A 72,089-nucleotide genomic window follows, 5' to 3' on the forward strand; every position below is an offset into this window, starting at 1 on the left:
CGTTAAAATCACCGTTCATGAAGCGTTGAAACCACTCACGATACGTTCTTCCACTAATAGCGTCCTCACCATACGTACGTGAGAGCAGATGAGAATCAGCCGCTGTTTTCATATCGAAACAAAACAGCAACACCTCCCGCAAATGCCGATAATTTGGCTCGTACACTGCCATGCTTAATCGAGAACAACTTTATGATGCAGACACACATCGACTAAGTTTGAATGGGTTTATGTTGACCGAGGTCCAAACTAACTGCCTGACTTCTGCGATCTGCTGCGTTCGACTACTACGTACCGTTGTCGCCATCCATCGGCAAACGGTGGAAACAAAAGTTGTACACCTTGTATATTTGTGTGCCTGATTTTCAGAACTGGCGCCTAGGTCAGAAGAAAATGTTTCGCGCCCCATCTTCTGTGTAAGCAAGGCTTTAAATGGTGAGTGGATGTTCAATGACTCATTTTTACAAACTGCACTGATGTAGACTGTACATGGTCTGTGAGGATGACAATTGGCCTGAGCAGATACTTAGACCTTCAATGCTTTAACTATTATATTTCATCTGAAATTAATCTGTGTATCATGAAGTAATATTAAGATAATATTAAGATCATATTAAGATAACATTAAGATAATATTAAGATAATAATATTAAGAGAGTATATAAACACTCATGAGTGTCCGGATACACTGATCCACTCCAGAAGTAGGAATAGGTGCCTTCCGTGGAGTGAAGCAGCAGCTTCCTATGGTAGGCAGTACAACATATTGTTCAAGAGTTCCCTCTGAAAGCCTATCCTTTAAATTCCAGAAATTCCTTGGTCACTACTCTAAAGGTGATAAATTACAAATAAGCTATCTGCACAATCATGAAAAATAAAGAAGGTTTTCCAAGAGAAATGCCGTGAGTCGGAAAAGAACAAAAGTTGACCAAGGGAGGTTACATCTGAAATATGAAATCGAAAAGATTGACAAGAATACATGGAAGCAATCCCAGACTCGTATACGGGCTCCATGGTTGCCAACGTACGCTCGCAAATGACATAACCTAAGCTTACCCTTTCAGATACCTTTTACGTCAGATAGGAATGTATTTTTTTAAATTTATTTCTTGGTATTTGCTTAACGTCGCCCCGACACATATGTCTTATGGCGACGATGGGATAGGACATGCCTAGGAAGTGGAAGGAAGCGGCCGTGGCCTTAATTAAGGTACAGCCCCGGCATTCGCCTGGTGTGAAAATGGGAAACCACGGAAAACCATCTTCAGGGCTGCCGACAGTGGGGCTCGAACCCACTATCTCCCGATTACTGGATACTGGCCGCACTTAAGCGACTGCAGCTATCGAGCTCGGTGGAATGTATTTTACTAACGCTATGTTATGTATGCATGTATGTATGTATGTATGTATGTATGTATGTATGTATGTATGTATGTATGTATGTATGTATGTATGTATCAATCTATCTATTTATCAATCTCTCTGTCTTTCTATATATATATAGGTCTGTGTGTACATGAAAAACCGGAAACTTAGGGCTCCACTTACAAGAACCCGTATAAGAGATTGATAAACGAAGGAAGATTCGTTGTACAAGATCTTTAAGAATGCGACGCGGTCAATGAAACCTGAAGGCAAAGCCACGTCAAGAAATAAAATCTCCGTTAAAAGTCTCGTTGCGATAAGAATCAAGCGGAGCACTTTGAGAGATGGAAGAATTCCTCACTTTAAAATGATGTCACGATGTGGAAGTTCTACACCTCATTACACTCAGCATCAATAGCCGCACGAGGGGGTCGTAAAAAGCCCAGTTCATTGGCCCGCTATACCTAACATAAATCTTACTCTCCACCCTATGATTCGGATTTTAATTATTCAAGGCACACCAGAGGAGTGCTCCTTCAGCCATGGGTCATAATCCAGACATCCAGCCTTCCGACCATTGTAATTCTAATCTTATAATCTGGAGCACATAAAACCGCAATAAAATTTAAACTTATTTAATATGTAAATTACTCTCATTTATATCTCAAGCAATTTAGTGGTTCCCAGGGTAACATTTCGGTCATTTCTTCAAATATTAGGGCTGGCTATTTGACACACTAAACATCTGTTTTGTTTATCTATCATTTGATTTTGCAACAAGAAGTCGAGAAATTTTAGTGAAGCACACTCGGATTGCACATGAAACGAATACCAGATTAATTTCTGTTGACAAAGCTAGTCACGCTAACCATTCTATTCCACTCTGTACATAGACTTCGTTACCGTCCGATATTGTTTTCTTACAATATCTTTGAACGAATCACGAAGTCAGTAATTTTTTAAGTGGAATATTTACTCCGAAACAAAGGAACGAAGCTCACGTAAATTCATTTGTTTTCTAGTTCAGCTGCAACGGAATTTAGCTGCAGCGATGAAGGAGAGGGAAAAGCAGAAGAAGGAGGTAGAAACTGCATAATAATAATAATAACAATTACAGTCATAATGATGTTCCTTTACGTGTCTGTAAATCTGCCGAAACGAGGCTGACGTGTTTGAGCACCTTCAAATACCTGAACCAGGATAGAATCTGCCAAGTTGGGGTCAGAATGCCAGAGCCTCAATCGTCTGAGACATTCAGCCAGGCGGAAGAGATTTTGAACTTGCTTAATGTTCCGTTAGATAGAAAAGGTCGATATGCCGAATTCCCCAGAGCCAGAGAACTTAAAGAGACGCAGATCGAACCCAGAACCCACTCAGCCGAAGGCTGTGTCAATGTCTATAGTACAACCATATTTAATCACCGTGAAAGTTACTGACGTTCTGCGTGCTTTGTATGTTTGATTACAACAGTTCAGACTGTCGAAACCCTAGTATCGGAGATCTAGCAGTTTTTTACTAACCAGACTATGGATATCGTTCGAAGCACGAAACATATTTTTCTTGTGTGGGCTTAGCGAGGTCTAATAATATTTTGTTTCGCTCGTAACTGATGGCTGTATTGTGTTTCAATTACCCGGCACATCATTATGTGGAGATGTATTACAGAGCATGAAGTTTGTTGTAGTCATGTGATCAACACAATGAAGGACTGAGTCTCATAAACCCCATCTGGCTCAACAATGTCAATGGCATTAAATCGGCTTTACCACATTGTCCCTCTTGCCACAACAATACCTACTACCGCATTAGGCTAGCCATCAAAAAATAAGCATTACCCTACCTCCGTAGATTAGAGTCCAAGTGGAATAACGATTAATGTACTAGTATCGTGACTGTAGGACCAGCAACAGAATGTTTGCATCTCACCACTAGGATTGCCGTATGTCTGTATTTTGTACGGACATCGTATTTTGACTTGCATGTCCATACCCGTATCGCACACATACATCCATTATTATGGATCTGTACCCCTAACCTCCCATGCGTAGCGGGTATTTTCAAATTTATGTATTGATGGCAATATTCCCCTAGGTATAAAGGCGAATAGTCTTATGCTTGAAAAATATATCCGTAACAGCCAATACCTTGCTGACAATAAATTCCAGTAAACCTTTCCCATTTCTATTAGCGTCCATATCTTCTCACATTTACTCATCAACTTTTCTTATTCTTCAGTTCTATTTCCAACTCCACATTGGAAACGCCCATTAGTACTATCTTAGCCTTGCTGTTGACCCTGACTAGAATGTCCCTCTCAACAGCGATTTATAAAATTTGTCAACTTCATTCTCATCTGCAGAATGAGACAATTCTCGCCCTAATTTTTCCATCAGCTAAATCTTTCCACATCATTTTCTCATTTACAAGCAGAAACTACGTTGCGTGCAATAAAAATCCTGATGATCAGTCTTACCTCATACTCCGCTTTCCCGTTCTCATCATCTGTTAAGAATATTTTAAAATCCCCTCTCTCTTCCTTGTTATCTCCCGTCACTCGAATTTCATTATCATCTTACGGGTTAGGGACCATCGGTGGATTATATATTCCTAGCCGCCTGAGCAAAAGGATGGCCATGACTCAGAGTATGTTCAAGATGCCCACTCCCATTCCACAGCCACTCTTATGGCGACTCTCAGGGCCACACTCTAGGTCACTCAGCGGTTGCCCATGGTTCACGAATTAGGAAGTGACTACAGTAACCCTCACCATATACCATGTGCGTATCTCACATGCAAAGAAATCTTCAAAGATCCCGAATTTCTATTTTGAATAGGATATTTAATTTCATATATGTTACTTCATAATGTTTCCTACGAAAGTGGTTCGGTCAAGAACGCTTTCACTGCAAATGAATTGTTCTGTGATTATCTGTAGGCTTTCTAATAAATTATATTTATATCAACAAAATACTAGTGTAACTACGACAACGAGCTTAATTCCTAGATCACTGCCTTCTAAATCAAAGGCACGCAGCCCATGTTAACTCGTTTGCTTCAGTGTACATCTATATATTATCAGCTGCAACGGAACTTAGCTGCAGATATGAAGGAGGAAAGAGAAGTATAAGAAGGCAGAAATGTTGAATGAGCTTAATGTTCCGTTAGTTGGAAGATGTTGAGATGCCGAATTTCCCCGACCGAGAGAACTTAACAATACAGAAATCGAAACTCCGACACTCTAATCCAAAAGCTGTGTCTCAACTTATATACACCCTTCCAGAAGATCCAAGAAAAATAAATTAAAACTCTCATTCTGACCAGTATTTCTTCTAACAATCTGCTTTTCATCGCACCGACACACATAGGTTTTATGACGACGACGGGTTAGGAAAGCGCTTGAAGTGGGAAGGGAGTAACAGTGTCCCTAATTAAGGTACAGCCCCAGAATGTTCCTGGTGTGAAAATGGGAAACCGTAGACAACTATTTTCAAGACTGCCAACAGAGGGATTCGAACCCACTATGTCCCGAATGCAAGCTCACAGCTGCGGTACTCTAATCACAACAGCCACTTGTTCAGTTAGTATAAAATTATCTTTGATCGAAGTGCTCACCTTGGGAGGGTGGATAGGTTACCATGGGATCCCGAGCTGATTCCGGCATTGCTTCAACTATCATGTGTGAGTCTCTTCACATTCATCTTTCTTATCCGTCCTGAACAGGTCAACCCTAGTTACCCTTCCAACTACGAAGTTATTAGGGTTACGATAGTGGAAATGACCATTGCAAGTCTCGTACGACTGGAACATTCATTTTGTTTGAGCTCCAGTTTTCGTACTCATTTTGCAATTAGACCCTTTCCTCGCTTATATTACAACTAGCAATTACGCGCTGCTCCAATCGCGTCGACCAGGTTTTGCGAGTCCAAATGATTGTGCCCGTTGAGTTACGTAAAATCATCACAAAGTGGAACAGCTTTTGCAGTGAAATGAATATGTTTAAACCATGGGTGAACTTTGACTGTTAGGTATTAGATAAAACATTCTGAAATGTAATACTTTCAATGTTAACTGTGATTAATTATACGGCGTTGTCCTTATTTGTGTTTATTTTTCACTGGGTCATAAATTATTTATTTACGAAAATGTAGAAGTTGGAAAGGCATTATTTGAAGTTCATTAACATAAGCTTCTGTCCTCGTCTCAGCTTGCACGGAAATAAAGATTATGCCCCTTTCTTTTAAAGCGGAGATTTGCAAACTAATTAGGTTCACCATGACGAATACATGAAAACATGTATCTGTTCAGTTGAGGACTTCCTAATGCATATTAAATCTCTTTGAATTTTTCACCGAGCTGGATAGCTGCAGTTGCTTAAGTGCGGCCAGTATGCAGTATTCGGGAGATAGTGGGTTCGAACCCCACTGTCGGCAGCCCTGAAGATGGTTTTCCGTGGTTTCCCATTTTCACACCAGGTAAATTCTGGGGTTGTACCTTAATTAAGGCCACGGCCACTTCCTTCCCATTCCTAGCCCTTTCCTGTCACATCGTCGCCATAAGACCTATCTGTGTCGGTGCGACGTAAAGCTACATGCAAAACTGAATCTTTCATAAACAATTTTATTCCATCATTTAACCTTCTTAGGCCATTCAAATGGTGAAATTACCACCGGTTCGCCCCAGTGCAGTAATGGGCTTATCAGTTGGATTGATACACTTTTCCAAGACGCTGGCGGCTAGTGCGCTGTTGGGACAACACTACAAGCCTCCTATGTAGGAGGATGCTGTGACGGTGCAATAGAGGAAGCACGTGCCCCCACTAACATAAACGCCTGCCTTTGGTCTTTATTCAAAATTTAGTTCCAAGAAGGAAACCGTGATTTAATTCCGTCCATTGCAAAATAATATGAAATGATTTAAGCAATTTAGACACTTTGCAACTGGAGGCACATGTTTTGCCTAGTCCACCGTCACTGCACTGCCCTACATAGGAGGCCTGTAGTGGTGTCCACGGCGCACTAGCTACCAGCGTCTTGGAAAAGGTGTAGCAATCTAATTGATGAGCCCACTGGTACACTGGGGCGAAACGCTGGTAATTTGACATTGAAAATGCCTAATGAACTTAAATGATTTTACATTTGCAATCGAGGAAATTACAGTAAATTAAGTTTTCCCTCTGGGAACTTAATTTTTGAAAATTTATTCCAAATAATTCTTACACGTCCAGGTTGAGGGTATTTTTATAGGTTGCAGGATATAACTAAATCTCGAGAATTGCCTTTCCATATATTGAGTAGGGCTTCTACTCTTAACAAAATAATATAATAGCTGATACTTGAACAATCTTGAAGAGTTAGGAATCTGTCCCTCCGGTTTTGTAGAAAGTCATATGCTCTGCAGCTCTTATACATATAGTTTGTGGATATCTTGAACAATTTAGGCAACGTAAGCAGAGACCGTTTTCGCATGGCGTCACTTCCTTCGAGTTCTTTCGCAGACACGGTTTATGCTCGGTTTTATTTCATCATCCACGGAAACCTTACCCAGGGGATTTTCTAAGCAACAGCGAAAGCCGGATAAAACTCTCTCCAGCGGATTTCGATTTATAGAATTCTCATTCCGAACCTAGCGCAGGATTTAGGGATCTATACCTTTAACAAACATAGGAACTATAATATGTGGTCGAACCTTGAATGATTGGTAAGTAGTAGTTCTGAATTTCTTTCAGAATCTACAATCATGTTCTGGATAGTTTGTTGACTGCTTTAACAGTTCAGACAGCGTAAGTTGATAGTTAATTTCGGATGGTGTCATTTTCTTCGAGTTGTTTCTCAACAGCTGATACTCCTTGTTTTTTTTCATCACAGTTCGATACGTTGTACGTGAAATTCTTCCTCTCGAAACCTTCTAGGTAACAGTACAAATATCATAAAATACCGGTTAGTGATACTGGAGTTCTAAGTAGCCACCAGTACATACATATACTTAGTTTTATACAGTGTGTATAATATTAATGTACTTGACTAGAAAAATGAGATTTACTTTCCCACTAAGCACTTAATAGTCATCACGTTGTCGTCTGATTATTTCCAGTGAAATATTCAATATCGTTTGTGTACAATCTAGTTCGAACTCTAATTGAATATTTGCTTTGTTCCTTTTCGCCACAAGGAAGTAGAGTCCAAACTTTGCTACAAAATACATTAATCACACTAGCGGAATGCTGAGAATGTTTGAGTATATTAGATGGCACCATAATCGGAACCTCAAAATTAGTATGCAGTCTACGTAAGTGACACTTCTTCAGGACAGTAACACGACAGCTGAGACGAAACGATTTGTACTATTATTATTATTATTATTATTATTATTATTATTATTATTATTATTATTATTATTATTATTATTATTATTATTAGCAGCAGTAGTAGTATACTGCCAGCCCATTGGCCATTATGCTTAAGGTGTCAAGTCTATATCATCTGACACCATTGTTAGCCAGTTCGAGTTCCGCTGGACGAAAAACATTTCACCATAAGGACAATGGCCGGCAGGGTAGAAGAGGTGGCAGTATACCATTTCTAGTCACTAGATTGCGTGCCGAAAGCCTGAATTTAATTCCAAACCTCTCCGCAGTGTCCATATGGACTGAGGGCATATGTCGCTGCTGCTGCTGCTGCTGATGATGATGGTGATGATTCGCCAGTCGGATGGAGGTGTCAAGCCTTGAGCCGGCTCCTTGGTACTATTCGACAGGTGTAGGTTGTGTGTAAGCACCGGCTTTCATTCTCTCCTATCCTGCTATCGTATAGCATACCAGTCATTTCTTCTCATTAACTCCTCTGATGAGGTTGACGGCAGGAAGGGCATCCGGTCGTAAAAACTCTCACTTCATACCAGACCCCGTAGAGCAACAGGACAAGGATTGGACATACATACATTATACAACATTACTGGTTTTACTTCCTGCTGATGACTTTTGCGGTCTTAGGAGACACCGATTGCCTGGACGTTTTCCACAGAACGAAAGCCCAATTCGGGTTCCGAAAGCAGGCTCTTTACTGTCTGAGCTACTCAGCTTGCATATTGTTATTATTACTCATTCATTCAACTCTAATGGCCAGATAGGGACCACGATAAGCCTCGCTTTACATTGCGATATTTGTTCATTTTTCGCTTGATCCACATCGTCTTCATTAGCTCACTGTGTTTAGCACGACGTTCTTCTGTCCATTTAGCACCAGTTGCCCACTTTTCGTCCCGGAAAGTCCCGAAAGTCTTGATGGCTGCTCTGAAAAGATTTCGGTCTTTTGCATCTTCTGCTTGTAGGCCCAGTTCTTTAAGATCTTTCTTGACGTGAACATACCATGGTATTGCCGTTTTTGGTTTTGAGTAAAATATAGGTCTACTGAAGGTACGTTTCATGCATCGAGAGTCTATCTTCTGTCGTATATGAACGTAGAAGCGAACTCTGCCTTTACGCACTGTGTCCGTGATCTTCTCTATCTTAGAGTACTTCTTACCTGGTTTTTCTAATGAAGATGTCATTTGTGTAGTTTGGGCCAAGTATGGTGTGTAGGATCTTTCTTTCTTTTCTCTCTAAATCCGCAAGCAAACATTTCTTGGACAGGATAAGGCATTATTATTATACCCCTAAAATCATTGAAACTAATGCTCAACCATCACAATTGTCTCCTCGTGTAAATGGTATGTTGTATATGAGTTATCTTGACTGAAATTCATTTAATTTTTAGACGACCATTGATGAGAAAACGACTGTCTTCATCATAGTCATTCAGTTATGGGGTGCATGGGGATAACAAAAATTATTCTCTGCCTGTAGAATTTGCGATCTCTTTTAATGTTACATTAAGTTATATAAGTTATCGGCGACGCCGGAAGAAGAAATGTCCACGACTGGGAAGGTTGTGATTGTGGTAAGGCATCTGCATGGTGCGAAAAGTGGAAACCGTCAGAAATAACATTTAATACTGTCACCTTTGGAGTTTTAACTTGCACGAAACTGTAACAAATTATAACTTTCATTCCTTTTTATTGTCAAAATTGGAGCGTTCACATCTCGACACATTTGACTGAAGGGTGAGTAAATACGGAAATGTCCTTCTAGGAGATTAAAATAGAATTGCACCTTGCGAGTTGGCCGTGCGGTTAGGGGCACGCAGCTGTGAGCTTGCATCCGGGAGATAGTGGGTTTCGAACCCCAATTTCGGCAGCCCTGAAGATGGTTTTCCGTGTTTTCCCATTTTCACACCAGGCAATTGCTGGGACTGTACCTTAATTAAAGCCACAGCCGCAGCCACGGCCGCTTCCTTCCCACTCCTGGGCCTTTCCTATCCCCTCGTCGCCTTAAGACACATCTGTGTCGGTGGACGTAAAGTGAATTGTAAAAAGAAGCAATAAGAATTGTACGGGGAAATTTCCTGTCTCCTCGCGTTAGTCAGAAGTTAAAGGAATAGTAACCATTACTGCGTGTGTTTACAATTGCCATCGCTGGTTGTCCAGCTGTTAGTATGGTAATTTTTTACACCGTAGGTCGTTGATTTAATCTCGGGTACCGCCAGAGGAATGGACAGAAATAACGGTCGGGACGCTCGTACACTGGTATGTAAACAAATATCCCTTTTGCACGTATGAGGATGTCTGCATAAGCCATCTATCTCCGTTGTAAGCTATAAAGGTCTCAGGAGGAGCGTAAGATATAACCTCCCATAACTCACAACCTGGACTCTTGGCTAGAGGGAATAATAGACTGTATACTTGGCATATGACATTCAACTACTAATAATTTCCGTTGTAAGGCGAGTGAACTTCAGTAGCATGTGATTTTCCAGAAATTGTTCACATGTTACGCCCTCCTGGCCGGGTATCGGCCCTACGCAGAGTATATAGAAGAGTACTTCAGGTTGAGTCAACAGCGCCTTCACCGTCTCGGTCAGACAACACAGTCTAAAGATTCAATATTCATTGACATGCCCCACAACGGGCGACTTAAACGCACTCTACAGTGTGCTAGCAGCAGTGCCAGACCTGTAGCTTCAAACAGAACAAAGATGACCTAGGCCACCATAGCTCAACTGGTAGAGCAACCGACGCGAAATCGGGAGGTTGTGGGTTCTGATCCCACTGGTGTCCGGCTGGCCATTTTTGTTCTGTACTTAACATCTCTTCAACATGTACTACATGTCCGACTGGCCATTTTTATTCTGTACTTAACATCTCTTCAACACCTACTACATGTACGTAACACGACCTAATACGTTGAAAGTCTGTTTCGATTACAATGTGCTCGTAAAAATTCAATATTCATTAAATAAAGTTACTTTATCTCGTCACTGTACTAGGACCGCCAACAGGCGAGCTAGTGGGGAGACCGCAGTTCTCGCATAGTCGACCTCACGTCTAAATCAATACACACTGTAAAGCTAATACATTATTATCTTCTTACTGGTTTTTCCTCACTTTATTGTAGTCGGCACTTTATATAGAATTGACAAAGTTTTAGGGTCCGATGCCCTTCCTGACGCCAATACTATGTGGAGAAATGTAGTCACTGTTGCGTGTCTCTGTGGTGGAAGTACATTGTGATATATATAGATGAAGAGAAATGTGTTAAAACGAAATAATTCCCAATCCTCGAGACAGAGGAATTAATGATTTGCAGTTAAAATTCCCGTCGCGGTCTGGAATCGAACTCGGGGTTCTCTAAATCGAAGACCAGTACGTTGACCATTCAGCCAAGGAGCACGATATTCTTTCATATTTAAATTACTAATTAAAATAATTCTCACTATTTGTAAACTGAGCACTTTCAAAGTAATTATTCGTTTATTCTTATATTACATTGGAAAGAGGCAACGTCCCATTTAAGGAGAGTGAAGTGAAAATAGAGTTCTGACTTCGACAGATCCTCCTACCGGCGACTAACTCAACGAGAGAGTATTGACAAGTGATATATTAAGAGTGACATAGAGTCCATGATCGGCATCAGGGACAGAGTACTCAACTGGAGAGGTGCTGACGTGCGGATCCAGCTGAGTCGTCCATTGCACATACATTTTTCCAGGCATATTTTTATTCTATCGAACACCGTATACTTGGAAGTATTCCATAGCCACCTTTCATAACCCTTCCCCTTTTTTGCCTGATTATTCCCCTCCCCCAACCCTTTCCACTACCCATTTCTTCTCTCAACTTCCATTAATTTTAAGGGGGTTTGATAATTCTGATGTTTTACTCTTTAAAAATTAATCGCAACCACCGTAGTCTGGGCCAGCTATTCCAATCCTGAGTCCAAGAAACAAGAGTTAAACTTACCACCGCTCCATGAAGTTCAAAGAGCTTAATATGGATCAAAAATTAACACATTTCTTTAAGTCCTACTTTCAGAATCAGTATTATAAATACCTTGAAATTAATTGTACATCATTCACAGATTCCAAGAAGGCACTAATCACAGCTGGTTGGAAAGGCATTATTTTACTTGGATGCGTCTAATTTGTAAGTAAAATGCTTGAATTTTGGTGCTGAACTCTAACCGTGAGGGACATAACTTGGCTTACTAACGGGAATTTGAAAGCACGCCGTCTGGTTGATAGGATATCTGCAACACAAATCATTGAGAATTACGTTCTGTTCACATCAAGTGTTCCAGTTCGGAAGCAGGTGTTTTCTGATGTTTATGTTCGATACTGGCAGAAATATGTGACTGCTCTCATGCATCTCTCACTGACGTTCAGTTATTAACGTCAGTTACTTAATATATTTCACATATTACTCCAAAATTCGTGTTATTGATTTTAAGATGGGAAAAGAAACTCTTTGTCGTGCATTCGATGATAACTCGGCTTCTGTCTTAAATATGCACTTGAGAAGCCGTGATGCCCCGCAGTATTCGCTATAAACAGGTCAAATAACTCGTCTTTATGCCTGTCGTAGCCATATTGTTTTGTCTGCCCTTTTCAGTGTTATGACTATTTAATAAGAAGCATGTTGTAGTATCCTGCAGTTCGTAGTCAGAATTCATCCATTCCGACGTCATCACGCCGTCTGTTTGGTAAAAATCTATCCATATACTCGCTCGTTATCCTACAGTTCTTGATGAAAAGCTAGGTACTGTGTCGTAGAAGGAAATTGGATTTTTAATCGCAGTTCTTCTATACAGAACGGTTGTCTTGTGAGCTCATAGGTTAGTGTCTAAGGAGAGTTTTCTTTTTCTGGCAGATACCTTACTTAAGACACATGGCCTTGACTTTTTCTAGTGGGGCTAGGTTATCCTTCGATAGGTGTTCCCAGATTATGTCTAAGGCTATGATATGATGGGGTTTGTACGTAGACTTGCTTCCCTTAGCAGCATGTAAGTCATTAGAAACGCTCTGCCATCGGTTGAATATATTTGGAAGCTGGGAAAGGTTAGAGAATCAAAGACTATAAGCAGGGAATAGTATTCTTCCGTGATCAGAAGAAGTGTACACTATCTGACTTGACAGGTAGTAAAAACACGGCTACCACGGGTCGGCCTGTTGATTTAACACAAATTAGGCTGCCTCACTGTCAATTTTGACTAATTGTTCTGCTCTATCACATGCTAGAGAAACAATAATTCTATTTGGAGACCAATGACTCAGATTTAATTAACACCAAACAATAGCCAGGAATTCAATAAAACAAAGCTGGTAACTACAGAGCGCAGTAATTGCTGCATAAGGAATATCAAAGAAAATTATTGCTAGTAGATCCCTGAAAACTATAAATTCCAATAATTCTATTCAATACTGTAACCTGTGGGACAGATTTGTCACAGCGTGTATGTCGAAGATTCTATTAGAATATAAAGCCATGACTTTCTAATCAAAAACATATACAGTCGCTCAAAGAAAATTGTACTGTGTAAATTCTTCGCAGATAAATTATTATCAGACTCGTTGCGGGAACCAACATTGTTTATACCAGGTGCATGTTTAAGTCTTTTCCGGTTTCGATAAGAAATGGCGCCAGCGAACAGTACGCAGCGTATGAATTTGACGCATACATCAGTTTGTTCGTCTGGCATTATCCTACCAACACACAAACACCAGAGTCTGTGTTGTATCGTTCAGTGATCATGTCGACGTTTGTGCCTGAAAAAGAACATTTGCGGCATGCATTGCTTTCCTTATTTAATCAAAAGGTAAAGGTTGTAGAAAGTCATCGTTTGATGGTAGAAACATATGGTGAACACGCTCCATAGATTAGAAGTTTTCGACAAAAGTGCGAAGACGAACAATTGCAGGCCTTACTGGATGATGACCCAACACAAACTCAACATCAAGTGGCACAAGCGTTAAATGTTTCACAAGAAACAATAAGCAGACGTTTACGAGCAACAGGGAAGATCAGGAAACTCGGTAAATTGGTCCCAGATGACTTGAATGAATGGCAAATGGAAAATCGCAAGGTCACTTGTGAAATGCTGCTTCAACGCCACACAAGAAAATCATTTCTGCACCGAATTGTAACGGGTGACAAAAGAATAATTTATTTTGAAAATCCGAAACGGAGAAAATCGTGGCCGTCACGTGGCGAAAACGGTCCCTCAACACCAAGGCCAAATCGCTTCGGTAAGACGACCATGCTTTGTGTCTGTTGGGACCAGAGGCTCCCTCTCCCCCCTCATGGCACTACAGCCCTTGAACGGCCTTGGCCTACCAAGTGACCGCTGCTCATCCCGAAGGCCTGCATATTACGAGGTGTCGCGTGGTCAGCACGACGAATCCTCTCGGCCGTTATTCTTGGCTTTCTAGACCGGGGCCGCTATCTTACCGTCAGATAGCTCCTGAATTCTAATCATGTAAGCTGAGTGAACCTCGAACCAGCCCTCAGGTCTAGGTAAAATTCCCTGACCTGGCTGGGAATCGAACCCGGGGCCTACGGGTAAGAGGCAGGCACGCTACCCCTACACCACAGGGCCGTCTTGGGACCAGAGCGGTATTGTTTACTATGACCTCTTGAAGCCCGTCGGAACCGTTAATGCACAACGCTGTCGCCAACTAATGATTAATTTACAACACGCATTGATCGAAAGACGACCGGAATGGGCCAGAAGACATGGCAAGGTGATTTTGTTACAAGACAATTCGCCGTCTCACACAGCAAAACCAGTGAAAGACATCTTGAAATCGTTTGGATGGGACATCCTTCTGCACCCGCTGTGCTGACCCGAAATGGTACCATCTGACTATCACCTCTTCGCATCAATGGGCCACGCGCTCGCAGAGCAGCACTTCAGCAGTTTCGAGGAAATTGGAAAATGGGTCGACGAATTGTTTGCCGCAAAAGACAAGCAGCTTTTCTGGCAAGGTATTCATAACGTATCTGAAAGATGGGCGAAGTGTGTAGAAGCCGATGGCCAATATTTTGAATAAACAAACAATGAATTTTCCCTTGACAATTACGTGTTTTCTTTACCACAAAAACCGGCAAAAACTTATGAATACACCGGATTATCCACTGTATATGGTAGGTGAAATATATTTCAATGATTACTAAAATTAGGTAAGGTAAGGTTTATTCTGCTCGAAGGCAGGTCCGAACCTCCGCGGAGGTGTTCCTGAGCCGGAGTTTACGTGTGCGGTAGGGTGGTCAGTTCCTTTCCGATCCTCCATTCCCTTACCCCCCCCACCAACACCGCGTGGCAACCCATCCAACTCCTGACCACGCCCAATGTTGCTTAACTTCGGAGATCTCACGAGATCCGGTGTTTCAACACGGCTACGGCCGTTGGCATTACTAAAATTAAGTCCGATAAAATTTCAAATTAACAGCAATTGTTAGAAATACTTTGGCTGGTGTTATTTCTTAATGGATGCAGTCTTTTTGTATCTACCTCTTGGGACAGGCCAGTGAAAAATGTAATTATGATTGAAGTCAAAGTTTCATTTATAACGCAGGCCTACCCTCTGGTGATGATCAAGCCAGCCCCTGGGATGACGACTTAACAGACAACTACAAATATATAATGTAAAAAACGGAAAGTTCGAAACAATTTGCTTGTTGTTTAAAGGGGCCTAACATCGAAGGTCATCGGCCCTCGAAACAATTTGAGTAGAAGTTGAACATACGAAAGTAAACGGAATTTCAGAAGCAGTTTTAATGAAAATTAAATGTGGATAACAGAGCGTAAATAGTCTGTGAATTACAGGTTACTTTAAAATCCAGTAGTACCACTCCATCCTTGTATATTGATGTTAACCAACATCAAGGCTACTCCGCCTTATGGTACGCTGTTTGTAGAGGCAGCCTGGGACCCTAGGTAAAAAGAACATTTGAACACCTGTCACGATTGAAAGAGGATCCATCGAGTGCTAAACCTCAAACGACTTTGCTGCATCGTTAGTCCAGGCACGACAGAATCATAAAACCGAGTTCATCGGACTAGGCGGACGGAAGTGCAACATCAAGGGTCTGGCCGCCGCTACTGTGTTTGTGACTTGCTCGTCACATCGTCGGCCCGTGACGGGGTTTGCGATAGGGCGAATCACATCCTCATAACGCCTGCAAAGTTCCAGGAAATGGAATTATTTATTAAGAAGGTGCTTTAGTAGTAAACGATAAATCTTTGTTTATATTCCTTAATTTATAAGTAACAGGAAGCTCGCGAAGAGAATTTAAAATATCTCACTCCCTTTTTTAGTGTAGATGGAGATAATAAGCCTTTCGTAACATTTCTTCAAGGGGAACAAAGAAAAGTTTCAATTTCCAAAAGAAAAATGAAAAGTTATGCAGGCCTGAGCATGACAAGTTTCCCAGGCTTGAACAAAACAATACTGTGAATAATAATAATAATAATAATAATAATAATAATAATAATAATAATAATAATAATAATAATAATAATAATAATAATAATAATAATAATAATATAGGTTTTATATTCCAATAACTACTTTTACTGCTTCCGGAGATGCTGAAAAGCCGGAATTTTGTTCCACAGTAGTTCTTCTATGTACCAGTAAATCCACCTACACGAGACGGTCGTATTTGAGCACTTTCAGATACCATCGAACTGAAGTTTTCTCCCCTTCAAACAAGCTATTGTATTGTATTAAATCTTATGTGAATTGTATGGCTTTGTTTAATAGTTTTAATCTCTGGATATTAATCAATCAAACCAGACATGAATATGATAATCAGGGCGGAAATTGCGTAGAATTTATTTTATCTAGTTTTCTTTTCGTGTTGCCCTCTTCCTTCATCGCAGTGTGCAACGAGACACGTTATTATAATATTTAATATAAGGTTTTATATTTTCATACTTGGTGCCCTAATGAAAAACCCATAATTATTGAAGAGGATAAAGAAGCTACCTAACATATTTTAATGCACATTTTACTTCAGTCGTTCAGTGTTGCAAAAATGCATTGCATTATTTACTTAATTGGAATTAATTTTTATTCTCATAAACCATCAATAATATGGAGTGGATTGGTTGGGCGTTTTAGACCTTGTAGCTGTTGCCTTGTGTTCGGGAGATGGTGAATTTCAACCTCATCACGATATCCTTGAAGATTGGTTTTGCGTGTTCCGTTTCCACTGCAGGCTGTACCTTAATTAAGACCACGATCGCATCTTTCTCAGTCCTACCCCTTCCCTATCCTATCGTCGCCAGAATCTATTTTAAATACTGGTATTAACATGGGTTTCTGAGTTGGTGCAACCTTAAACACAATGACTATATCACTCAGCTGTTATGTCTCCATGAACCAGATACGAGCTTCAGTTCGAGACACTACCTTATTCATTTAAGTGAAAATCGGTTAATAATAGGCACTGACAAATCGGAAATATATATTATTCAATTGATCTAAAAAAAAAACACCTGTTCTGGATACATCCCCTTCTTGAAATTAGTGATTCAGTTAAAAATCTGACAAAACACTAGGACAAATCAAACCATAAACGGGGCCGATGACCTAGCTATTAGGCCCTTTAAACAACAAGCATCATCATCATCATCATCATTATCATCATCAAACCACAAATTCGCCAGTGAGAGTGTGTCTGTCCCTCACTGTAAGCAGAGGCGTTAGTAGGATTGTGGAATCGATCGTTTACCACCAAGAGTAAAATACTGACCTCTATGATCAAAGAGTGTGTTACATGTGTAGAATTTATAACATTCTTATCTGAAGCGCTGTGTGTATAGTTACCCATCCTTCACACTGCAGTAAATAAGTGGCTACCCAGCAAACCCATACCTTAGAATGGTGTGTCAGACCTAATCTCTGAATTGCTTTACTCCGTCACTGGGGTATCTAGGTGGACTATAGAACACTGACGATTCCTTTTCAGAGAGAACATCAGTTCCATAACTCTGGAATAAAATTGGGGTATCTAGTGAAGGAAGATAAATCTGACATACCAAGCTCGGAAGCTGCATTCGCTTAAGTGCAGTCAGTATCCAGTGTTCGGGGTATAGTGGGTTCGAACCCACCGTCGGCTGCCCTGAATATGCTTTTCTTGTGGTTTCCCATTTTCACACCAGGCAAATGCTGGGGCTGTACCTTAATTAAGGCCAAGGCCGCCATCTGCCCACCCCATCGTCACCATATGACCTATCTGTGTCGGTGCGACGTAAAGAAACTTGAATAAAAAAAAGAAATCAAACACATATGAAAATAAGCAAACATAAGGGCTGGTTCATCCTTCATTATATGAACTTAGAAAACACAAAATCACCATACATACAGCCGCCTCGATGAATCGATGATAGAGTACTAGATTCACGATCTCAATTTCACGGGTTCAATCCTGGCTAGAGTGTGTCGTTTTTGAAGGGCAGACCAAAATCTTGACACTTCATGGCATTGTTGTTGGCATGTAAAATATTTTTGGTGGCATTCTCACAAGGAAACCGTCCGAATTGTGGTACTCGGATTTTGACGAAACTTCTTACGACCATGATTACCTTCAACTGACGTCCCACTGTGAAATAAGATTTTTCTGACATTTTCTGTTATGCCCTTTACAATGTGGCAAATGTTCAATTGCAGAACTATTTGCGGGGAGGAGTACAGTAGAATGGGAAAGGGAAGTGTGTCGCTTAATTTACGAACGTTCAGCACGGTATGTCATGTATATCGGTTAGGGCCTATAGACATTAGACCGTTCACATTAAACTGAAAAAATGGGAATATCAACAATAAACCCACGAAATGCCGTGGAGTTACTAGTAAAGGCATATCGGCAATTGGACCTGACCGGAACGCACCGATTTTGAACTGAAGGATATATTGAAATGTATTGAATGCAGTTTCATTCTCTTAAACACCACTCCGTTTGCCACCCTAAAGAAGTAATCATTTTTAAGTTTATCGTCTCTTACATGATTTGCAATTAAACTTTTTTAAACAAAACAATAGACTGAGAATCGTTTATAGCCATAATGTACAGTATTTGTTTCAGAAAGCAAGTAGAACCATTGAAAATGAATAAAAACCAGTACGTGCACTTTTTTCTGTCCCTGGAACTTTCCGGATTGTGAACCAGCAGGAAGAATTAAGTTTTGAAAATGGTGTTGGCAATTGTGTTGTACCTCATTCCGAAATTTCTGATGACAATATGAAGGAAGAACATGGTATTTATCATGAGTCGGGTTCAAATTTCGCGAATGCAAAGTAACTTAGACTGCGTTACATGTCAGGGGAATGGGTAACGAAAACATCTGAAATTTGAGACTCTTCAAACGAATTTTCGACTCTTAACCACAGGAATTCTCCTTTGTCGAAGGAAATAGCAACCTGAGCTGGATGGTGACAAAGAATAGCCTAAGCTGTAATGTCACTGAGGAGACAGATAAATCATTTCAGCATGTTCGACACGAAATCCTCATCCTTCAGGACAGAAATTTTCGGAGTTGGGCACATGAGACTGCTGTACGCGTAGGTCTTGATTGATCCAAATTATTGCTTATGAATGCCATTGATTAAGCTATTAGATTTTATTTTTCATACTTATTTTCGAGTGGTAACTAATAACTTTGCTGAATAAACGCGTTACGCTTATAATATTATCGTTGAAGTCATGTGACAGAATCATGGGCATAGTGCTGGATTTATCATTATACAAATGGATAAATACCTATCTAAATATTATAGGCGGCAATTATTCATTAATGTGTATTAGACCGTTGTTCATACGATTGTATTTCTTTACAATTCGGTTAATAATAACTAAATCGTGATTCAACATCCAAGTATATCATGACAGTGTTCATATATATCAGTGTTGTTAATTTAATTAAGCCACTTATAAATATATGGTACAGTTATCAAATAGATTACGTATCCGTCAACCAATAGAATTACCATTGCCCTGAGATCGGCCCTGTGTGACCTACATACTGAACTAAACTGGGAAGCGACCTACGATTAGTCAGGATATCTAGTGAACATGGTACAATATATTTATCAATGACTGATCTGTTCGTTCTACTTCTCTTCTCTCTACATTTGTATGCGTATATGTTATTTCATTATGCTCTCTTAAGCATAGTAGTTATTTATTTACTTTTTTGCTAGGGGCTTTACGTCGCACCGACACAGATAGGTCTTATGGCGACGATGGGATAGGAAAGGTGTAGGAGTTGGAAGGAAGCGGCCGTGGCCTTAATTAAGGTACAGCCCCAGCATTTGCCTGGTGTGAAAATGGGAAACCACGGAAAACCAACTTCAGGGCTACCGATAGTGGGATTCGAACCTACTATCTCCCGGATGCAAGCTCACAGCCTCGCGCCTCTACGCGCACGGCCAACTCGCCCGGTAGCATAGTAGTTAAGAACGGGGTTAAATCACGAAAGACATCGGAATGTTTACAGAACTACTACTTGTGACAGCAAAGAGGCTCCCATAACGACTTAATAATAAGGAAATTCCGTTTTGAACGTTCACAAGTCGAGCTGCTCTCTTGAACATTTAACGCGGCGCCAAAGGCGTAAAAGATAATGTCGCAAAAAGAATCATACAGAGTGAATTCAGCTCACCATGATCGCTGTCATACCAAGTCTTGTCGAAATCTGAGTTCCTTGTCAGGTCATCCAAAAAAGAAATCTGCGTTAAGAACCGTCCATTAGAATTCCTTTTTCAATGCTTCACAGCAGCGCAATCCTGATTTGGAAATCGGCAAATAAGCCACTTAAATAGCATCAATTTAGAAGGAGTGCAACTCGGTAGCTCAAGCCATGCGATTATTATTACAATACATATGCAGTACCTTCATTTTCACTGTTAATACACTGACTGACAGAGCAAATGCAACACCAAGAAGGAGTGGTCAGAACTTTATGCCAATTGCAGGGTAGACTGACGTCACTGAGGTATGCTCATGATGTGAAATGCGCCGCTGTGCTGCGCACGTAGCGAACGATAAATGGGACACGGCGTTGGCTAATGGCCCACTTCGTACCGTGATTTCTCAGCCGACAGTCATTGTAGAACGTGTTGTCGTGTGCCACAGGACACGTGTATAGCTAAGAATGCCTGGCCGCCGTCAACGGAGGCATTTCCAGCAGACAGACGACTTTACGAGGGGTATGGTGATCGGGCTGAGAAGGGCAGGTTGGTCGCTTCGTCAAATCGCAGCCGATACCCATAGGGATGTGTCCACGATGCAGCGCCTGTGGCGAAGATGGTTGGCGCAGGGACATGTGGCACGTGCGAGGGGTCCAAGCGCAGCCCGAGTGACGTCAGCACGCGAGGATCGGCGCATCCGCCGCCAAGCGGTGGCAGCCCCGCACGCCACGTCAACCGCCATTCTTCAGCATGTGCAAGACACCCTGGCTGTTCCAATATCGAAAAGGAACAATTTCCCGTCGATTGGTTGAAGGAGGCCTGCACTCCCGGCGTCCGCTCAGAAGACTACCATTGACTCCACAGCATAGACGTGCACGCCTGGCATGGTGCCGGGCTAGAGCGACTTGGATGAGGGAATGGCGGAACGTCGTGTTCTCCGATGAGTCACGCTTCTGTTCTGTCAGTGATAGTCACATAGTCACCGCAGACGAGTGTGGCGTCGGCGTGGAGAAAGGTCAAATCCGGCAGTAACTGTGGAGCGCCCTACCGCTAGACAACATGGCATCATGGTTTGGGGCGCTATTGCGTATGATTCCACGTCACCTCTAGTGCGTATTCAAGGCACGTTAAATGCCCACCGCTACGTGCAGCATATGCTGCGGCCGGTGGCACTCTCGTACCTTCAGGGTCTGCCCAATGCTCTGTTTCAGCAGGATAATGCCCGCCCACACACTGCTCGCATCTCCCAACAGGCTCTACGAGGTGTACAGATGCTTCCGTGGCAAGCGTACTCTCCGGATCTCTCACCAATCGAACACGTGTGGGATCTCATTGGACGCCGTTTGCAAACTCTGCCCCAGCCTCGTACGGACGATCAACTGTGGCAAATGGTTGACAGAGAATGGAGAACCATCCCTCAGGACACCATCCGCACTCTTATTGACTCTGTACCTCGACGTGTTTCTGCGTGCATCGCCGCTCGCGGTGGTCCTACATCCTACTGAGTCGATGCCGTGCGCATTGTGTAACCTGCATATCGGTTTGAAATAAACATCAATTATTCGTCCGTGCCGTCTCTGTTTTTTACCCAACTTTCATCCCTTTCGAACCACTCCTTCTTGGTGTTGCATTTGCTCTGTCAGTTAGTGTATTTCGTCTACAAGCCTCCCTGAATGAACTCCACTGTGACTACTGCTCTTACACTGAAATCATTAACACTGGGCACCATCGAATACTGCTCAAAACATATTGAAGGACTTTGTAAGCATTAGCCCAACGAGGTATGTTCCACAGTCCGTCCTTCCTCACATTTGTTATTACTCTCTCCTGATGTACTAAACAATCTGGCTGATTAAAGCATTCTTAATATGTTTAGTGATATTACATTGCAGTTTCCGTCATGGAAGTCACATAACTCCATTCAGACCGTATTTTCTAAAGCGCTGTTGAGGAAGCTTGAAATGTACTGAAAACTCTCCAGTGATTTTAATCATGAATATGGGAACTCATGTCTAAACAATCAATAGGCTTCATTGGTGCCAACTTCTCGGTGAATAAGGGGGTGGTGTTCATTGTTTTAAAAAAAAGGGTGTGTGTCCAACTCGTGTCCCGTTCCTCTGCGGGGTCTGGTGCGAAGTGAGATGAATCTTGTTTTAACGGAGGCACAACTAGATCCTTTCTTAACACTAATCAGAAGTTGAAGAGGAAGAAGTTCATTATTTCGAGGAATGAGGGCATCGTCCCAAGACAAGGAAAGGTGACAAAGAGCGTGAAAAGAAATGATTTCCTACAATTTATCCCGGTGAAGATTATTATTTTAAGGGGAATGCAATAAATTGGACAACAATTCCCTCTTTACTCCAATCGTAAGAGACAGAGGTTTCCAAACGTGTTGCGTATATCATATCAGTGTGGATGGTACCCTGTGTCACCATTCCCTTGAAAAATGTACATACGGTGATACCCAACGGGTTGTTCGCCCATTTTGCGGTCTTCTGCCGTTGCATCAAATGGATTGATGCCAATCTAAACTTGGCATGCGTTTCTTCATCTTGGTGCATCTTAGCTCCGCGAAGGACAGCTAGAGTGCATAGTCATCTTAAGCGCACGTTATCTTCACAAGCTGCCAAAACATTCAGTGTTACAGCCAAATTTCCATCAAGTAAATAATTTTCTGAAGCCTGTATCTTTCTTTACTACATTTCGGCCCGATCAAATTCATCAAAAACTTAAAATCTAACGGATGCATCATTGTGAAAATTGTGTACACTTCACTGACTGATTGAAGATGTAAGTCCACCAACAGATAGCACCCATTGTATACTTCCCTACTAGCAAAGATCTGTGATATCACAAACGTCATGATTTCTTCCTCTTGCTTATGGTATAATAAAAGGTGATGCATGTAGCCACTAATACCTTAACTTCAGTCATTGCTGCTTGAAACCAGGTTCCGAACTGAGATTTAGCTCGTCATTTCTCCGTTGTCTCATTTTAAGTGACGGCTGCGGATGCGCAGGGACGATACGGTAGAAAAATATAACGCTGCATCATATCATGATACGATACAGAAATATACAAGAAGTCTGAAGTCGCCTTTTAACACTTCTAATAATTAAGGTATCAGAAAAACAAAGAGAAGAGCCACGAATTAAATGAAACTGAAGAAATAATCAGGCCTCTCAAATCTAATACCGTTACAGTTGGAATAGAAAAAGAACTGAACATGGTAGGTTGGATAGAAACTATAAGAGGGAGGATACTGCCACGAGTATGTATTTGCGATGTCAGGTTCAGCTACGGAAGTCGCCAACCCACGCTCCCGAGTTGAAAGCACCGTTTAGTCACCTCCTACTTCAACTGAGAGATGCCGTGGATGTATTCTATGCATTGACCCATAGAGTAATATGGAAAATAATGAAAGCCGACTTGCCATTAAAATTGTTTGAACGTGTGTTGGTCTTTAAGGACCGCTGTATATTTTATATTTCAGAGTTCTGTGATTTATTTTCTCCCGTTTCATAACGCTTGCGTTTCTGATTGATGAAAATTGATTTATTGTTTGTTTGATCAACTGATTGATTTACGTATTTAATTAATTAATTAATGAATTAACTTACGCAGTTATTTATTTTCCATTCGTTATTTCCTTCCTTCATTTCTTCGTTCGAATTTATTTGATGAAGGGGATGAAAGAACCTCTTATGGATCACTGTAAGTACCTGCATGTTAATATGCGGAAAGATCTTCATTGGGGATATGATATTAAAAATGTTATAAATAAAGGTTGCTGATCTCTTCGTATGGTTATGAGAATATTTAGGGGTTGTAGTAAGAATGAAAAGGAGAGGGCGTAAAAGTCTCTGGTATGAGACTAAGTATCTCCTGTGCGGACTTTTAGCTCTGCAGCTGTGCCTGGATGCCTTTACTTTTTCTCTATCTAAATCAGATATTCTTCTTGCCTTTTCCTGATGCCCACGATGATCTACATCAATGGTTCGAGTTCCAGTAACCTTGTCACAAGCAGTACGCAGTCGCTTTTCACTCACACCACGCATGTTGTGAAAATCAACTGCGCAAACGTTGTAACACTTATTTCCATGAATCACTTTATAATCTTCTGTGCGAAACCTACGAGACGGCCTGTCTATTACACGCGATCTTTCTACATCCACGCTTGTCATTAGTTTATTAAAATAAGTTTGCTGTAGGTTGTAATCCCCTATGTCCCAAAATGTTTGAAATATTCCATCAACTTTACCTTGACCTAGTTTCACAAAACAACCACATCGACAATCAAGCCTAACATTGTCTGTTTTCGCACTTACGTATTCTTTACCAGTATTTCTCTTCTTCTTGGCTACGTTCATTTTCCGTTGTTGTTTCTACATGCAGCGTCTTCTAGGATGACTTACGTGATGAGACGTAGAATCACGGTTTGTATCACTCATTGTGCTTAATGAACGTACATCATTACGCTAAATGCACTAAACGTTTGTTTAATGGTATCATCAATACACAACACTACTTTAAATGCACAACACTACATGAACTCAATAAAGCTTACTCTGCGTGCTACAAGCTACCAAACGGCATGTTACACCGGTCTTCACACGCAACAGACTGAACTCGACAGATACCCGGCCCAGGTCTTCAGGCTGGCTCATACGCCTTTTCTGTTCTCGAGATTCAACTGCAGTCCCGCCGGTCAACCTGTAGTCAGATGGCGATTGCGTTGATATTGAAGCCGTATTGACCACATGAAATAGTACGTTTCATACTATACATTGCAATTAAAATCAAAAAAGCATACTTTGGTACATTTTTGGATGAATGTATCACTTATCATAATGAACTCCCTTGCATGTTGATTGTCATATTAGACAATATCCTAGCTCAATGACTAGCTGGAGCCTTAGCAGCGCTAAATAATTTCGTGTGGCTATTTCTAGCCGAGTGCAACCCTTGTAAGGCAGACCCTCCAATGAGGGTGGACCGCATCTGCCATTTGTAGGTAACTGCGTGTTATTGCGATGGAGGGTAGTGTTATGTGTGGTGTGTGAGTTGCAGGGATGTTGGGGATAGCACAAACACCCAGCCCCCGGGTCATCGGAATCAACCAATGAAGCTTAAAATCCCCGACCCGGCCGGGAATCGAACCCGGGACCCTCTGAACCGAAGGCCAGTACGCTGACCATTCAGCCAACGAGTCGGACTTAGCAGCGCTTAGTCAGGCCACAGTAGCCCTGTCGGCTATTGATACAGACCGAATCAATACTTTATGTGGACTGTAATTGACGTTAATCTGACGTTAATAGGAAGCAGAAATAAAGGATATACTGTAAATATTAATCAAAATATTTATATTGATGTCACATTCCTCAAAGTATGGAAAGAGTACATGTGTATATTTATGGGCATGGGTCCATATGAAACTTCATCAACTCAGAGACCCCTCTGCAAATCCCTGATATGGTCGCGATTCTGTACAGGAACCTCTAGAGTGAAACAGAATGATCTCCTTTACTTGTTATAATTTAACGGTAAGTCGTATCTATATTTTAAAAGACATTATGATCAACATATAGATGTATAATTTACAAATCTCTATGCACTAAAAGCTAGTTAATAAAATGTAGTAATATGTGACAAAACCATCCATATTTATTAACTTTTATTGCAGTTATTGCGTACTTAATCATTCAATCAATAGGAAATAAATCCCAGACAGAGATGAGAATATACTCATTATAAATGGCGTGTTGTTGTTGTTGTTGTTGTTGTTGTTGTTGTTGTACTTGTTATTGTTGTTACTTAATTTGAAAGGTTGTAATGTTGTGTCTAGCATCTCTTGCAGTCTACTTAAGTGTTCGTTTTTGTAAATAGCTGGAGTTAAGATTGTGTAAGAAGCAGAAGGGTCCTTCGCAGAATTCGTCTGACGTTGGACACCATTTTCTCCAGGAACTGGATATGACCAGTACCAGCTTCTCAGAGCAACCAAGTAGTGCCAACAAGACATAGACATAAAAGAACAACCATCATGAGAAATTTCAATGATGGAGTGAATATATAGGTTTTCAAGTTTTAACCCCGTTTCATAAAGTTATGGGGGAATTTATACAAATCCCTTTTCACTGATCACTGAACGGAAAAAGGCAAACATTGTGCGAAGTTTTAACACCCCACGTTGGGAGCTTTCTTAAATGAAGTGATAAGTCAGTGAGTCAGTAAGTGCTTTTCCTCTAAATAGATTTGAATTCAATAAAAGCCCGTTTCTTAAGTATATTTTGTCGACCTTAAGTAAGGAGAGATGCAAGAAATCGTAATTGTATAGCTTCAACCTCATTTACATATTTCGTTTCTTTCTCTCTCTATCTCTCTCTCGTCTGACATACATACATACACCAACGAAGATATCTCGTAAGTAATGTCCTTATTTATGACTTTGAAAGTCTGCAATTTAATATCGTCGTGCTTGGAAGGATATGCATGATATGAAAATTAAAAGTCGAAAGTGAATAAAAAACGGAAGAAACCTAAATGTCACGTCGGGAATACAAAACTGTAAGGGGAGGACCATTTAAAGAATTTAGGATTTGTATTCTCCCTATGTGGTAGAATAGTAAACGAAATAGAACCAAAGTGTAACAGAGCTAATACAGTGAGCTCGAAGCTGCGATCAACGGTTATCTGTAGGGAACTAAATTAACATCGGACTATATTTAGATCGACTTTACCGTATGGGAGTGAGAGTTGAGTTGACTCAGGATATCGCACTCAAAAGTTAGAAGAAATAAATATAAAAGTAGGAAGGATGATTGCTGGTGAAAACAGATGTGTACAATGGAAGTAAGGCATTTGAAATGAGAAAATAAAACTTGATGGATGAAGCTGCACGTAAAAATCAGCTTCCGTGGTGGTTTCATCCGAGGGGAGTATAATAGGAAGGTAGGTTACTTAAGGGAATATTGGTCTTGTACAAGGATAATAAGTGAAAGGAGACCAAGGCGGCGATGGTTAGACTCAATGATTTATCGATAATAAGTAGTGGAACCAAACGAGTCCACAGAGCTAGTTGCAAGGAAGATTATGGATGAGTTTAGTTAATCCACAGAGGCTTGCAGACAGAACACTGAAAGACATAACAGTCTGAAATGAAGATGTACGTATGTTCATCTAAATGACGTGTCTAAGTACGTTCAAATTAGAAACCTCTTAACGTTGTTTCATAGATCCGTAACATGGATGATATGCAGCTCTATAACTCCTCCACTTTACCCCACCCACAGTCCATAAAATAGCAGAAATAGGGCACTTGAAATAGCTGAATAAATTCATATCTAGAAAAATGTGCATTAAGGAATATCCCATTAAGAAAACAAATGCGACCCTGTTACGTCCCACTCGTGCCGTGTATACTTGATTCGGAATTTTAAAAGAATGCAGTATAATAAAATGTGTGACAAGACATTCAAATTTAGAATTCGAAATTACATTTCCCATGATAAATGGGCAGTAATAATAATGAAGTTGAGAAACAAAAGTGTTCTCGAAAAGGAAGCCGCAGACTCGGACTTTGCAGTGTCATCCAATCTCGCTGGGCGGATCTATATTATTCTGAGGCAAACTAAAACCCTTACGAGTTCTACCTTTTCTTTCAATATTCAATTCCATTCTGTTTGAACTCGAGCCAGCCCCCATTCTCCGTGTGCCCTACACTTTGGCACTCACATGTACCAGCACGGATTGGATGCCTTCTAGCAGTAAAAAGGAAAAAAAGAGGAATATTTTCTTCTCTCTTCCTCTCTGCAAGATGAACTGAAGCTTTATACTTCTATGAGAATAGATTAATGTCTCTGACTTATCTGGATCTTTCAGTTCAATAATTTATTTCCCATACATATACTGCACTTTGACTTATCTATAGTATGGATATGCTAGTGTATCGGACTTCATTCTGTCAATAATGATTACCATGTCAGATTTCATCGAGATTTTACTCATGGAATGAAAATTCAGTGCTGTGTGACGACCGACAACTAATCAAAAACTAGATGAATTCAACTTTTTCCAACGGGATACTAGTACGTTTATAAATAAATTACCGCTTTCACATATTTTTCGTAAAAAAAAATCTGACTGTATTGACGCAAGAAAATCCTCCAAGAATTTCGTGATGGCTGCTTCATTATTGGACCGTTCAAATGCCAAAAAGGATTAAATTATTTTAAGGGAACAGTTCCAAGCAATAAATGTGAAACACGACGTTTATAAAAATTTTGAACCTTACTTATTCAAATATTTTATTACGAGAATCAATACATACTAATGCCAGCTTCCTGAATCATATCTATTTCTAATGGGATTAAATCACACTAACACATCAAATGTTTTTGGCGACGCAACAATTGGAAGGGACTAACACAGGGACGACGGCAGCCATGTCCTTACTATTATGGTACAGCCCTAGCATGATGAGAAAGTAGGAAGCCGCGAAAAATCATCTTCTGGTCTGAGGACAGTAGAACTCAAACACGCTATCCCCAGAAAGTAAGCTAACAGCACGCGACACGAATTACGCGGTAAATTTGCTCGGTAGTAATCTTTTCAAAACTAAATATTTTTTAACTGTAATTCGAAAGCTATGGCTTGTAGCCATCACTATAAAATTTTACAATCTCTAAATTGGCTACTCTAACAAAGGCAAATTGATATCGATTGTTGTTTGCTGTTGTTTCAAAGGTACAACATTGTCAATGTGTTGTCATTTTTAACAACTTCGAACTTTAACATGCTTCTCTGGAAATTGTTTTTCAAATGATGTTGTACTTTATCCCTAGAATTATAAGAACTAGTCTTCTCACAACTTTTCATCTGTTTATAGTTATTTGTGTAAGGGGGAACGTACGCAAAAATGAGTAAAAATAGCAATTTTTAATTGCTCATAATATATCTAACATGTCAGGATTTTATTCCAAAATATAACATTTCAATGCCATCTGTAAATGTGACAAAAATGAGTATCCGTAACTGCTTATATACTGACACGCCCACTTCTGTAGGAAGAGGTTTTTTTTCATTACTCTTACGGAGAATTTCCACGAGTTTGTCTTTCTTCCATGGAAACCAGTCATCAAGAAGGCTGTGGAAAAGTATGGCTGCCACATTCTTCCGGTTCCTTTGTGGACAATGTGTTTATTTACGTGTGTTGCTGTGGTTTCCTAACCGATTTACCAAGTGCTGATTTCCTGAGTTCTGTCTTATTCAAACTAACAGTATACCTCGAAGTGAACGTAGTTTTTTTATTAAAAAACGGACCGTGCTTCTCGGCTTACGAAATAGAAATCGAATGTAACCAGGACAAGGTACAGAACAAGGTACCGGTATGCGTAGTACGGTATTTCGAGCAAGGAATCCAGTGTTGCTAAAACGAAAATTGATGGAGGCATTCCGTTCGATGAATACAAGACGGAAGGTAAATCATCAAGTGGGTGTAGGTCCATAGATTTGAGGATTATGTCAGAAGTTATTCGTTCAGCTTGTGCATGTGCTAACTGTGGGGCGAGAGATTTGAGGTTAGACGAAGAGGTTGGGTGTAGTCTGTAGGTTGCATTTGTATTGTGACAGCTGTCAGTCAGATATTGCTTTTAGAACGTCTGAAGTGAATAACTGGGCTTATGAAGTAAACCTGACATTGTGTTATGTAATGAGGTGTTTAGGTGTTGGAAGGGAAGGTATCAACTTGTTTTGTGGAATTATGAAAATGCCACCCCCAGCTGCAAGGTACACTTACACAAACGGAGAACTCTAGGGTGCCCTTGAGAAAGAATGTGAGGATAATCTGACATCATCAGTGCAGGAAGCTGTGAACCTAAACAGTGATCTGAAAACAACTTAATCTGATGTTCCATTTACTGACTTGTGTGTTTCCTGCGATGGTACATGGACGAAGCGTGGACACACATCACTTTACGGTGTTTCATCAGTCATCAGCATTGACACTGGTAAAATATTTGATCTGCAAGTGATGAGCAAGTTCTGTGGTGTTTGTGCCCTTAGAAAAAATGTGACAGTGCAGAAGAAGAGAGGAAATGGCAAAGTGAACATAAAAATGTGTGCTGTGCAAATTACTCAGGTTCCAGTAGTGGGATGGAGCCAGCTGGAATAAAACTTATTTTTCAGATAAGTATTGAAAAATATGGGGTCAAGTATGTGAAATACCTTGGTGATGGTGACTCCAGTTCGTTCAAACTATCTTAGAATGTGGACGTTATGGCCCAGATTGTAAGAATGAAAAGTTAGAATGTGTTGGGCATATTCAGAAGAGAATGGGGGGAAGACTTTTAAAATTGAAGAAGGGACTCAGGGATCAAAAACTTTAAGATGGCAAGCCTCTGGGGGGGGAGGCTGCTAATAGGCTTACTGATAAAGAAATACATACTTTGCATGTATATTATGAGAAGGCTATAAGAGAGAACTCTGGAAATGTGAAGGTCATGTAAAGAGCTGTTTGGGCCATTCATGTTCACAAACTGTCAACTGACCAAAATCCTATTCATAACGTATGTAATATTTCATGGTGTAAATTCAAACAAGCTGATCAAGCTTGCACTACGTATACCCAAAAGCATAATCTACCTGAAGGTATCATGAATGTAGTAAAACCTATCTTTAGGGTTCTGGCCAATCCAGATATGTTACAGACGTGTTTTCATGGCAGAACCCAGAATCCTAACGAAAGTTTCAACTCCCTTATATGGAAGAGATGCCCCAAAACTGTATTTGTCTCTCCAAATTTGGTCAAAATAGCAGCATATGATGCTTGTTTAGTGTTTAGCAAATGAAATGTAGGGAGGATGAAGACTTTGAAGAGGCTAGGATTGCAGCCAGGAGCTTTCACAGTGTCAACACTAAAGGACACAGATGACAGACGAATTGCTACAGCTGACTCCACAATGATGAAATTAGAAACTAAGGCTCATCAAAAGAGTAAACAGCTGCAGGGGGAAGAGGAAACTGAGGAATATGGATATGGTCTGCACTAATTCATTTGATGAATTGATAAATCAATATAAACAAACTCAAATCTCTGATTCAAGTTTTCCGTAATTTACATTTTTGTAAGTTAAATGTACCTTTCCTACTACATTTTTCAAGATGCAGTGATGAAACTTGGTATTCTGCTATAAACCATTATTATAAATAACTTACTGGAAAAAAATAATTTTAAGATAATATTTAGGATTTTATGAGGTAACAAGTCGCTGTATTTTTTCAAATTTAGTCCGTCAAATTTGATCTGCTCTAGAAAATAAAAGTAAATAAGGTATCAAACAATCGTTCCACATATATTTTCAAATAATTCTTTACATATTATGTGCCAAATTTGGTGACTTAGAATTTGATGGTTTTCTAAACAGGGTACATTTTAAGGGTACATGTTTCAGAAAGTTCAAATATTCCTAGTATAGGAACCATTTAAGTGACCACCACAAAAATTAATACACATATGCCCAGAATACTGATAACTATGCATATCAAATTCTATAATGTTTTCTTTAAAACTCTGGGGGTTACAATAATTCTTTAATGAAGTGCTATTTTGCATATTTCGGATGCACTAAACAATTTTAACAACTAAGGAAAATAATATTTTACGTTACAAGGGAGATGATAATTTCGAAATGAGTAACGTAAACTGATCAATTCAGTGATTGTTGCGTGAAATACTTTATGCTCGACGATGCCGAATTACAAATATTTTATGCCAGAAAACTGAACCTTAATGAGGGACATTATAGTTTAAATTTAATTATGATACAGGTTCTCCCCCAATCAGAGTTCAGATTTTCATTATGATTTAGGAAATCCACCAGAGTAGTTCAGATTTTCATTATGATACAACTATTTGACCAATTAGGTAAGGATAGCATCGCACCTGCGCTTCGCATTTGTTTCCAAAATCAAACATGTCCGACACACATATTAACGTCAATGTACCTTCTACTTCCAATATTCCACAACCACACGGCACATTTTCGCAATTTCACTTCACTAACTGCACAATAAACAATTTACATTTGAAATAAAGCTAGGTTGTGATAACCTTCTATCAAAGCTTTGAAAACATATGACATTGTTAAGGTCTTTGATACATTCAAGAAAAATAAATATCCCAGCGCATGCGCTCTGCGCTTTGTTCAGTATACTCAAGTGTCAAGCGACATCTCGCTTCGCTCGTTTTATAAATATACTAGTGTATTAATTATTTCTATTATAGGATTGTTGAATAACGTACTATTATTTCATACTAGGGTAAATGTAGTACCTTTCATCTAAATCACATTTCATAAAAATATGTCCAGTGGGTAGTTGTTGGCGGATTGCAAAAGAAAGTGCCTTGGAAAGCCACTCTATCTGTTCACAAAAGCAAAAAGTTAGCTCTACAAGACATTAAGAAAATACATTCGAGTTAACTCAGAGTACACTCGTTTTACTCCGCGTAAATAAGTGGGTAGATTTAACTCGACATGCTCAGTAATGCATTCATTGGAGGTGGTGAAAAAATATTAAAATACGGGTATATTTTTATGGCAACGAATTCAAATTATTTTCTAGTTGTCGACAAAGAAAAACCTTATGGACTGAATTTTTTTTCGTGTGGCTATTTCTAGCCGAGTGCAGCCCTTGTAAGGCAGACCCTCCGATGAGGGTGGGCGGCATCTGCCATATGTAGGTAACTGCGTGTTATTGTGGTGGAGGATAGTGTTACGTGTGGGGTGTGAGTTGCAGGGATGTTGGGGACAGCACAAACGCCCAGCCCCCGGGCCATTGGAATTAACCAATTAAGGTTAAAATCCCCGACCCGGCCGGGAATCGAACCCAGGACCCTCTGAACCGAAGGCCAGTACGCTGACCATTCAGCCAACGAGTCGGACATGGACTGAATGAACAAGGAGATATTTGCGTTCAAAACAGGAAAAGTAGGCACCAAGTTGATAATGGGCAGAAATAACATGCTAGAATTGTTATAAGAATACCTATGTTATGATTGATCAGATAATTTATTAACCTCAAATTTCTAAGATATAGTTGGTAAATGTACAATATGTAACTATTTATTTTTATTTTAGACGACCTTCTGAATGAGACCATTTAATTATATTATCAGAAATACCACAACCAAATTACAGCCAGAATTGCTTTCGTGGGTCTTGCAATGGTCTTCCACGTTCCCCGATTTTGGATTTAGAAACTTTACAGCCAATGACTCTCAGCCGATGTTCGAATGCTGATCCCGGCAATCAGAAATATTTAAATTCAATTTCGTAGTGGTATTTGTTAACAACATAATCTACATATCTCAAATTATCGTATATGTCTTATCGTGCACCAGTGCAGAGCCGATATATTGGTATTCATCATCATCGTTAACAGATTGTTCCTACGAGATAAAGAATATAGGATACTGTTTTAATGCATAACTCGGTGAAGCAACTCACCTGGAAATTACACATTAAAATGCTCCCAAATGAGGTTATGGTAAAACAAATAATTTATTTGCCATGTTCTGTTACTCTCTATTCACTCCAAGCGTTCACGAAAGATCGTTACTGAGAGTTAATATTACTAGTTACTCCGCGATGCTCTACTCTTCTTCGAGTCGTATTTTGTGATCGCAGCTGAAGAGTGGATCGACTTGATGAACAGAATGTCGCTAGGCGACAACGACTTATTCTGTATCACGATAGTCCGGTAAGAAATGTTCTATATGTAGGAGAATGGAAATACGCCACCATATTTAATACAGTAGGATTTCTTGCTAGGAGGTTCATAACCGCGCAAATAAATATGGCTGAAAGTATGGGTAGGGTCTGTGACCTAGGCAACGCCGTGAAGAGAAAGTAGGCTGCTCATCTTCTTCGTGGTTCCCATGGTAGTGACCGTAAAAGATAAAAAAGGGTGCAATTGGTAGATCTATCACCGGAGAATTAATGAAATGTTAAGAGGCGCGTAATTTATTTGCATGTAGATTGTAAACCCTGTTCTACTACATTAAAATATATAATTAACAAATTTGTTCCTTTGCTTGCAGTTCCTGTTATTTCTCCGTCAAATAATCATGTCTCCTAAACGCGCATGACTTGGTAGATCTACCAGTCAAGCACTGAAAATAGAAGTGATTACGCGCCACGTAATCCCATAATTCCAACCAAGATACCATTTCATTTTGATGGACTGCAGTTCCCCGTTCGCCTTGCGTTATCAATTACCATTAAAGCACGACGACAATCGCTTCAAGTGTGTGGATGAAATCTGGAAAATCCATGCTTTTCTCATGGTAAATGAATATGTTCAATGCTCACGAGTGGGACAGATGAAATATTTATTTGTTTTTGCTGAAGACGGAAAGACCAAAAATACTGCATATCCAAAAGCACTTACATAAATTTTTCAGGTGTAATTTAATGAAAAAAATATCATTCTTTCGATTATTTTGTACATTTAAGTGTGCTTGCGTTATGTATGCGTACCTGTTTAGAAGGAAAAAGTGGCATTACAAAAGCCAGTAAAACAATGGAAAATAACCGATATTAATGTTGAATCCATGGTTTTTGTGTCGCTGAGATGAATTTTGACACTCTGGATGCCGTTTAAATCCACGTTCAGCCTCCACAGGGACGGGGTCTGAGATGGGAGCGAAAAGTAACTAGTCTAAAATGGTCGAGATTAGTGTTAAATACACAGATTTTCGATTCGCAAGGCTGACTGGTAACAGTCTTAACGACAGTTGGAATCGTCCGCACCATATCTAGAGCGGAGCGGGTTAATACATACTGTTCCGGGGTATTTGTGGATCGCAGAGTGAAAGAAGGTGCCGGGTTGAATGGGTCTAACTACAATGTCAAAATTAATTAAAACTTAAACTGAAGGTTATATTTTGAAAATTCAAATTTTCACAGTTTGCACGGACAAGTAGCCAACATTACACAAGTCTAGGAACGACAAAATTGTTGGTATAAACAGATCGTGGGCTTCAAGCCCTCACCTAACTTTTCCTGAACTCCTAGCTCAAATTTTCAATACAGCACAATTTTACAAGGGCAGAAATCCCCTAATACATGGAGCACTTGCTCCGTAATTTACAATATCAAGCCTCCCAGAGGCACTTGTACAACACTCGAAAAAATAACTAATGTGCTCTCAGTTTTCCAAGCATACTCAAGGCAACATAGCATGAAAATCTAATGATCACTGGCCTTACAAGGCACTATTTACAGATAGAAATCTAATTACACAGGGGTATCTAGTACCTAACCTACAGGGCCTTAGTAAAAAAGAACAGATTAAATAAACGGCCCGAGTACAATTTGAATGGAGTCGAAGACTGAGCTCCACAAATTTAAAAACCTGTAAGGCGCTTGACCAACGAAACAGGGGCTATTCCCAAACTACTGAGGTAGCAAGCACGGAAATAACTTTTTTGCTACCGGCTTTACGTCGCACCGACACAGATAGGTCTTATGGCGACGAAGGAAATAACTTTAACGCATTACAGAAATAAAAGCGTTGCACCTCAAACCAAGATGAAGGGGAGTTCGAGAGGGTACATCGCTCTCTATCCCCGATTTAGAGTTGAAGATTTTAAGAATTTATTACATTAGCCGGCAGAAAGTTACATTTTCAGAAAAGTAGGTTACATAATTGATGATTTGGACCTTCCCCTCGAGTTAAACAGTGGAGATAGCAAGAAAGAAAGAAAGAAAGAAAGAAAGATGTTATGTGACCATTACCTGGTAGAAGTTCTAGCAGCTGACGAAGAGGCGCCCGCCTCCTGCTTGACACACATACTCAGTAAGATGACGATCAGTTGGCCAAGAGACCTGAAAATCCGCAGTGTATAAACCCTCGGGAAAAGTTTGAGATCATTCAAGATTAAACTAGCCACACCCTCTCATGTTTATTGGGTTCTTTCAAAGTTACACTCAAAATCGAAGAAGAAGAAGAAGAAGAAGAAGAAGAAGAAGGAGAAGAAGAAGAGTGTGATTGGTAGAAAATTAATTAAAGAAATTAGGGATTGGCTGGATTCAAAGCTGGGGGACAGAAAATATAAATATTGCCAACCCAAAAATAAATGAACATTAATTAGAAAAATGAACTTATGAATACCAAACTTCTTTAAATCGAAAGTTCTTTCACTTCGCACCAGGGTGCATGACCACAGTTTTTAGTTGTGACATCTCTGGAGGAATGTCCAAACTTCTTGATGAATGGCAAACAAAACAAGTAGAAATACAGTCAGTTCAGGAAACTTCAAAATAACAAATTTACATCATATTTTAGTGGTGACATCTTCTGAGTAAATGTATAAGTTGGCCTAGTTTAAATTTCACTGTTTCACCAGTAGAGGAGTTCTTTTAGGCGGTAGATTTAAATGCGCGGCGTTGGGGTGTACCTCCCAGTACACATACCATTATCAACTTTTATTTTTGGAAGACTGAAATACATCCCAGTCAATTCGCTCTTCACATGGACATAGTTTCATACGAAAATGAAATAATTTAAAACTTGAAAGCAAACACATTGAAGTAATTGAAAACGACATAATATATTGTAAACTATCAATCAACGTCTCAATAATGAATTCTACAAAAATTGACTTCGCACATAATTAAGAAGTAATACAAATCTTGAGAGAAAACATTCAAAAACCTTCGGGGCAATGCCGGGTACTACAGCTAGTCATGTTATAGTTCTGTGCGGATCAAATCTTATTATGTTCGAAGTCTTTTCTCGATTTTCATAAAGTACATTTCTAAAATGATTTACTTCTCCATGGTTCTTGAGTACATGTATGATTATTTGCCTAGTTTGGCTATAACCAGTTCTTTGTTTCTGTTGAAAATTTCGCTTTCCAACGACTTATATTTGGTACTAAACCCGGCATCTTCAATGCAATAAGAACTTGCGTTCTTTGCACTCCCATCGCGTGTTCACACTGCTTCTTACGGCCTACTGACGGAACTTGCATACGCAGCAGCTCTCACTTTCAAACAACTGCTGCTCACTTTCGGGCAACAGCATAAAAACCAGCAGGGTGCGTTATTATTATTATTATTATTATTATTATTATTATTATTATTATTATTATTATTATTGTTACGGGATTTCTGTGGAACGCAGAGGTGTAAGAAGGTGCGGGCTTGAATGGATGGACAAAGAAAAGATAATAGTATAATTTAAAACACTAAAATTTGAAATTTAATTTCTCTCCTATTTTTTGACTTTAAACTTGATAAATAACAGTTTAATATAAAAATGGTTAGCTCGTAAACACTTGCACAATAATGATTTGAAATCCTAAAAATATCAGGTACTACAGAGAAAATTGTTGACATAAAAATTTCGAAGAGATGAGTTTTGTAGCTCAAAAATACACCATTTCGAAGAGCACGTTTGCTCCACTGAATTAAACTCTATGAGACTGAGCTACAAAATTTACTACCGTCCAGCCTCTCAAAAACTCAAGTTCCTAATCCAAATTTTAAATTAGATCCCTTTGACAACAACGTTCAGTCATTTCAGCTGGACAGTCACCGGGCGAGTTGGCCGTGCGCGTAGAGGCGCGCGGCTGTGAGCTTGCATCCGGGAGATAGTAGGTTCGAATCCCACTATCGGCAGCCCTGAAAATGGTTTTCCGTGGTTTCCAATTTTCACACCAGGCAAATGCTGGGGCTGTACCTTAATTAAGGCCACAGCCGCTTCCTTCCAACTCCTAGACCTTTCCTATCCCATCGTCGCCATAAGACCTATCTGTGTAGGTGCGACGTAAAGCCCCAGCAAAAAAAAAAAAAGCTCGACAGTCAGATCCACAATAGACTATGAGTAATTAGAAATTAAAAAGAGGCAATAAGTGCGCATTCAAATGGCCTTAGGGGTCAAAAAGGTTTAAGAAATCGGCCATAAACAAAATGCTAGGAGGCGAAATCCTTGCACCTTTTGAAATACACTTTGAAACACTTAAGGTCCTATATGGGCTTATGGCCCAAAGTTACAGAGGATAAGCCTATACTACAGAGGGTGACTAGGTGGTGACAAACATTAATTTTCCAAAAATAAAGTAAATATATAAAGTTTTAGCAAATCATAGTCACTCCCATAACAAACTGAATGGGAATTGAAAGAAGGAGAACACTCCTTATTCCCTAAGTCAAATCTGTACCAGCAGGGATTTGAATAAAGTCCTTAGAAAAAATGAAAATGAATACTTACAACCTGGTTGTCCAGTCTTTGACCGGGTCAGGGATGTAATTAATGAACCATATATGGGCTGTTATTACAATGGGGTCGCCACTGCCAAGGTGATTATTCATGACTGATAAATGCGATGAAATGATAATGGAGAGTGTTGCTGGAATGAAAGATGACAGGGAACACCGGAGTACCCGGAGAAAAACCTGTTCCGCCTCCGCATTGTCCAGCACAAATCTCACATGGAGGGACCGGGATTTGAACCACGGTATCCAGCGGTGAGAGGCCGACGCGCTGCCGTCTGAGCCACGGAGGCTTCAAAGTCCTTAGACTTGCTTGAAAATTTACATTTAAGGGGTGATATTAAATTTTAGGAACCTCCGTGGCTCAGATGGCAGCGTGTCGGCCTCTCACCGCTGGATACCGTGGTTCAAATCCCGGTCACTCCATGTGAGATTTGTGCTGTACAAAGCGGAGGCGGGACAGGTTTTTCTCCGGCACTCCGGTTTTCCCAGTCATCTTTCATTCCAGCAACACTCTCCATTATCATTTCATAGCATTTATCACTCATTATTAAATCACGTTGGGAGTGGCGACCCCATTGTAATAACAGCCTGTATATGTTTCATTCATTTCATACCTGACCCGGTCAAAAACTGGAAAACAGGTTCTAGGTTTTCATTTCATTAAATTTTAGAAATTTACCTTAAGAAAGAATGTTGAAACCTTCCCCTCAAGTCAGCTATCTGGAGCTATCAAACATTTAAAAGTTATTGCCATTACCTTGAGCTGTTGGGCCTTCTGACGGTGGGCAAGACATTCGCCTGCGTCCACTATATATGCACTCTGGACTGGAGCGATGAAGGTGACAACATGGCCCAAAAGCTACCAGCTTTCATAGCAGAGGGGAGAGATCTAGAACTCTCCAGGCCGATGGCCGGTACACATTCCCAATTTTGACTGGCTAGCAAAATAAATACCAAAATTTCTGATTGGTTAATAATGTTGGGAAGAAGTAGGCTATGCAGCGCTGATAAATTCAGCACTTAAAAAAGAACAATTTTCAAACACTTCAGCTTAACAACATCGAAACTGCAACATTCCTTTCAAAATTAATTGTCCGTCCTCCCACAAGAGGGGGCACATAAGTCGACAGCAGAGTCATCTGAAGATTAGTGTCCAAAACTTCTTCCAATACACAGTTCAGGGTTTACATCACAGATGGCCTTCTAAAAGGCGCTCAGATCAAATGCACGGAGAAGGTCTACCTCCGGCATAATAATAATAATAATAATAATAATAATAATAATAATAATAATAATAATAATAATAATAACATCAGTTTTACTTTCCAGTGACTACTACGGTTTTCGGAGGTACCGAGGTGCCGAAATTTTGTCCCATGGAGTTCTTTTACGTGCACCTTCAAAATACCATCGGAGCCGGAATCATGCTCGCTATCTTGAGCACAGAAAATCACCGCTCTACCACCTGAGCTACCCATCCCGGTCCGGATTTACAGCTGATTACTATGACCCTCGAGATGTCAGGGCAAAGAATAGCGGGAACCTTGTAGTATGTTCGTAGGTTCATTTACTTTGTTTTCTTCGCCTTAACAGTGGACCATGCATAAGGTTCGCTACCACATTTCCAATCGTGGACTCAGAACTTGTGTAACTAACAGAGCGTCTACCGGTAAGCGTGACACTGATTTCCCTTGGCCCAAATTATTGAATTCCCGGCGAATTCCCTTGGTCATCTTTCGTTTTCTTCGACTCCAGCACTAAGTGTTTTATTTCATTTCTGCGATAATTTCATTTTTACCATCCTTATATTGATTCTTCCTTCTTATTCAATCAGCAGTAAACTCTCTTCATATTAAAAATCCACAGCCTGTTTCCAGTCATTCGACCGGTCAGGAATGGAATGAATGAAGCCCCCATCTAGCGACGAGGATAGGAATTGTGCCGGCTGCCGAAGCCTGTCGCACTCCTCTCGGGCAATGATTATTGAATGGCAGGTGCAATTAAATGATATTGGAGAGTGTTGCTGGAATGACTTATGACAGGGAAAACCGGAGTACCCGGAGAAAAATCTGTCCTGCCTCCACTTTGTCAAGCACAAATCCCACATGGAGTGACCGGGATTTGAACCACGGAACCCAGCGGTGAGAGGCAGGCGCGCTGCCGCCTGATCCACGGAGGCTCATTCCCTTCATACTAATGTCCTTTAAAACCACTCATTTAATCAACTAGGGAGCGTAGGAATTCAGATAAGCGCATGTTTAATGTTAGCCAATTTCTCTTCCCAGTTGAATAACTCACGCTGATTCTGCCCCTTTCTAGGTCATCAAACTATTTATTTAATCGTGCTAGAGCCGAGAATAGAACCCCAGTACGCTGGTCAAAAGTGCCTACCCGTATATCGGGACACCAGAAGTATATATCCTAAACAGTCACATCAGATGATGTCAGGACATCTACAGTAGTATCATCGTGATCAGTGATCTAACCCTTTACCTTTACCTCTATTACAGTGATGCAACTTGTTTATTCTTTCCTCATTTTCACTTGTTTTGCTTTTATTTACTTTAAATTGCTTTTTCCCTTATTATAATGATTTATCATTGTCTTTTGTGTTGTCTGTATCAGATCTAAGCACATGACACATCATCAGCACTGGGGACCTAACCTCTTCCCTCATGTTCATTATTACTCTGACACCTTTCTTCTATACTTTAACCTTTATTTACTTATTTTCGGATGTGTTTGGTTTTCTTCGCATTAATCTCATTATTCTGTTTCATCATTGTGTTCTGTGTTTATCCACGTCAGAACTAATTTAATACCTTCCCTTAGTAATTCATAACTCTCTCTTGTTTGTTGCACTTTATGGAGCCTACTTGCTTCTGATAATAAAGTGTTAAACAGGTGAAGTATTGTCCTCGCAGCTCCCACTGCTGTAAATCTTCAAATTAAACTCTTTGAGATCAACTGTGTTAACAGCCCATAACTTTAAATTTCCTATAAGGTGGAGAGCAGATACACACTTAAATTTGGTACTTGGAGGGTGTAGGCTGTAGGAGTTAACTAACACAGTACATTACCTTGTTAAAGCCTCGCTTGTGATAATATCGAACTAGACCAGAATCACGGCTACCCTAGTCTCTCACATACATGCTAATAGTGTATTAGTCCCGGCCAACAACATGAAGCCATGTTGCTCTATAATTTGCTCCAGCATTATACTAAAAGGGATTATATTGTTAACATGCCGACCGGAATGTGTACGTACTATGCTTCACCGACATCTCCTTCAAGCCTCGTAAAGAGAAAGAAAATTTAACTTTTATAACATTATTCCTACGTCCCACTACTTGTCATTGCATTAACGTGCCAATGGCCAACAGACCTTAAATCATACAAGATCACTTTTGTAACGTTCGAAGGTAGTATTTCCGAATGTTAAAAAGTAGCCAATAATTCTATAATTTAACAAAATCACAATATTATTTAAAATATCCCCTAGACGTGCCGTTCCGATCAAAGCTTTTAGTCATTCACGCTTATCTCTTGTCGGAATCCTAAAAAGAGCTAATTGGACGGTTTTTAATTTCCGTTGTACAAAATAATTTTAAATGTTTTGATAAATGTCGTGTATCTTTCGTTAACAGCGTCCTAGAAACAAGTTTCTGAGTTTATCAGTTATAATTTTAATCCCCCTCCCCCTTTCCAAAACAACACACTGTTCTTATTTGCATGAATTGGTAGTGAAAGCATTAGTAACATTGGTAGTATTGTCACAACAGATATGCCAGTGCAGTACCCGGTAAGGACTGAAGTGTTCCATTTTATGAGCTTTCATAATGCATTACTTTGATCCTTGCTTCAAAAATTATTTTCAACTACCAGATGTTATTTTTTATCATTTTTAAAAATAATTTCGAAAGGTCACTAAACGACATTCTTAAGAAAAAAATTATCACAGTATGAATTGGAGAGATGAAATCTCTTTTTCCTTCAAAATAACTTTAGGCAGAGGAAAATCATAAATCATACTCAAACCACACGAACCGTTTAATTTTTCCTTCAGTGTTCTTGATGCCAAGAACCGATCTACAAATTTAAAACTTCTAGCTGCAGAAATTATAGATACAGGGAAATAAATGTGGCAATTTGAGATTGATAAAATAGATCATCCCATATTCTCTTAAAGAATATAATACATCTTATGCTAAGGTAGTGAGTAACTGTTACCCAATAGGTAATCCGTCTACACCCTTCAAGGGGAGAATAAAATCTTCTATAACCATAGATAAACTGACTTTTTTCTGCTATATATAGTGTTATACGGGATTGGACCAACCTGTGTATCATAGTGATAATACCAGCTTTTTTGTGTGGCACTAGGTAATAATAATAATAATAATAATAATAATAATAATAATAATAATAATAATAATAATAATAATAATAATAATAATAATAATAATGGAGTATGGTCTCTTTAGTTCATTAGAGTTGATGCCATATGTGCTACTTGCGCGCCTATGAGTTTGAGGCTCTACTTATGATGAATTCTAGTGCTGAAGACGGCACACAAATCCAGCCCCCTTCTCGGCCGGGAGTCGAGCCCTGGACTCCCAAAAGCCGAGGCCAGCACCCTAACTATTTAGCCATGGATCCAGACAAAAAGTGGTTAGATTTGTTGTCTGTGTTTGTGACGGTTGAGTATGTTTCCAATACGTTGTATCAGGTATAAACATTTGTAATTATTATTATTATTATTATTATTATTATTATTATTATTATTATTATTATTATTATTATTATTATTATTATTGGTGGTACTAGTGATCAAAACATTTATTATATCCTTCATTTCGGGTGCCAACTATCTCTAGCAGGTTCTGATCTGTTGTAATATTCCAAAGTGGCCAGTTGCAGAGATTTACATAAGGGACTAATATAAACGGTACGAGCCAGTTCAGTCGTGCTAAATAGTGACATATAAGAACTTCAGGATAAGCTACACATTTCAGCAACCTACGCCAAGGGCACAAGGTAATCGATAGTGATTTTTTGTATCTACCTCTTTGCTTTAATTTCCCTCGACCTCACTCAGTTTTATCACATTTACCAACTTTATAACAAATTTGCAATTCGTAAACACGTCAGCATATTCTGTAGCACTTGTACGTATATTTTTACATAGACATTGTTTTCTTATGATGTAATTTGAAGAGACTGAAATGGTCCACTCGATGAACGAAACCTGTCATTCTGTGTTTAATAACAATTTTTCTTCTGCTATGGTGTTCCTAATTTCCATGAATAGGCCTAATTTGTTTTCGACTGACTGGAGAAACATGAGTTCTTGTAATATTCTCACGGTCAGTACAAAACTATCACCAACCTATCATGAATCCGAAACTTATTTCTACTACAAACTGAAATTTTCCCACCGAACACTTTTTGAAATCCCCAACTTTTCTGTAATAATACTAATAATAATAATAATAATAATAATAATAATAATAATAATAATAATAGCTCCTGGTCGTGATGATGACGATATTGATGAGGATGATGAGTAAATTGGACATCTGAACTGAAAGAAATATTTAGAATCGACTTTCGTCTATAGTCTATATTGACCGAGGCCTTCAATAGTTTATCAAAGCAGGTTTCATTCTTTCCCTATCATCTGAGTTTATAATAGGGAGAAGCCGCGCTGGAAGGCGGTGCTGTCGTGCTACATGCACCTTGTACGACTCCGCCGAGCTGATAAGAACATGCTGATGCGGCGTTCTCTCTCAATGACCCTATAAAGACGAGGCCAATCTCCGGTGTGGAAACATCTTAAATTGAATGGTAACACACTGAGCATTAACATTCACGACCCATGCTGGAGGCGCTTAATGACTCCTGTAATCGGGCGTTGACAGCCTCATACACAACTCCTGTATATATATATTCGGGTCAGGTAATTAAGTCTTAGTAATGATGAGGCAGTGCTATCATTTTCCTTTTGCTCGCTAATTGGCTTTCATAAAGTTGGCTTGCATTTCTCCCTAATTACAATATGCTTATGACCAGCCCTAGAATTTATATTTCAGTTACAGTTTCGTTAATTTCATATATAAAATGAAGCGCCTTTTCTCATTCTTAGTCTGAATTGTGTGTCTTTCTAATTTACAGGGTAACATAAGGAAATGATCGCATTTTTAAGCAATAAATTTTCCGTTATTCTGAACGTAGTTCAAATACGGTACTGATCTGTTGTCATGGAACGATTCTTATAGGCCTAAATAATCGTAGCTACGTAGGTTTCAAGACTTTTCTAAGTGAACATATTTATGATATTACCACAAAATCATTTTCCATTCTACGATAGTTGACACTTTGTCGTACCAAGTTAGACAATAATAATGTTATTTGTTTTACGTCCCACTAACTACTCTTTTACGGTTTTCGGAGACGCCGAGGTGCCGGAATTTAGTCCCGCAGGAATTCTTTTACGTGCCAGTAAATCTACCGACACGAGGCTGACGTATTTGAGCCCCTTCAAATACCACCGGACTGAGCCAGGATCGAACCTGCCAAGTTGGGGTCAGAAAGCGAGCGTCTTAACCGTCTGAGCCACTCAGCCTGGCCCAAGTTAGACGTTCTCTACGTTATGAAATATTTGCACACTGTTATTTACCTTGGGAAAGGGCTCTGAGGAAGGGCTCATTTATTTACGAATTCGATTATGAAATCTTAAAGTGTTCAAAATGTGTTTGTAACCAACAACATTCGATTTAATTTATATATTCCTTCCTTCCTTCCTTCCTTCCTTCCTTCCTTCCTTCCTTCCTTCCTTCCTATAACTGAAGTATTTTGGTATTGTGATAAACTTCCTAAGGAAGAAGAATTAGTGTTTTAATTCCTGAAGGTCCTCATTCTCGATTGCTTCGCATTAAATAGAATCTCCAAGTTTGCTCGACATGTTATCATATGTTTCAGTGGCCTCATGGACTCCACTATTCATGAATAACATACTGAAAATTTTTATCCTTGCCATCTACATGATAAGACATCTCGCTTTCTACCTCTTGTTCTATGAAGAAAACGAAAAAATGTAGTAGCTAGGTATACACTGGAGAAGTCTTTAGATAATCATATTGCCACTAAACACACCAGTGTTACATGTGAGTGTATAATAATACATACATTCACAATTCAAGTAAGTGAATGGACACAGATATATATTTACCGCTTGAAAGTAACTGTTCTCTCCGTCATTGTAGGCAAAGTCACCTCCTTACAGACCATGAAGGCCCTTGAAGGAGTGGAAGGTAAAGGCTTCCACCATTGTTAACCTCGGCACGTGATGGGGTAGAGTGGTTAGCTCTACGCCCGACCGCCTTTGCCCCCAGGAATTAGCCTGGTACTCATTTTTGGTGTAGGCTGAGTGAACCTCAGGGCCATATGCACCTCCGGAAGTGGAAATCTCGTTTCTTAAATTTTACGAATTCCTGACCGGGATTCGAACCCACGTCCTTCCGGGCGAACCGAGCACGCCTTTACCGCCTCGGCCAGGCAGCCCCTCGTCATTGTAGGAGAGTGAGTTAATTTAATCAGAAATCTAATTTACTTTACTGGAAGCAGAACTTGAATCTCTCCAAGACATCTAAACAACTCAACAGAAACAATACATTTCCAATCCATATTTCTTATCAAATCATTTTTGTATTCCGGCATAGGAGAAATTACTTCCAGGAATACATGGAGCTAAATATGAATGATATAGAGAAATAATATTTAACCACACCTACTTCAAAAGAGAACCAATTGAATACTTTGAAAATCGTGTCTATTTCGAGCAGATTATCTCCTCTTGGAGAGATATTATATATTGTAACAGGAAATGTCCGTACTTTAGGCTTGAAGAGCACACTATATGTTACGCAGGGCGTGTACGGTACGTTAAATTGCAGTGGTACAGTGAGCGAGAGGATTTGCTTTAAATGATGTTCTAAAAAAAAATATTCAAAACTCTTTGTTTTATTGTGAAAAGTCAAGTTCGTATCACCTCGGTGCAGTAGAAGATGAATTGAGCGTGTCCTTTCTCCGTTCTGTAGCTGGCGGTGATCCACGTTGCTCTGCTACTGCTCTCGTCCTCACCATGGATCAGCTATCGGCACCATGGAACCACGTATCCTCCAACGAGGAGGGCTCTAGAAGTTCTAGAAGTTATAGAAATTCTTCAGGTTCTTGAAGATCTTGGAGGTATAGGAGTTTGGTTTGCCGAGACCACTCACTTGGAAGAATAGGGTGAACACACGTATTTAAGACCTTGGACATATCCAACGTGTTAGTATGGGGTGTGATTTCTGAACTAAAGAAAATGAATGCGCTGATGTCGTGTCGAATGTCTATGAAATCGGACATAAATGTTTCTTTAAGGCATATAAACTATTCACTTGAGAAAATAGAGAAATTAACTTCCATGCGGCCGAATATCAATGGAATCGAACCCGCACTGGAGGAAATAAAGCAATTTACTTTCATGCGGCCGAATGTCAATGGAACCGAACCCGCAAATAAACTGGTCACTTGAGAAAATAAAGCAATTAACTGTCATGCGACCGAATGTCAATGGAACCGAACCCGCAAATAAATTGGTCACTTGAGAAAATTATGCAATTAACTTTGATGAGGCCGAATGTCAATGGAATCGAACCCATAAGTAAAGTGGTCACTTGAGAAAATTAGGCCGAATGTCAATGGAATCGAACTCGCAAATAAACTGGTCACTTGAGAAAATTAAGCAAATAACTTTCATGCTGCCGAATGTCAGTGGAATCGAACGCGTACTCTTTTAACGTACATGCCACTTGGCACAATTATGATATTATTCACAAATAGTTAACTTAAGCTTTTAACGTTTGAAGTAAATAGCACACTTATTTGTATAGTTCTACGGCTTTGCGATTGTTTTGCATGTATTTAAAAAGTTTATTTGACACTCTTATGACGTTATGAATCGCAATTACTTCACTTTGGTAGAGGAAGTTAAACACTTTGCCGGTGAAATTAGTTCCGTTCACACGCACTGTCATGTTCGTGTTCATATACGAATAATAACACTGGTAAGGCTTTAGAATACTTTCATAGAGAAAATGAGTTCCGTTCACTAATAGTCCTTGGTACATTTATAGATACCGTGAAATTAAAGTTAATTCACACGCGAAGTTTTGATGTTTGCCAAACATTCAGATTTCACTTGAAAAAAAAAAATCAATTAATTGTAATGCGGCCGAATGTCAATGGAATCGAACCCGAAAATAAACTGGTCACTTGAGAAAATTATGCAATTAACTTTCGTGAGGCCGAATATCAATGGAATAGAACACATAAGTAAACTAATGCACTGTTCAATATTCCAAATTCCCGCACCAGGCTTGCTGTCGACAGCTGCTCTGATGGCTCTGATGGCGCGCGGTGCGTATTTTTTTGAAATATTTATACTCCAATTCTGGACCAGCGTTTCTGGTACAATATATATAAAGGAATCAGGAGAAAAGCAGCAATTGCCTGGAAGGAATACGGGTCACTTAGTTTAATTCTAAAAAATGATTATCCACTTAGCATCAAGTGAGAAGAAAAAGGGCAGATGTGTACTGCCTGTTCTCAGTTAGGGTACTGAGACATGTTCGGTAACTGAAAGACAGGTCAGTGAACTAGTGAGTCACTGAAGGATAGAAAGAAACGGTTTCTCTGAGGAATCGTCTCCGCCACGCTGTCACAAACACAAAAATGGACTAAAGTACGGAAGAAAGAGGTATAGTTCAAGAAATTAGGCTGGGCTGGGCATGTAATAACAAGATGTGATTCCCAGAAATGGACAAAAGCAGTAACGGAGTGGTATCCTAAAGATGGACAGCGGATAAAAGGACGTCCATTGTTTGTGTGGTTACTTACTGTAGCGAGGCAAACTGTGGATCTGAGGACTGGTTCGAAATCCACTCAGTGTGCGTGATTACGATTGAAGCTCTCTCTGACGGTGAGATAACGGCCCCGATCTTGTAAATCACGAACAACGGTCGAGAGGACTCCCTGTACCGGCACCTGGTAATCTGCAATTTTTCGGGCTGAGAAGTGGTCATTTGGCAGGCTAGGGTCCTTGTGGACTGTTACAGTGTGGGGTTTTAGTATTAATATTGTTTCGAGTTCACATTTGCTACGTGTTGAATTGTAAAATCAAATCCTGGTTGAAACCTCAGGCCAAGCGAGTATGCGCAGTCTTAAATGTGAAGTATAATCCAAGACGTCAATAACATTTAATTTCATATAGTCTATATTATTGAATCTTCTCTCTTCAGATATAGAGAAATTTAATAATCTAACCTGTTCTATGCTATTTAACGTCATATGAGACACCCACACTACCGTAAGCTTCCTCAAGTGTCGCAATGGCTCCAATTCTTCTTCGTCTTCTTCTATTGCTACGTTTCATACAAACTGGTGGGGTCCCAAGGGTGATCTGCTTATCATAAATGGAGTGGGCCGCTTTTTCCAGACAACATTGCTATGTGGAGTGATGCACGGTAGTTACTAATGTGCATTTATATCCTGGGGGAGGGGGAGGGATAGTGTGGTGAATATTGAAGATATGTGTATTGCAAACATACACCTTCATTATAGACTATTATGCTATTCAGCAAGCCTCTGCGAATTTACTTAACGCCTTCAGAATCCACTTATTTGTAACTAGCTATGTGGCATCGCATAGTTCAATGCATCTTATCTATAAATCATTAGAAACTGAGTCTCACCATCGTCGTCTTGGTCTCCCTCTACTTCTCTTACCCTCCATGACTGTGTCCATGATTCTCCTAGGTAATATATCCTCCTCAGCTTGCCTCGCTAGATCCCCACCACCGAAGCCGGTTTGTGCGTACGGCTTCATTAGTCGTGTTCATTCCTAACTTAGCCTTTATCTTATCATTTCGAATGCCCTCCTACCATTATTCCCAACTGTTAGTATAAGTGATCATACTCGCTACTTTCATTTCAGTTACTTCTCACTTATGAATAGGATATACTGAATCCACCCAGCTTTCACTTGGCCTGAAATGAGACGTGTGAAGATAGTGTCGTCCGGGAGCTAACTTCTTTGTTACAGAATACTGTTGATCGCAACTGCGGATTCACTGAAGTAGCTTACCTGCACCTCGATATAATCTCACAGTACCAACCGTTTTGCGAGAATACATATACTAAGTAATTAAAATTATCTACCTGCTCCAGCTCATTATTTGCAACCTGACATTCAATTCTCTTAGAGTTATTACATACTGGCATTAGTGTTGGAAAGTCTGATTTTCATATCATACTCATTGTACCTATTTTCAGGTTCCATTTCTACCTAACGGAATCCTTCCCTGACACGTTATACCTTTCAGTAGATGGTCAGTGTGAGCTATGAACAACAAAGGTGAAGAATTACCCAGTCACTAGCTTCTACCAAGAACTCAATCCAACTGCAGCCCACTTGTCAAGATAAGTGCATTTTATTACTCATAATAATTTATCCCTTAATCCCAACACCCCCCAGTACGGCTAAAACCTTTTCTCTCGGCACTGTGCCATATACCTTCTCTAGACCTTCGGAGCATAAAGCATCGCACTATCGGCAGCCCTGAAGACGGTTTGCCGTGGTTTCCCATTTTCACACCAGGCAAATGCTTGGGCTGTACCTTAATTAAGACCTGTCTGTGTCGGTGCGACGTAAAGCCACTAGCAAAAAGTAGCATTTTCCAATTATCTTTTTTTTTTTTTTTTTTTGCTAGTTGCTTCACGTCGCACCGACACTTTCCAATTAGCTAGCGTATACTGAAGTCTGATCCTGACAGCCCCTTTGTGGTCAGAAACCACACTGATTTTCATGAACATAATTGTCTATTCTCTCGGAGCATTTTCCAATTATCTGACGCATACTGAAAATCTGATCCTGACAGCCTATCTGTGGTCTGAAAGAAAAACACTGGTTTTCACCCAACTTACTCCCAACTAATGATTGCACCCTACATTCCAAAGTGCCAGTGAACACTATCGTGTTCTATTCAAGGTGGTAGTGTGATGTATCTATAAAGAGTTGTGTATTGGGACAATCTTCATTCCCTCAAGTCAGAGGAATGGAAATTCAACCCGGTGCCCTCTGAACGGAACGTCGTGAAGTAGACCATTCGTTCTAGAGCCAACGTACAAGTTAATCACCTAATTTAAAGCTGCATAAAAATAACGATATAGGGGACTAAATCCGTTATTTTTCGAAGAACGTGAAATTCAAGTTCTTCGGTTGTGATCGAAAAGAACACACCGTACAACGAACTTTGTGAGCGCTCGATTATCTGTTTTAAGAGGGGTTTAAATGGCACGGGATAAGTTCGATGGATTCCACCGTTCCAAGGGAATGGAACTTCTGACATTTTTAAATCAGAAAAGAGTTGCAGATTATTAAAAATAGTCATAAATTCGTGACTAGAGCCATTATCGCAGTCTTGTCCGACTTGTTGGCTAAACGGTCAGCGTACTGGCCTTCGGTTCAGAGGGTCAAGGGTTCGATTCCCGGCCGGGTCGGGGAATTTAACCTTAATTGGTTAATTCCAATGGCACGGGGGCTGGATGTATGTGTTGCCTTCATCATCATTTCATCCTCATCACGAAGCGCAGGTCGCCTACGGGTGTCACGTAGAAAGACCTGCACCTGGCGAGCCGAACCCGTCCTGGGTATCCTGGCGCTAAAAGCCATACGATATTTCATTCATCGCAGTCTTACAGTGTTAGGTAGTTACTGGACAGCACGGCAGGATTCTTCTTGGAGCATTAGTCACCTTCCCTTCGTCGATCAGTGGGAGCGTGTCTGCTTACGGATATCAAGATTGTGGATTGAAAATTAGCAGACGTATTCTGATTTCTTATAGGCTCGCCATTCTGCACGCCATGTCGAACGAATGCGCCAAGCGAAAGCTATTTTCTCTGGTGACACATTTTACGTGTACTTGGCAAAATTAATTAAAACTCAGCCACGGGTCACCTAACGAGGTTCCAGATTATTGGAATATTTAGAGTTAAACGGAGCGTCAAAACTGACACACAGGCAGTCTAACTGGCGTCAAATAAAATGACTCCCAAAGCATCTGAGACCATACGATTCTCTTTCTTATTATTTGGTACTAGTTAATCGTCGCACCAACACATGGAAGGTTTTGGGCCAAGAGAAAAGGGCTAAGATCGGGAAGGTAGTGGCCGTGACATTAATTAATGTACCTGGTGTGTAAATTGGAAACCACGGAAAACCATCTTTCGGGCTGGTGGCGGGATTCAAATCTACTATCTCCCGAATGAAAGCTCGCAGCTTTGCGACCTAAGCATACGACCAACTCACTCGGTAGCCTATTATTATTATTATTATTATTATTATTATTATTATTATTATTATTATTATTATTATTATTATTATTTATCTTCCCATTTTCTATTAAGTTGTTATGTTATAACTGAAAGGCAGGGTAGAAAATAAACCTATATCTTTAGAAATTATGAATACAATAAGGTTACAAAGAGTGCACCTTTGACCTTGTCGGACAATAATTGAGAAATTTTTCAGCATTTTAGGACAATCGCCAATAAATCGCTTCCTTGCCATAAAGAATACTGTGGCTGTCCATGAAAAGAATTCATGTGGCGTAGTTGGAGATAAGGAAGAATATACTTACGATAAGGGATCAAGAGCCCGCGCTAGGATGAAGCGAAAATTCGTCCCACGGGAAGCGATAAATTTAGGTCGTGTCGTGGCACCATACCAAGATTATGTTCACGTAGGGAGTGGATGACGTATATATGGTGATTGGGAGGGTCTAGTTCAAATGTTAACTGAGGCTAGAGGATGGAGGAGGGTAGAATTCTTGCTCTTGAGGGAGTGACTGGTACGACCAGTTTACGACAGAGGGGGTTCGCTGCTCATTGTTTAACTGTTGAGGTAGGGCACTCTCCCACAGTTCTCAACTTTAAAAACAAGAAGATCCCCTAGCCATACGAAATAAACTTTTTTCTTCACTTTCACCATGTAAGTATAATATTATGATGTGTTTAAGGAAGTAAATAAAATGTTAGCTTAATATTATCGGATGCTTTTGACGCCGGGAAGTAAGTTAACTTACCACCGGCGGGTGTTTTCAAGGTCGGTGGTTGAGAGTAGGCTGCGGCGTAGAAGTTGCCACGGCTGGGTCTCTGCATTCTGAAGACGGAGAGGGGCTTGGTACTCACCGTCGGCTGTCCTTTTTCCCGTGGTTTTCTATTCTCCCGAATTAAGGCGAATGCCGGGACAGTTCCTAGTACAGGCCACAGCCTTTCTCCAAGAGAAATTTCGTGGCCTGAGAGACGACGCCATTGTCTAACAGGCCCGACTCCCCCGTCATGGGAGGAATGAAAATGATGAGCAGTAGTATTTTCAATGTACTAGCAGCGCAGAGACGGATTGGCGGTTACATAATCAAGGGCCAGCTACAACAGTTGTGGACCAGCTAGCTTCAGGAGGGAATACTCTTCCTAACTGAATAAGTGCATGCATCCAGGCCAGAGCGGGCGATAAGTGAGCTCCAACTGCCAAATTATTTGTAAATCGAGTCATTTTGTAATCACTGAAGTAACATCACATCATAGGTAATAAATTTCATATTATTCCGCATTGAAGACCAACTAAAGCTAAATGTTTCTACTTTTTCAACACTACTCATTCTAACCTTAAAAATGAAACAAGTTTCGGTCTTGCTAGAGATTATCATCAGTCATAATCAATAAAAGTTAAGGCAACACATGCATTTGTATATATAAAGCAGAATGTCTGTCCGTGTGTCTGTTCCTAATACAAATTCATACCGTTCCACCAATCTCAACCAAATATTGTATTAGGACCCTGCGGATAACCCTATCTACCAGAAATTTTAACATCCCTGTCCATTCCCTCGATTTAAGGCCTTTGACACATTAACATAGTATAATATAGGCAAAATATTCAATTTGTCGTACAAGGACAAGGCAAAGTTCATTCTAAGCGTCACGACGCGTAGAACAAAACTCGGTAAGGCCGTATGGGCCCCGAAAACCATATTTTAAGGGCCTAAAACTAACCTTTTTGGAGATACTGGCATCACACTACCCCCTCTAGGAATTAGATGAAGAAATAACCAATAGTAACAGTGGCAACGTCAGCTCAATTATTCTGCAGTATAATACAGGCCTGGTTTTCGAAGTAGGCACGTACGTAAATGTAGGCTAGACCAAGAGGAGATTCTGCTACGGATACGGCTGTCTAAAAAATAGCACTGTGGGGGTAAGCCACCCCTACGTGTTGTGGTCGAGAGACGGTGGCATATATAAAAGTAATCGAAAATAGTGTCGAAACCGTAGGTTTCCGGGTCGCTGAGATGAACAGTGACACTTGACATGTCGTTAAGTCCAAGTTCAGTCCCCATTGGCATGGGGGTGAGAAGGGCTGAAAAAGGTCCAAAATAGCCCAGTTTATGGATTTATATGTGTGCGCCCCTCTGAGGCGGAGTGGAGACGTGATGAAATATGAAAGTAATAGGAAACGACTAATACTGAAGTAGAATCCATAGATTTCGGTATCGCTGACATGAATATTGACACTCCAGATGTCGTTTAAGGCCAAGTTCACTCTCACTGGCACGGGGCTGATAAGGGGTGAAAAATAAAATATCCAAAATAACCGAGATTATGGATGAATGTATGTTCCAGCATAGCTTTTTTTTTTTTTTGCTTTACGCCGCACCCACACAGATGTGTCTTACGGCAACGATGGGATAAGAAAGGCCTAGGAATTGGAAGGAAGCGGCCGTGGCTTTAATTAAGGTACAGCCCCGGCATTAGCCTGGTGTGTAAAAATGGGAAACCACAGAAAATCATCTTCAGGGCTGCCGACAGTGGGGCTCGAACTCACTATGTCCCGATTACTGGATACTGGCGCAACTTAAGCGACAACAGCTATCGAGCTCGGTAGCAGAGCTTTCAAACAAACCCACAAACGATCAAACAAGCAAACAAACAAACAAACAAAAATGACTGTTGGGGCACGACTCCCCTAACACTGTGACGCTTTGCGTGCCATGTAAGTCATACTTCAGGCCCAGTCGGAATAGAGGTTGAGAAGGGGAGAAAAAAGATTGTCCAATATGATCGAGATTATGGATGTATGTGTTATATTCCAGCATTACCCCATCACAGCTCTCAACTAAACTCGGTACGGAAATGAGTTACTATATCGAAAACATACTGTAGGGGTACGGCAGCTCTGAGGGAGGGAATGACATGTAAAATAATCGAAACCAGCCGATATTAGTGCCGAATACATAGTTTCCGGGGTCACTGAGCTGAATAGTGACACTCTGGATGTCATTTAAGTCCAAGTTCAGCACCCATCGGTATGGTGATTTATAAGGGATGATAAAGAATATGTCCAAATTCACAGAGTTTAATGTTCTATACACAGTTTCCGGTGTCGTTTGGCTTATTGTTGACAGTCCCATTGCCAGTTGGAATCATGGACATTATATCTATAATGCGACGCCTAAATACATTACGTTATAACTTATTTTTATTGTTGCTTGAAAGGACCTTCTGCTTCCCAGACAATCTGGGCTCTGCCACAAGGAAATGCGTTAAGGTAAATCAAAATAATCTGAAGCTAAAACGTAAAATTATACACATAACAATATTTCTAAATTTTGAAATTTATAAGAGAGAGTTCGTAAACAAATAAGCAACGTCACAATTAAGAAAAATTAAAAAGAAAACACTTGAAACAGGTAATACAAATCCTAAGAGTAAAAGGTGTGAAAGAGAAAATTACCAACATTGTAGATGTTCGTGTGTACAGTATCTTCTAGAATAGCTCTCAACTAAACTTCGTACAAATTCGAATGACTCTCACGAAAAGATACTGAAGGAGTAAAACACCTTCTAGCAAACCTAGGATGGAATGACGTACAAGAATAATCGAAAAAGACTAATATTAGCATCAAATCCATAGTTTCCTCGGTCGTTGAGTTGTATTGTGGCACGCTGGATGCTGTTTAAGTACCAGTTCAGCTGCGTAGGCATTAAGAAAAGTGGTGATGAAGAAAATGTCCAATCTTACCGAGAGTAGTTTGATTAACGAGAAAGAAAATAATCTATAAGACTTGAATTAAACACAACAATAACTTATAAACTACAAAATATTTCTTAACCAGTCAATGTCAAAGTAACGAAATCTACAAAAATTCTCTTCACACATAATTAACAGATAATAAAGTACCTAAAATTGAACAATCAATTAAATGCCCGGGAAGCGCCGGGTAATATAGCTAGTTATAGATAAAATTTATGAGGCAAGCGTGTGTTGTTGAAATTCAGTGCAAGATAAATAAAGATTAGGATGTTAAACACTCATTACAATCACGTGTCTTGTGTAAGTTCTCAGTTTTCTTCCAATTTGAAGAATGCACTTCACGGAAGAGCAGGTGAAACATTTAATATACAGTGAAACCTCGGAATGCGAGTAACTTGGTCTACGAGTGTTTTACAAGACGAGTAAACATTTTAAATAAATTGTAACTTGATAAGCGAGTGAGGTTCCGCAATACGAGCGTCCCGTGTGCCTATGTTTTCCCCTCCCCTGTTCGTTTGTTGAATGTGTGAACGAGGACTTGGTCCTGTAGTGAAGAAATACCTTTCAGAAAATAATCTGCCTCACAAAGTCTTGCAGGTTATGGACAATGCTCATGCTCATCCTCAAGGCCTCGAAGAACTGGAGGAATTCAAGTTCGTTAAGGTTAAGTTCCTTCCTCCCAACACTACTCCACTACTATTCCAGTGAGCCAACAGATAGAAGTGATTCCGTTAGTGAAATTCGTGCTACACAGTAACTCTTCTCATGTCATCTCTCGTCTTCCAGACACCAACAATGTTTCTATTGTAAGGAGAAGTGCACTTTAATTTGTTTTACGTTATATTTCGTTTTAGAAATGGTATGCGAATACATATTTTTGTGTTGTGGACGAAATAATCTGCGTTTCAATTGTTTATTCTGGGAAAACTTGCTTTGATATACGAGTGCTTTGGATTACAAGCATGTTGCCGGAACGAATTATGCTCGCAATCCAAGGTTCCACTGTACTAGCACTTGAAGGATCTTCTAGAATTCAAGTTCATATGAAACAAGTGTGAACAGAATGACATTTCTGGAACTTTTCCATCCAAATTGGCAAAAAACTGAGAACTTACACAAGGCACGTGATTGTAATGAGTGTTCAACATCCAAATCTTTACTTGTCTTGCGCTGAATTTGAACAACACACGCTTGCTTCATAAATTTTATCTATAATTCATGTCTTGCCTTAAATTTTATTGATTTTGACTGAAGATGGTCTCTAGGAAGATTGAAACTAGTTTCATCAGATATATGTAACTTTTTAAAGGTTACATCAATAGTACTGTATGGCTGGAAATCTTTAGATTTTGTTTTACATTATATCACATGCCCTGTCAACACATGAAGTTTCATTTCGTATCTTCCTCCCCTTCATTTTTTTCCCCGTAGTGTAAACAGTATACCAGGTGGCCAGCAAACGCTGTAGTTTCTACTTACTTATATTACTTAAACAGTAAGTGTCCTAAATGCACTAATGATGAACTTGATGTCTGATAACTGATTTCACAGGCTTATTACTGTCTGCAAGTTAGTTTCGACAGAATATGGAGAGTGCCCTACTGGATGGCTACTCCCTGCACGTTCCTTAGCGCTATCCGTCAAATGCACCCCATCGCGTTAGTAAGTCCCGTTAGTGAACGCTCAGTACTAGACTGGTATTTGCTACAGTAGAACTACAGTCAACATACTGACAATGGCTGTTGTGTTCAACAACGACGAATCCACAGACATAATATTAATCTATGGAGAATCTGGTCGGAATGGAGCCGATGCTCGCAGATGGTGTGCACAGGAGTTTCCAAATAGGCCGCCTGTCTTCTATACATGTATTTCGCCGAACAGAGTTGGAATTAACAGTTCATGGATCATTCAAGGCACATACCGCATACAAGCAACTTCTCGGTAGAGAGAAATGTCTGCACGCGTATAAATCAATGAATTATTAATATTTTTTCTGCACCTTCGGTGTGTTTACAAATGCACCCTGTCACAAAACGTGCGTAGTAAAATGACTGCTATTTGTTTTATATCCGAAATCCAGCACATTGTAGCGCTCCTTTGTAAACCAGCGACTAGGCATCCCATTTATCACTAAAGCATGCGGGACAATGATAAGTAGAAAGTACGGGGCTAGAGTGCCACCTGTTATACAGGTTGTCTCAAAAGAAAAACACCGACACCGCTTAGTATGTTGTGCGGGAAGGCAAATTGATCCGTTTTCAAGAAGGAACCCATATCCAGATACGCACGGCTTGGACGCTGTAGCGCTTTGAACTGTAAGATGGGTGTGCGTTCCACATGTCGTCAATAAACCCAACATGAGTAGCACATCGGGCTCATTACAAAAGGGGTACCTCCTACGTCATTGCAAAGCCTACATCAGCGGTGCTGAGTCTGACGCACATGACCCAATACATGCGGTTGTCATTGAAGAATTTCAAATGCTCTGTGGACTCGAGCAAAATGGTCCGTCGCTGACGTTTCAGGAGTGCCATACTCCATACTCTTCATACTACCTACGTGGAACTGTCCGGCTTTTCTTAGTCGTCTCTCGATGGCCACGAACGTGGAATGGTGCGGGGTATGTCTGGAAAACATTCCGCATACAATCTTGTAGCAGCTCTACCATTACAATTCACTTTCTCGTATGCAAGCACCATGTCGGTCATTTCCGCAGCTGTGTACTGGTAAATGCCGCACTACTGTTAACAACGACACTGCATTGGCAGACTAAAGTGCACAAGTAACGCAGTAGGATGCGCATCAACGACTGTGTGGAAGAATGTAGCGCATGCACGGAAATGTTATTAGGGTGAAGTCGTCCATCCGCAGTATACAGATGGCTGAAGGGCTGCATACCTTCCGTATTAAGACGTCCATTTTTTTATATGTATATTTTTTTTTTGCTAGTTGCTTTACGTCGCACCGACACAGATAGGTCTTATGGCGACGACGGGGACAGGAAAGGCTTAGGAATGGGAAGGAAGCGGCCGTGGCCTTAATTAAGGAACAACCCCAGCATTTGCCTGGTGTGAAAATGGGATCTAACGGACAACCATCTTCAGGGCTGCCGACAGTGGGGTACGAAGACATCAAATCGGAACAGTGTGTCACAACTGTCCTCAGACTTACACGCTCTCCAGCGGCCAAATCGTGCTTTTCCGAACGGGGGCTCATTCTTGCAAATCGATCAGTCCACCATCCCACACAACGTACTAAGCCTTGTCGGTGTGTTTTGAGGACACCCTGTATAAATGATGGAATCACAGGTAAAGCTTTCTGCGGATGATGGTGTATTGTAAGTTACAAGACTGTAAGCAACTAAAAACAGACCTCGAAAAAAGTGTAAAATGGACAACAGAAGATTATAAGTTTCATCAGGATGATATGTTCTATCAGTTTTAATTGCTGTGCTGTTGGAGTGAAATCGCCTCATGGGGATCACTGCACGTACCTACATGTTAATATGAAAGATCTTCATTCGCCTAATCATATTAAATAGGTTGTAAATAAGGATTAGGGGCTGCCTGGCCGAGGTGGTAAAGGCTTGCTTGGTTCACCCGGAAAGACGTGGGTTCGATTACCCGCCAGGATGTCGTAAAATTTAAGAAACGAGATTTCCACTTCCGGAGGTGCACATGGACCTGAGGTTCACTCAGCCTGCACCATAAATGAGTAATAAGTTAATTCCTTTTTCTAAGGCGGCCGAGTGTAGAGCTAACCACTCTACCCCCCCCCCCCGCCCGCCAAGTGCCGAGGTTACGGATGGTGGAAGCCTTTACATTCCACTCCTCCACGAGCCTTCATGGCCTGTACGGAGATGGCTTTGCTTTTGCTTTTTTCTAAATAAGGGTTACAGATCGCCTCATATGGGTGCGAGGTCCTTTAGTGGTTTAAGTAATGACTAGGGCCCGGATTTAAAAAAAATGTATATGCGCAAATGTCAATGCATATTGTGATTGTTAGTGCATATTTTAAACGTTATTGCATATAAAGGTATATTTTTCTCTTATGTGTGATCGGTTATCTAAGATTTCTGAACGAAATTAAAAATGTCATGAGCTCTATGTTGTACATCCCTTGGCAACACGAGAAGTCTTCACTAATCAAGGAAAGTGGTTTCAGTTTTGCAATACAAGCAGGTAGACAGATAATGACCCTTTACACAACAACTATTTCCTTCTGTCTGACATTCCTTTCTCCTTACAGTCGCATCTTAAGGTTTGTTTAAACAGTGCGTTCATCTGTCAACTTGCTCTTCGTCTGTTACAGTCTTTTATCAGATTAAACTGTAAAACTGCCTAAAGATAAGAGCTATAGGTTTTCTTTAATTAAATGGTGGATATCAGACAATAGTGACTATGCAAGTGATGGTAATGTAGTGTACTGTCAAGTGCAACAAAAAATTTCGAATTGAACAGCATTCGAAAACAGAAACTCGCGATGCACCGCCAACACGAATCCCTTCAGTTAATTCAAAACACCAGTAGTTCTTAAAATTGTGTCTTTGGTGAAACTGAAGAAGAAGTTAAAAGGAAACTCAGTGCAATGTTGGACTCAAACCCAGGACTGAAGAAGGTTCAATCTATAAGCAACTACATAAGTGGAATGAGGCAGTCTTTGACAGAAAAATGTTCTGAACATTCAGTGCCAGTGAACAAGTACTGCCCGGTTACGTCCGTCGACGAAGAACGATACTTTTCAGCTTATAAATTAATTCTGTCCGACAACAGAAAGTCATTGATCCCAGAAAACATTGAAAAACTGTTGATGACCTACTTCCATGCATCATTTTGGAAGGAATGAAACATGTTTATCAATGTAACACTGAGTTAAAATTAAATAATGCGTTTGGTAAGGGTATTTTGTTGTATTTTTAGTGCATATTTTCATGCATATTTTCAACATTTTTAGTGCATATGTGCATGCATATTTTTGGAGTTTTTAGTGTATATGAATCCGGGAGCTAGTAATGACGTAAAGGAGAGGGCGTACAAGTAACTGGTAAAACCTCAATGGTGTCGTTCCAGTGCATGGGACCCTCGCCAGGATTACTTGATTCAAAGACTGGAAAAGATCCGAAGGAAGGTAGTACGTGTTTTTTTCTGGCAAACAAGTAGCGTTACTAAAATGTAGCAAACTTTGGGCTGTGAGGACTTGGGCGCAAGGTGACGAGCTGTTCAATTAGGTGGTATGCTCTGAGCTGTCAGTGGACAGACGGCGTGGAATGATAATAGTTGACGAAAAAACTTTATTGCAGTTTTTATAGGTAACTAGGAAAGATCATCGCACGAAGTGAAATTCTTTTGCAGGAAGAGGAATGAAGGATTGGAATATTTCACCGAGGGATACGCTCGATAAATTTCGAAAGAATATGAAATCACTTAATAAAGGCTAAGTAATGAATTGCCAACTGGGAGACAGCCCTAAATAAAAACCAAAGGTGACACTGATTTTCTTTTGAAATCTCCACAGGTCTCTCCATTCTTTCGCATATATTTATGAAAATTTTGATGTCATTTGTTTTTCCTGTGCTGCGACATTTTACAAAAAAATGAAAAAAAGCTTTTTCGCACTTATCCTCACCACAATATTCTCAAATGTTTACTATTTGATATTTTTGATGTAGCGAAGCCTCATACAATGTGCTACCATGCCGGAGTCGACATCTACACTAACAGCTAGCCGCGCAGCCGACGATTTTACTACCTCACGATGTCAGCACTATTAAATCACCTGATTACGTTAATTCGAGGTCAGGCTCTTTTTACTAGATACATTCATGCTTGGTCATCAAAAAATATGCTACATTGTGGTTGTACGTCATGTCTAGAAATCATTTCTATTTAAAAACTCATGTTTTCGTAATACTCACCAGCTAAAGTATGCTTCCAAAACTTTAGACGTACTCTACGACAAACCAGTGACTTTTACTATGACCAAGACGACTGAACAGTTATAGATGATCGACTTTGGTGTATTGTACACTGAATTCGCGAATATCTCTGTTATTGTAGCCCGCGCGGTAAAAATATTGGAGACATAAATGTGTGTGCTAGGGGCTTTACGTCGCACCGACACAGATAGGTCTTATGGCGACGATGGGACAGGAAAGGCCTAGGAGTTGGAAGGAAGCGGCCGTGGCCTTAATTAAGGTACAGCCCCAGCATTTGCCTGGTGTGAAAATGGGAAACCACGGAAAACCATTTTCAGGGCTGCCTATAGTGGGATTCGAACCTACTATCTCCCGGATGCAAGCTCACAGCCGCGCGCCTCCATACGCACGGCCAACTCGCCCGGTGAGAGAGAGAGACATAAATGATCGGAAATTACAGTTTCTGTAACTTTTGTATGTGGCCTACAGGTTTTCAACGGAACAAATATTTCCGGACATATTTAGAATTTTGTGAAAAATGTAATGTTAGAAAATATCTCCGTTAATATTATTCGCACGGCAAAAGTGCATAAAACATAAAAGATCGGAAATTATATTTTACTCGGCGTTTATAAACCGCAGTTTTATGATACAGCTCGTATTTGAGGAGAATTTTGACATTTCCTGTTTTGCAACGCTACTGTGTACGTATCAAGTAATATATCGTCGCTGCCGGGACAAAACCTCCTATGTGAAATATTTTAGCTTAGAACTTTGGCCGGTAAGGTTCTGTTATCTAAGGTGCAATATTGTATGGATATTGTCAAGGCATTCTCGCTCTTCATAATGTATGTGCTGCGGGTCAGTATATCTCCAAAAAATATTAACACATAGGAGGTTTTGTCCCGGTAACGATGATATCTTTCCTGACAGGGAGTAAAAGTCATGTTATATCGGGTCTTCATAAAAGGAAATTATTTATTTTACAACAGTTAACAGAAGAAAACCATCATTAAAAAATGAAAATACAATTTTCTGAAATATGTACATGTGGGCCTATTGATTTCAAACACTCAGCAATTAATACCGTCTCTGTTCTTAAACTTCAAACTTATATACTGAAATGCAGATATTTTGGACTTGTACTTGTTAGCCCTTCACAAAAGTTATAGTCTAGTGTACTCCAAGGATAAGCCCGAACTAAATACCATGTTTGAAGGCATTCAAAGATTTTCTCGCCATGTCCACAAACAAGAAGAGGTAATCAAAGGCAAAATCGACCCTACATTCGACTTGTATGTACCTGATACGAATAAAAACGAAATAAGGTCATAATTGAAAGCGTAATGACAAAATTGTAGCATGCCTGCTTCTTACCCAGATAGCCCCGCCCCCCGGCTCGATTCTATGCCAGGTTAGGGATTTATACCTGGTATGTATACTACAGTAGTTCGGGATCCACTCAACCTACAGGATTACAATTGAGGACCTATCTGACGGTGGGGTAACGGCTCCGATTTAGAAAGCCGAGAATAACGGCCGAGAGGATTCGTCCTGCAGACCAGACGACACCTCTTAATCTGCAGGACTTCGCGGCTGTTGCGCCATGGGATTTGGGTTTCTTTAAATCTATGAGCGTATCCACAGTCTGTCTGTTAGGTCATTGCCGAGCTTAGTGGCTCAGACGGTTGGGATGCAGGCCATCTGACCCCAAGTTGGCAGTTTCGACCATGACTCAGTTCGGTGGTATTTGAAGGCACGCAAATACGTTAGCTTTGTGTCAGTAGATTTACCGGGACGTAAAAGAACTGCTGCGGGACTAAATTCCGGCACCTCGGTGTCTCCAAAATCCGTAATAAAAGTGGATCCTAAAATCAATAGCCTTGTTATTATTATATTTGATTATATATAATTCACAATTTTTAATTTGGTTTATGTGCTTCTTCTGTATAATATACATGGATGAAGTTCTATTTAGTACATACACATATATGCTCCACGCATAAAAAGTCAAAATTATTAGTAGATGATTTTCATTAGTCATCTGTATATGGTAGATGAATCATGCGAATAAACTTCCTTACTCTATGGCAAGTGGCCAGGATTGCTACGTTTTGTAATTCTCTGTAAGCGAGCGGTTGGAAATTCAGTGCGTCAATGCTCCTGTGTCAGGCTCCATGGCTAAATGGTTAGCGTGTTGGCCTTTAGTCACAGAGGCCATGGGTTCGATTCCCGGCAGGGTCGGGAATTTTAGCCATAATTGGTTAATTTCCCTGGCACGGGGACTGGGTATATGTGTCGTCTTCGTCATCATTTCATCCTCATCATGACGCGCAGGTCGCCTACGGGCATCAAATCAAAAACCTGCATCTGGTGAGCCGAACTTGTCCTCGATTACTCCCCGCACTAAAAGCCATACGCCATTTCAATTCTCCTGTGTAGTGTCTTTGGTATAATACCATTACAATCCAATCACTTCTGTAATGATGACAACATTGTTGAGTATCCACATGGATATATTTCTGTGACCAGATCTGTGTATTTGGATATCTACTCTGTATGTGTTGATTGGAAGTTGTGAGGATTAGGGTAGGCTATGACAATTATGAAATGGATTTTCTTGTTTTTATCTACAAACGTTATATCTGGTCTATTGCAGGTAATAGTTTTAACAGTGATGATACTTCTATCCCAGTAAAGTTTGTAATTTTTACTTTCCATGACTTGTTGGGGTTTGCATTTCCATTTAGCTGTAGTACAATGGATTAAGTTACTTTGTAGGGCTAATTTCTTATGAATAATTTTTGGAATATGGTCATGTATGTACTTACAGTCTGTATTTGTCACTGTATAATGTACATGGAGGAAGTACTGTTTAGTACATTCGCACATATGCTCCATACATGCTGGTATATACTTACAATGTTGACAAATATATTTGAGGTTATGTGCTGGATGCTTTATTAAGGTGTTTACATCGTCGGCACTGTTATAAATAGACAGATGGATTGTGCAGTATATGCTTTCTATAGTTCCTTGTGGCAATGACTTGAACTTGTATGGCGAACATGGAGCCCTCTGTTTCTGGATGTATATCTGAGTGTGTCAGCCACGAATGCGACGCTTGTTTTTTAATGGTATCGCTGATCTAACTCATTTGGATACTGTCCACGAAAAGGTTCATTTTTCCATGGAACGATCTCTTCCTCACTTGTGGAGAATGAAATTGTATGTGAAGAAAGGGTGCCTAGATTGAGGCGTGTAAAAACGTTATCTGCTACAACCATTGCACTATGCAGGGCAGGGTATGTTTGAAGTAGCACTTTAGAGTTTCATATTGTTCATTGTGTTATTTCTGAACGTGTATCAGTCCACGACCACCATCAGAACGTGGCAGAGTGAGTCTTTCTGACGCCGATTTTGGATGATGCATGTGGTGTTTTGTCACTAACACATTCACTTTCGCTTGACGATCCTTCAGTCCCGTTGTAGTCCACTTTATGACTTCAAAAAATGAGTATGTGAGAACAGGTATAGCAAACGTGTTGATGAACTTAACGATGCTGTTTCCTGTGAGCATAGAACGCAGGGCTCGTCTTACTTGTTCAATATATCGTAGCTGCCGCGACAAAACCTCCTATTTGAAATATTTAACTTAGAACTTTGGTCGGTAAGGTTCTGTCATCTAAGGTGCAATATTGTGTGAATATTATCAAGGCATTCTCGCTCTTCATAATGTATGTGCTGCGGGTCAGTATATCTCCAAAAATATTATCACATAGGAGGTTTTGTCCCGGCAACGACGATATGTCAGTCTCAATGCCGGTTTTGTGTCTTTGTGTTGAATCTTTGCTGATTGGTCATATCCAAGATATCGATATGTTTCATTTGTTTTTAGTGGTGAGATATTTGCTGCTTCAGAGTGGATGCTCTGTGCTGAGAAAGAACCCTACCTTCATGTCCGACTAGCACATTTATCGAGTCTAAATTTGATACAGATGTCTGTGGAGAAATTGCGGGTAAATGGAACAAAGTGTTCAAGTTCTCTGTCATGTAACATCCAGCTTCAGTTCGTCCATATACAGTAGATGTGAAATTATTATTATTATTATTATTATTATTATTATTATTATTATTATTATTATTATTATTATTATTATTATTATTATTAGCAAATGTACCCGTGCTTCGCTACGGTATTCTACACTGTATACGGATATCGTTGTAAATTACTCTACATGCAGTGAATAAGATTTTTTTAATTGCATGTCTCTTAGGTTTATCCGAGAAACAGCATGGGGAGGTCTCCATACGTTGTTTCCAATGTAAAGTGTGAATTGCGGAGTTGTGATGATAACGGCATGCTCACTTGCCTATTGCCATTCCCAATCGAGTTGGGAAATTTATATTATAATAGCAGGCCCCATTGCCTAATGCGCGGTCACAATCGATTTGGAAATTTTCATTCAAATCGCAGGCCCCCTTCCCTACTTCCAGACAGATTACAGTTTGTATTATAATGGGAGGCAACGTCCCTACTGCCAGTCAAAATTGAGTTGTTCTGTTATTATAATGACAGTCCCCCTTTTCTCCTACCACTTCGCTTACTGCCAGTCACACCGAGTTGGCGAGTTTCCATTAAAATATCAGGCCACTATGCCTAATAACAGTCAAATTGTAGATGGGTACATTTGTTCCACAGCCAAACACAAGCGGGTAGGGGAGTTTTGAACAAAATTGCGTGCTCCCTTGCCTTCTGCAAGTGAAATCGAGTAGGGAATTATTCTTTACAATGGAGGGCCCTCCTTACTGATGCCACTTACACAGAAGTTGGAAAGGACGCCATGTCTACTGCCAGTCAAAGTCGATGTGGGGAGTACTGAATACAATATCAGACACACCCTTTCTTGATGGATACAAATCGACATGAATATATATCGACATACAAAAGTATATACATGTTTAAAATATTGCTTACCTTCATTTACAGATTAACTGCCGCTAAACGGTACGTCATTTCGACAAACGGATTGCACCACAAGATGCCGCATTTAGCAGTCTAAATGGCTGCTTCTATGATATTTTCTCGTATCCCCACTCTTCATGGTCAGATTGAGTTAGAAACGTTGAATAGGTTGAAATTAGAGTAAGATTGTCTCACAGTGCATTACTTTTTGGATAATTATGTGACACCTATAAACGTAGCATTTGGGGTCACATATGGATACTGTGTTGACCAATGATCGTGTAGAATTTGATGGTTCTATCTTTCCTATACGTGATTCAAAGTATGAATTATGCATGTAAATAGTGCATGGAAAATATACTTACAATTGGGAACTAGAGACAAATCGAACATTTAAGGGAAAGAGATACGACAAAAAGTCATAGGACCAAAGTTGTAGATCACTCCAATTTGAACGGAGATTGTGACATCCGTTTAGTGCTACGACTTACCATTTAGCCACGAAATACATCCAAATGAAGGTCTGCACCTTCATTAGAATTGCATCGATATTTAGATATTCTTCGAGGATAAATAATGAAAAATTTAATGATCTTGGAAGTTTTCCGTCGGTTACAGGCTAAAATATAACTTTGCCCAATTTAAATTTTCTAGCTCGTCTGGCAGATTGAGCCGCTAACTTGTTGTGGGAGAGGAGTAAAAATTGGGACTTTCAGGAAACTAAAGCTAAAGAATATGTAGATGGTCATTATTACCCTTTAAACGGATAGCTGTGTGAGAATTTTGCAAAATAGTCAATGTAACAGACACACGGTCGTTATGATTTTATTTATATAGATAGATAAGTAATCTGTTCCACGTACAACAAATTTTAGGCTGTATTCTCTGGACTTTGCCCACAAAACCGACCATTCGTGATATCCCCCTTATTAATCCTCCTATCGAAATGACGCACATGAGAAAAATGTTTTAGAAATGGATTTCCGTTATGGATGAGAGATTTCCATTAATTTTGGGTATGCATATTTTGCGGGAATGCAAAATAATGGTTTCGATTTCGGATAAAGCCCCAGTCATTTTCGGGAATTAAACATGGTACGGACCTAAAAACGTACCTTTGGGTGGATGCTAAATGTGAAATTTTGTTGAAATACCTCCAGAAGTTTCCAAGTTTTAGGAAATACTCTTTGCACGCACCACCTCTTGGGACTTGTACTGAAAAAGGGTCCGTTAATGTGATCACCCTTATTAAACCTCGTATCGAAATGACGTACATGGGAAATGGTTTAGAAAATGATTTCCATTAGGGCGGATAGATTTCTATTAATTCTGGTTGTGTATGTTTTGTAGCAGTGCAATATCATGGTTTCGGTTTCGTATAAGCCTCCAAACAATTCAGAGATTTAGAAACAATATTGGCCCTAAAACCTACGCAAGGAGAGGTGGATTCCAAATATGAAGTTTGGTAGAAATATATCCAAAGGTTTCAAGTTATAAGAACTCAGACAAACTGACAAACAAACAAACAAACAAACAAACAAATAAACGAACGAACAGACAGACACCAAAGCTAAAAAATATGCAGATGGTAATTATTACACATGAAACGGATAACTGAATGAAAATTTTGCTAAAATAGTCATTGCACATACACACGGTCATATGATTTTATTCATATAGATAAGGAATCTGCTCCACATACACCTTTTCAGCTATGTCCGCAGTACATAGCCTGCAAAACCTAACGTTCATTGTATCTCCTTATTAATCCACCTATCGAGATATCATATCGACATAAATAAATCAAGAGCGGGTGCGTGTAAAGTGTGTTATTCCTTATAACATGAAAACTACTGGAGACTTTCCAATCAAACTTCACATGTAGCATCCACCTGTCCAAAGGTAGGTTTATAAGTCGATGCCATGTTGAATATCCGGAATGGACTGAGCGTTTATAGGGAACCGTGTTAGTGATTTTTCTCCCACAATACAGTATACACAAGACCAACCTTGATGGAAATCCGTTTCTAAAACCTTTCTGGACAGTAATAAAGAATCTTAGGAAGGGAGAGGGACAGGAAATGAACAGTGTTTTGAGCAATTCAGGTGAACTCATAATAGATCCTAGGAAATCACTGGAAAGGTGGAGGGAATATTTTGAACATCTTCTCAACGTAAAATGAAATCTTTGGTGCTGCGAACAGCCAAGCTCATTGGGAGGAGGAAAATGATGCTGGTGAAATTACGCTTGAGGAAGTGGAAGGGATGGTAAATATACTCCATTTTCATAAAGCAGCAGGAATAGTGAAATTAGACCTGAAATTGTGAAGTGTAGTGGGAAGGCAGGGATGAAATGGCTTCATAGAGTAGTAAGATTGGCATGGAGTGTTGTAAAGGTACCTTTCGTTTGGACAAAAGCAGTAATTGTACGTATATATAAGCTAGGGAACAGAATGGGTTGCAACAGCTATCGAGGTATGTCATTGATTAGTATACTAGGCAAAGCATTCACTGGCATCTTGGAAGGGAGGGTGCGATCAGTAGTTGATAGGAAGCTGGATGAAACCCAGTGTGGTTTCAGACCTCAGAGGATCTATCAGGATTAAATTTTCAGTATGCGCCAGGTAATTGAAAAATGCTACGAGGGGAATAGGCAGTTATGTTTATGTTTCGTAGATCTAGAGAAAACATGTGACAGCGTACCGAGGGAAAAGATGTTCGCCATAATGGTCGACTATGGAATTAAAGTATATTACTAAAATCAATCAAAGGCATTTATGTTGACAATTGGACTTCAGTGAGAATTGATGGTAGAATGAGTTCTTGGTTCAGGGTACTTACAGGGGTTAGAAAAGGTTGTAATCTTTCACCTTTGCTGTTCGTAGTTTACATGGATAATCTGTTGAAAGATATAAAATGGCAGGGAGGGTTTCAGTCAGGTGGAAATTTAGTAAGAAGTCTGGCCTATGCTGACGACTTGGTCTTAATGACGGATTGTACCGAAAGCCTTGACATCTTGGAACTTGAAAATCAGTTCAATGAGTATGGTATGAAAATGAGCCTTTCGAAGACTAAATAGATGTCAGTAAATAAAAAATTCAACAGAATTGATTGTCAGATTGATGATACAAAGCCTGAACAGGTCGATAATTTCAAGTAGTTAGGTTGTGTGTTCTCCCAGGATTGTAATACATTAAGTGGGGTTGAATCAAGGTGTAGTAAAGCTAATGCAGTGAGTTCGTTCGCACTTGCCATCAACAGTATTCTGTATTACGTAAGTCAGCTGCCAGACGAAACCATCTTTGCATCGGTCTGTTTTCAGTCCAACTTTGCTTTACGGGAGCGAAAGCTGGGTGGACTCAGGATATCTTATTCGTAAGTCAGAAGTAACAGACATTAAAGTAGCGAGAATTATTACTGGTACAAACAGGTGGGAACAATGGAAGGAGGGTACTCGGAATGAGCAGACAAAGGCTAATTTAGGAATGAACTCGATGGATGAAGCTGTACGCATAAACCGGCTTCGGTGGTGGGGTCATGTGAGGCGAATGGAGGAGGATAGGTTACCTAGGAGAATATTGGACTCTGTTATGGAGGGTAAGCGAAGTAGTGGGTGACCAAGATGACGATGGTTAGACTCAGTTTCTAACGATTTAAAGATAAGAGGTATAGAACTATAAGAGGCCACAGCACTAGTTGCAAATAGAGGATTGTGGTGACGTTTAGTAAATTCACAGAGGCTTGCTGAAAGGCATAATAGTCTATAATTGTAGTGTATGTATGTTATTATTATTAATATTATTATTATTATTATTATTATTAGTATACCATCTGCCTAGAGGCTGGTTGGATCCTAAAATAGTACGCCGGCGCCAAACATCGAGGTGTAATAGGCAACATGATGAGTAAGTACAGTATATGTAAAAAATTCATTTCAGATGATTATAAACATCATTTTATAAACAAAAATCATGATATTGCTAATTCTACATGAAAATGTAAAACAATTCCAATTAAGCTTAATGATGGTTAAGAAGATAGGAATTTACTTGGGAAGTAATCTTCGCTCCTTAAGTCGTTATTCGTAAAATCTGGGCTGATATACCAGCGTGCAAAGCGAGCATCTAGAGGGGTTTAAAATCGAATCAAAGCCAATCTCTACAAAGGGTAGGTTATTATCTTGACAAATCAGCTTTCTTAATCTCAGCAGAACGGCTCGTTGCCACAAGATATGACAGTGGTTAAGGGCACAAGGAGAGAACGTTCTAGGCTCATCAAACTTGTAGGATGAAGGGGAGTATTCTGTTCATCTTAAATGCTTCTAAATAATTATTCTGGCTCACAACTGCGTGGCCGTGAATATTAACGCTAGGTAAGACAAACAAAGTCCACAATTAACAAACTCACAATATATTACTTTAAACAGTGATAACGGGAACTAGCTTGCTTAAGTATACACAAGATGTTGATGAGTAAGAAATATGTTGAGTGGGGGCGTTATCTCGGTGGTTTTATCCGTGTGAGGGTGACAAGCGTCACTATAAAGGTTAACCACCAGAAGACTACTTGTCATGTAGCACTTTTCAATCCAAATAGCGGGTCCAATACTGCCGGTCGATCGCTATTAACAACGTGTGATGGAACGTCGATAGTGGTCAATACAGTATTTAATTTCTAGAGATTCAAACTGCGTAATTGTTTCTATCATGTATCGTCCTCCTGTGTAAAGTAGGTGTTACTATGTGGAGATGAGAAGAATGCACGAATGAGGAATGTGGTCTGCAAGCACGAACTTCCTGTTCTGCCCAGACAGATCGGCTCTTATCTGCTACACGAAAACATTGACTCACACTTTGCAGTTTGCCGGATTACAACTAATAAGAGCGAAGAGCTACTAGTAGAAGATAATATTAAGTCGCCTGGGTAGTAGCGGAGTTACTATGGTAACTATTACGTCACGGGCTCTGCTCGTGAAAACCCCTTCGCCCCGTGCCTCACCGGGCATGTGCATTCTTCTGATCTCCCAACAATACGTAATGTTGGTCCCTAAGGGAGAAACATTATTACTGTTTATAAAGGAATGCCCTCATATGTGCAGAATTGTTAATGTGAGCCTTCTGTGCTGTACTCAGTCATGATTTTTTGTCCTCCTTGTCGCCAAGCAGTGGGGTGGGTTTTTCTTTACAATTTGGTTCACGTCGCAACGACAAGGAGTTAATGAGATGAAATGAATCATGTGATATATGATAGTAGGAAGGGAGAGGGCGAAACCTGCTGCCGGCGTATAGCCTTCTCCTGTCGGTTAGAA

The sequence above is a fragment of the Anabrus simplex genome, chromosome 1 (genome assembly GCF_040414725.1).
Source record: "Anabrus simplex isolate iqAnaSimp1 chromosome 1, ASM4041472v1, whole genome shotgun sequence".
In the NCBI taxonomy this organism is placed as follows: domain Eukaryota; kingdom Metazoa; phylum Arthropoda; class Insecta; order Orthoptera; family Tettigoniidae; genus Anabrus; species Anabrus simplex.